A 65,069-nucleotide genomic window follows, 5' to 3' on the forward strand; every position below is an offset into this window, starting at 1 on the left:
GTGCGTGGGCTTCTCATTGCAGTGGCTTCTCTTGTTGTGGAGCACGGGCTCTAAGTGTGCGGGCTTCAGTAGTTGCGGCATGCGGGCTCAGTAGTTGCAGCTCACAGGCTGTAGAGCGCAGGCTCAGTAGTTGCGGCGCATGGGCTTAGTTGCTCTGTGGCATGTGGGATCTTCCCGGACTAGGGCTCAAACCTGCGTCCCCTGCATTGGCAAGCAGATTCTTAACCACTGTGCCCCCAGGGAAGCCCCCAAGATATATTTTTAAAGGAAATGTTATGTCACTATCATTAATTTATAGCCACTTCTACTTGTCTTAACTGGAAGTAAACACCATTAAAAGAAAACAATGTTATTAAAGTCTAGCTAGATACCATTGCCTTACCAAGACTTAGAGCCTGAGGACAGACCTGTCTCAGTTGAATGGGAAATTAATGAGGGTTTGAGGAGTTAAAGGCTTGTTAGCACCAAACTGCGACCCTCTGTATCACCTTATATGATTTTATATTTACACCAGGGATGCATCTACACTGTGGAAGATGGTGGCATAGCAATTGAGAGGGCAAACTTTGGAAGCAGATCCATTTGGGTCCCAGACTTAACTCTGTGATTCACTGGCTGTGGGATGTTGGGCCAGTGGCTTAACCTTGCCAAGCCCCAGTTCCTCACCGGGAGTTAATAATAGGACCTAGGGTATTATGGTAGGCAGCTTCTCAGGTGGCCCTCAAGGGTCTCCACCTTCAAGCATTTATGCTCTCGTTTATCCCCTCCCCTTGAGTGTGTGCTGGATCTAGTGACTACTTGTAACCAATAGCGTACAGCTATAATGATGATGGTGTGTCACTACTGAGATTAGGTTGCAAAAAGACTTTCTTTCTCCCTCTCTCTCTCTCCCTCTCTCTCTCTCTTCCCTCTTCCGTCTTATTCTGGAGAAACAAGCTGCCATATCAACAGCCAGCAAGGCCATAAGGCCAACCAACAACCATCTGAATGAGCTTGGAAGTGAATTGCCCCCCAGTCAAGCCTTGAGATGGCTAGAGTCCCAGCCTGTGAGACACTGACAGTTTATCTATCTAAGCTACACCCAGATTCTTGACCCATAGAAACTGTGACATAATACATATTTATGAGATAATATATATTTGTTGTTTTAAGATGCTAAATTTTTAAATAATTTGCTATGCAGTAATAGATAACAAATATGGTTATCATGAGGGTTATACAAGATAATGGCCTTCCATTCTGGGGAGAAGTCCTATTGGAAATATTGTGGAGGAAATCCACAGTAGCTGCTAGCATTGGCTAACCAATTTCATTATAAATATGAATGGACAACCAAAGCTCCCCAGGCATGAGAACTAAGATGAAAGTAGCACAACTGACCTACGATGAAAAGAAAGTATAAAAGAAAACGTCCTCAAAGTTATTAGTATCTTCAGAAAGATTCAAGAAGATATTCATTTTTAGATAATAATAATAATAAGTATAGGCTCCAATCATTCTGAAGATATCAGTAAATAAGAAGGAGCTCTTAGAAATTTAAAATGTTGCTACCTAAAAGTTTTTATGTAATGGACAGCCGGGAAAAATTTTGAGAAAGTCTTCTAGAACATAAGAAGAAAAAGAGATGCAAAGTAGGGTATTTTGCTAAGAGACATAAAGGTACAACCCAGGAGATTCAAAGTTCATCTAATAAAATATCCCAAAAATGAGAATGGAAAATGCAAATGAGGAAATAAGATATATAGAAACATCATCTTGATACATGCAGGAAAAGCATTCAATAAATCCAACACTTTTTAATGATTTTTAAAATACTATTGAAAACTTTTTTAACGCAATAAAGGATATCTATCCTCCCCCCAAAAAAATACATAAAGCTAGAGCAACTGATTGTAAGACATTACTCTGAATTACCTAGGTTTACTGAAGTCTATTTTGGTCAAACCTGAATGATACACATGTAAAGTTATACTTTAAATTTCTTGTAAAACGTAGCTTTCATAAAAAGAATTGATTAACATTGTCTTCAAAAATCTACCACAAACAGGTTTATTGATGAAACTCTAGGCACATCGCCATTAGCGTCAGGAACAATAACAGTAAAACTTGCTATTTATAATCAAAATTGTCACTGAGATCTTAACCACTCCAGTAAGACGAGAAGAATAAATGATGCTTAAGAAAAAGAGGAAAAAATCTACCACCAATATGATTAACTATAGAGAAAATACAAGAGGATCTATAGGTAAACTCTTAGAGCCAATAAGGAAGTTCAGCAAGGTTATTGTGTAAAATAAGTATCGGTAAAATTTCTATATCACAAGAACTACCAGTGAGAAAATGTAAAATATATATATATATCCCACTCAGATAGCAACAAAAAATGTAATGTACCTAGAAATAGAAGGCCTTTATGAAGAAAATTATAAAACATTATAAAAATACCTAAAAGAAGTCCTAAATAAGTATAAATTAGGGAAGACTTGGAAATTTTTTTGGTCCCTATCCATGTAATATATGTGCATTCTGGGTTTCAAGAGACTTATTTAAAAGTGAATATGAATTGTCTAAGCCAATTTTGCAAATAAAAATGATGATGAGGGTTCACCCTACCATATTTTACTGCATCATACAAACTCATAGCAATAAGGACCATGAAGTGCTGGTGTAGAAACTGGCTAGCAAACAAATCCATAATCATAAATGATTTGGGGAAACTAGCTCATTATTTGGACAAAAATGAAGGTGGATCCCTACCCACACCTTTACAAGGACCTCCAGATTCCTTGAGGACCTAAATGTCAAATGTAGAACCGGAAATCTAATATAAGAAATCGTCAGAGTACTTTTGTAGCCTCTAAATGAAGATGGACTTATTAAATGAAATCCAAAATATCATGCCGTAAGTGGAAAACTGGTAGGTCTGAGAACGTCAAAATTAAAGGTTCCTGTTTAAAAAAAAAATCACATAGGTAACGGGTAGATTGTAACCTGAGAGAAGGTGCTTGCAACATATAAAACCGACAAGGGATTAACATCTAGAATATAAAAGAAACAATTAAAATCAGTAAGAAAATATGTGAACTCCAAAAGAAAAATTCAGAAAAGGATACTGACAGGCAATTTGCAGATGGGGAAGCCTGAATGGCTGACAGTGAAAGGAAGAAAGGCCCAATCTCACTAGTAACCAAAGAAATGCACATTAAAACAATAAGGTACTGCTTTACTTCCATTGGACTGGCAAGTAAGGTAATAACAGGAATCTTAATCCATTGCTGTTGGGAATGGAAGTAGGTACAGTCATTCCAAACTGGCAGTATTTAGTGAGAGCAAATCTGTGTATGCCCCAGGACTTAGCAGCCCCTCCCCTGAACATATATACTCCATAGAAACTCACACACACAACCAGAAAGTGACGTATGTAAGGATGTGTATTGCAAGACTGTTTGTGTAGTAGGGAGCTCAAGACCACTAGATGTCCATCAATGCTGGAAGTGTAACAATAAAGTATACAGGTGTATGCTTTGGAATACTATGCAGCAGTTCAAAGGAGTTAGCTAGAAGTAGAAAGAGCAGCATAAATACATCTGAAAATCATGGCGTCACTTTTAAAAAGTAGGAAGTAACTCTTTCTCTTGTTTGTATCATTTAAACACATATTCACACAAAATAATATCCATTGTACAGTGATACACATGGATCCAGGCACATATATCAAACACATCTGAGTGTGCGTCTAAGGTGAGGGCAGGTGGGAAAGACGTGGAAGGGGAGTAAGAATATGAGAATGGAGGGGTCAACAAATAAAACAAGGGCAGCGCCTTGAATGGGCCAGTTATAATACGTTAAATGAACAGAAGTGTGTTATTAAGTCTACCCTCTGCACTTGAGATCAAAAAACACATTTCACAAGGAAGAACAAAGGGCCAAGAATACCCAAGAGAATTTTGGAGAAGGAAAGCAAGGTGGTTGGGTTTGTCTTGTCAAATATCAAGGTGTTTTATAAAGCTGTAGCAAGTAAGGCAGGTGCCGTAGAAACAAATCCCAGGATGACATCTGTACAGTGGACATGAAAACAGATGGCTCAAATTAGAACAGGAAGGGACTTCCCTGGTGGCGCAGTGGTTAAGAATGTGCCTGCCAATGCAGGGGACACGGGTTCGATCCCTGGTCTGGGAAGATCCCACGTGCCGCAGAGTAACTAAGCCCGTGTGCCACAACTACTGAGCCTGCATTCTAGAGCCCGTGAGCCACAACTACTGAGCCCATGCACCACAACTACTGAGCCTGCGCTCTAGAGCCCTCACGCCACAACTGCTGAGCCTGCAGACTCTAGGGCCCGTGTGCTGCAACTACTGAAGCCCCCACACCTAGAGCCCATGCCCTGCAATGAGAAGCCACCGCAATGAGAAGCCCGCGCACCGCAACAAAGAGTAGCCCCCGCCCCCCGAAACTAGAGAAAGCTCGCGTGCAGCAGCAAAGACCCAATGCAGCCAATAAATAAATAAATAAATGTGACAGGGAATCGAATGATGTGTGGCCTCATCTGCCAGCTTGCACATCAACGACAGATTCGTTTAAATTTCAATCTGCTAACAACCACCTACTGTATAGCACAGGGAACTATATTCAATATCTTCTAATAACCTATAATGAAAAATAATATATATATGTATATATGTCTAATTGAATCACTTTGCTGGACACCTGAAACTAACACAACATTGTAAATTAACTACTTCAATTAAAAAAAAATTAGAACAGGAAGTCGGGGCTCTTAAAAAAATAGGTAAATCATTTAATATATTGTCACAGAATCCAGATGAACTTGATGAAATGGGATGGCATATAGTAAAAGTAACAATAGTATATGGTTATGTTATATCCTCTCCCCTCCAAAGCCTCCCTCCACCCAGTTTTTATTGATTGTATCTTCTTTGATGAACACAACTGTAATAACACAGGATTAAGTCCTTCTCTGTAAGTCCAATCACGCAACTTGACTCTGCAGTAAATGATATTTATGTAACACTTTTGAAACTATCAGTTGATGATTTCAATTTAACTTGTAGAAAAGCCTCAAAGAATTAATTTCTCTTTATGATATAGAACAAAATGTAAATGTTGTCAGCACTGATGATGTACAGATAATGGCAGAGAGCAGTTAGGAGGTAAAATGATTTGGGCCTTGCTCTTTAGAAGAGGAGGACAGGTGTACAGCCTCTGAGTGGGAGATTGGTGCCTTAGGGAAAGTGTCTGTCATTATTTCAACCAGTGGAATATGGTACAGAAGCTCAGACGCAAAAAGACAAGAGGGCAGGGAAGAGGGGCTTCAGAGAACTGAAGAGCAAAAACATCCAGAGCTTCCCTGGTGGCGCAGTGGTTGAGAGTCCGCCTGCCGATGCAGGGGACACGGGTTCGTGCCCCGGTCCGGGAAGATCCCACGTGCCGCGGAGCGGCTGGGCCCGTGAGCCATGGCCGCTGAGCCTGCGCGTCCGGAGCCTGTGCTCCGCAACGGGAGAGGCCGCAACAGTGAGAGGCCCGTGTACCGCAAAAAAAAAAAAAATCCAGAAAAGATGAAAATGCATGCTCTCCACTGTGGCTGAAGGATAGCAAGGATCCAGTCCACAAGAGTTCCTGGAACTCATGTGACCCCCAAGTCCGGGTGCTTTTGCTTCAAAGTATTTAAGAAACCACAAGTAGGAGTGTGGAAAGGAAAAAAGTTCCATCTTCAAATTTGAAGCACTTAAAATCAGTTACGAATGACCCATTTTTAGGGTTACTGAGATTTGGTCATTCACAAGGCAGCTGAAGCACTTTACAGTCAGTCCACTAGAGGCCCTGAAGTAGAGATCATCACAGCCATTTCCCAAGATACTTGTTGAATTATGTCCCTTTGGAGAGAGTATGTCCAGTTCACCTCAATTCCTCCTTTCTCTAAGGGGTGTGTGTGTGTGTGTGTGTCCAAGCACTTTCTCATTTGGAGCCTCTGCTTGTGCTCTTCTTCTTGCCTGGTGGGATTATACCCTGCTCCTACTCCTAACGCTACAGATCTCAACTTAAATGTTAACTTCTTTTTTTTTTTTGTGGTACGTGGGCCTCTCACTGCTGTGGCCTCTCCCGTTGCGGAGCACAGGCTCCGGACGCGCAGGCTCAGCGGCCATGGCTCACGGGCCCAGCCGCTCTGCGGCATGTGGGATCTTCCCGGACCGGGGCACGAACCCGTGTCCCCTGCATCGGCAGGCGGACTCTCAAGCACTGCGCCACCAGGGAAGCCCTTAAATGTTAACTTATGAGTGAGGCCTTCCTTGACCATTCTTTTAAGTAAGTCCTTTGCTATTATCTGTCTGTCAGTCCACTCATATTCATTGAACACTTTGTGCCAGGCTGTTTATTCTCTAGGTATAAAACTGTGACCAAATAAAGGCCCTGACCTCAAAGAGCATTTTGAAATAACCTGTTCGCTTTTTTTCTAGTGGGAGGGGCTCTCTTCCCCTTAGAATAAAGGTTCTATGAGGGCATGGACAGGTCTGTTTAGCTCATCATTATATGTACTCCCAGCACACGTGACAGTACAAGGCGTCCATTTGTCACAGGGTTTGTGAATGAGTCAAAGAGTAGATGACTTCTTCACTGCATTGGCCACCAACTGACTGGAACCCTAGACCTGAGCTAAGCCAGATTCTCTCTCCCAAGAGTTTAGAATTTGATCCATAGACACAATCGAGAAGAAACTGACTCCAATGGTAAGATCCCCAGATCTGCCCTAGTTCCTGCCTGTCCCAAGGCCTGGTTGTCTAACTCTTTTTGGAGCTCATGAAACAAATCTTCCTTCCAATAAATTTCCCAAAGTCAATTTTAATCGTTCTCTGTATCTAGCAACTCATTAATGCAACTGATCAGCATAAAAAAGCATTAATCAGCTCACATCAAAATCTGGCTTCAGTGGCTTCCTGTTGTTTTAGAATGAAATCCAGACTCCTTACCAGTGCTGGAAAGGTCCTATGTGGTCTGGCCCTGCTTACCTCTCCTACCCTCAGTGGGCTTCTTTCTGTTTCTTAAGCAATCTGAGTTGTTTTCCACCTCAGGGCCTCTGCACGTGCTATTCCCATTACCTGGAATGTTCTTCCCTCAGCTCTTCAAATGTCTGGCTTCTCCTTAGCCATCAGCTCTCCATTCAAATGTCACCTCCCCAAAGAGATGTTCTAAGTCAGTCTTGGACCCAGCACTCCTCAACTGACACATTCACATTAGAACATCAGAGGAAGGACTATTTACAAAGGTGTGGGGAGCAATAGTGCAGTACCGCAGGAACAAAAGAGGGGGGTTGGTACCCCTCTTAAGTCTGAAGGGAAGAAAGCAGGGGCTGTCTGGAACCCAAAAGGAGAGTTCCATGGAGAGGGCTACCCCCAGAGGAGCTTTGACCTTCTGTCCAGTGAGTCACCAGCTCAAGGCAACCAAGCTCAAGCAAGGAGAGAGCCCTGGAGGAAAATACCCTGAAATTGTTCTCCTCTCTCCCTCTGCTCTCCTGCCAGGATTCCCTGTTGACCAAACCCATCTGAAACCAGAGGGCAAGGAAGCCTCTTGAAATGGAACAGGAGTTGGCAAACTTTTTCTGTAAAGGTCCAGATGGTAATATTTTCAGCTTTAGGGGCCATGCAGTCTCTGTCATAACTACTCAACTCTGATATGGTAGCATGAGAAAAGGCGAACAATACATAAGTGAATGGGTGTGGTTGTGTTTCAGTACAACTTTATTAACAAAAACAAGCAGTGAGCCATATTTGCTTGGGCTGGATGTAGAACATTCAAGATAATCTACGGGGTCAGAGGACAGGGTGGAAAAACGTGGGGAGTGGCTCTGGGGTTCAACAGAATGTATCTAGCATCCCTTCTCCGGCTACCCCATCTAAAATACTCCACTCCCCTCACAGATACAGAGAACAAACTAGTAGTTACCAATGGGGAGAGGGGAGGGGCAAGATAGGGGTAGGGAATGAAGAGGTTCAGACTACTACCTATAAAATAAATAAGCTACAAGGATATACTGTACCAAACAAGGAATATAGCCAATATTTTATAATAACTCTGAGTATAATCTGTAAATATTCTGAATCACTGTGTTTTACACCTGAAACTTATATAACATTGTAAATCAACTGTACCTCAATATAATAATAGTTTAAAATTTTAATTAAAAAAATACTCCACTCCCCCGACTCACTATCACATTATCCTGTTTTATTGCCTTCCTTACAGATTGTAAGTATCTCATTTGTTTGTCCATCAGAGTAGGGATCATGGCTCTCTTGTTTGCCACTATATCCCCAGCACCCGAAATAGAGCTTGACATGTGGTAGCTTCTCAAATAGATATTACTGAGTGAATAAGAAGACTTAACTGACGAAGTGTGATACAGGTTGACAAAACCAGAACATCTGGTCTCCTTAACTCAGGTGCACCAAATGATACACTCCAAACATAGAGGCTCAGCTCTCCCTCTCTAGCCCACATGTAGGTGCAATCCTTGTCTACTCTTCAGTCTTCCTAATACCCACCAGATCAAGCCTGCTCAGCTGTCACCCCTAGCACCTCCACCACCCATTACTCCAGGTTGCCATTCCACGGGTCAGTTTTCAGCCTTTCAGAACCTAATCTGGTTTGCAGTCCAGATTCTTTGGAAATGATTCTGCTTCAGGAGACCTCTCCTGCAAACATGACAAGCCACATGCAAGTCCCCACACGCAAGGGAAGGAGAACGCTTTTATAGAGGGGAAGAGGCAGTGGGAGGGCTCTAGGAAACAAAGAGTCCATGGCTTGTCATTGGCTGAGTCCTTGCCAGGAAAAAAGAGGAATCTTTCTTCTTCCTGTTGGGCACTGTTATCATCACAGGGCATGAGGGCTCCCCCTTCTGGTCTCCCAACTCTTTAGTTGAAGTTTCTGTTTATTAATTTTTTATAGTGGGTTCATCCATGAGTGCAGAGTATAGTCCCAAACACAGCATTTTCTCTCTCTGTATGTACACATATGTATGTATACATGTCATTATAATATATGTATATATATATATAAAATTATAGGCTGGATACAGTTCTTCTCTGGAACAATGGAGGATGAATGGGAAAAAGATTTTTAAGTCAGAGAGTTTGTGTTTTATGCCCCTCCATCTTCAAGAGGTTCCATTAAAAGGTGTTGTGGTTTAAAAAATTAACAGGACAGAATCTGTTTCACCCTCATACTCCCTCTCCCCTGTTTTGCTCATTTTTCCCCCTTGTGAGAGGATCAAAATTGTTGGAAATTGGAAACGTAAATGGTTTTCTAATAATATTAGCCAAAAAGGCACTGTTCTTTTGTAGCAAACCCCTGAGACCATAGCAGTTACTTTATGACTGCTAAAGCCAGGTAGTTGAGACTAATGCAGAATTTGGCAGCAAATGTACTCAACTTCTTACCATTCCTGAAGCTCTGGAACCTTTCTCTTGCACTTTCACAGATCAGCAGATTCTCAATCTCTCTCTCTCTCTCTTTTCCCCCGCTTCCTCCCTCCCTCCCTCTCTCTTTCCCGCCTTCCCTCTCCCTCCCTTCCTCTATTATGGAATCCTAGATACAACTAACATCAAAAAGCATACATTCAACATCACCCCATTGAATATTGTAGATCTAGGGATCCATTTGGCATTGAGAAGTTGTTCTTTTTTTTTGCGGTACTCACAGGCCCAGCCGCTCCACGGCACGTGGGATCTTCCCGGACCAGGGCAGAAGCCCATGTCCCCTGCCTCGGCAGGCGGACTCTCAACCACTGCACCACCAGGGAAGCCTGAGAAGTTGTTCTTTGAATCCATCTCATTTCATCTCATTTGAGTCATCTCATTTCTGTAGTCCATTGAATCTGTGATTGTTTCCTTGGCCTACATTTTAATTTTACCTTTGGTACATACCTTATAATATAATTTCTCAACCAGCAAGTCTGTTTTCTTTGCCTTTCAAAGACAGACGTCTACCCTGTAAAATCATGAGTCATAAAGAAACGATCACAAATGCTGATAACTGGGTACACAATATGTCCATCACAGCATTTTTCATGCTTTGTGTAACAACAGAAACCCACTAAAAATAACCTAAATAGCTAATTATCAGGGAATGGTTACATAAGTAATAATCCATCTAATTAACAGGAAATGATGCAGACTATGAAAATATCTGCAAAGAATGTTAATAGTGATATAACATGTAGAAAGAGGATTAGAAGGAAATATTCCCTTATTTTCACGGTGGTTAACACTGGATGGTAGGATATAGGTGATATCTCGTCTTATTTACGCTTTTATTCATTTTCCTACTTTTCTAGAATGAAGGTATATTAGTTTTACATTTGGAAGTAAAACTTTTTTCAAAGGTCAAAAAGGGTAAGTTGCTATATCAGGATCCAGAAAGCTAGAGTGAGTTTTTTTCCCTCTCCTACACAGGCTATTAGGAAGTCACTTTCTTCTCTCCTTTTAAAAGAGGGAAGGTATTTCCACATTATTAAGCAATCAGCCAGTAGGGTTCATTCAAGAGCAATAAATTGACCTCTCAAGAGAAAATTAGTGAAGCTCAGGAAATTAGAGCTAGAAACCCCTACTGAGTGGTCTAATGCATCCCTCAAGAATCAACGCCATATACATTGCACTTTCTGGTATGGGCACTTTCTTTTCAATGTAATTGTAAATGTTTCAAGTGATTGCAATTTCACTGCTGTATTTTAGACCAGTCAACAAACTATTAATCCATCTTCCCTGAGCAGAATATAATAACTCCAGCAAACTTCAGAGATGTCAAACTACCTCTCTTGCCTGGACCTGCTAGCTGAACAAGTATCTTAGACCTGGTTCAAATCCTGGCACCTCCACTCAGCTATAAGGCCTTACACAAGACAGTTTACTTATCTGATCCTAGGTTTCCTCAGCTGTAAAAAGAAACCTCTCGGGCTTCCCTGGTGGCGCAGTGGTTGAGAGTCCGCCTGCCGATGCAGGGGACACGGGTTCGTGCCCCGGTCCAGGAAGATCCCACATGCCACGGAGCGGCTGGGCCCGTGAGCCATGGCCGCTGAGCCTGCGCATCTGGAGCCCGTGCTCCGCAAGGGGAGAGGCCACAACAGTGAGAAGCCCGTGTACCGCAAAAAAAAAAAAAAAGAAACCTCTCCACATATCTTACAAATGGTGCTGTAGGAATTAAATGAGATGATGCATCTAGGGAATGCATTGAGTGCACACAGTAGGTACTCAGTAAATGTTTGGTGATTCCAGAGTGTTGGACCGGTGTTGAACAGTTGTTTTCCTGACAGAGGAGATGGGCTATGCTGAGTCAACAACCCCTTTTTTGTGTGTATTTCCCTGGATGACACAAGTGGGTTGGAGTGGATGGTGCAGTTCATGACCTTGAAACAGCAAAATTCCATTTGGTACCCAATCCTTGGGCTTAGTCACACCGACTAATATCACCAGGCTCACATCACAAATATGGCTCATACAGCCACCATTGGAGCCTTTTCATTGCTGATAAGAGCTGCAACTAGAACACTGGCCATGGGGATGGGAAAAAAAAGGATGGAGTGAAGAGTCATTTTGAGATGGAATCAGTACAGTGTGATGAATTGTTCATGTAGAAGCTGAAGGAAAGAGAGTAATAATGCCCTCCGAGTTCCTAACATGGATGACTACATGCACAGTTTATTGAGTCAACAACTACCTACTGAACACCTATTAAGAGCCAGGAACTGGGCACGAGGAACACCACAGTGAACAAAACAAACAAACAAAATCTCTGCTTTTGTGAGTTTACCTTCTAGTGGGAGAGACAGACAATAACTAGTAAACAAATAAATAGGGAACAGTTTCTGGTTGTGGTAATGTAGTGAAGGAGATAAATAGGATAAAAGGATGGAGAATAAGATTATGGAAGCCTGCTTTAGATATGATGGTCAGGGAAGGACTCTCTCAGGAGGTAAATACATGAGGTGATGGGCTCTGAAAGATGAGGAGACAACAGGTGAGGAGAGGGAGGGACACATTCTGGGAAGAAGGAATAGCAGGTCCAAGACCTTGGGATAGGAAGAGGCTAGGTGTACTCCTTGAGCAAAGAAAAGGAAAGAAAAAAAAAAGGCCTTGAAACTGGGCATAGTGAGGGGAGAGGATTGGCCGGAGAGGAGGTTAGAGAAGTGGGCTGGACCCATTAGCCAAGGACCAAGCCTTGAGAAGCAGGTTCTTGGGGAGGACACTTTCACATTTGACATGCTGAGTTTGAGGCACCAGAGGCAACCTAAAAAACTAAAGATCCAGACCTACATCCTGCGAACTAGAGACAGTATTGGGATTTGGGAAAATGTTCCGTTCCGTCAAAAATCACTGGGGAGTGTTCTAAAAATACGGACTTCTCAGGCATTCAAAATACAGATTTCTGGGGTGCCACCCTGGGAAGTTCTAATTCAAATAGATCTTGGTCAAGATCCGGAAATCATTTTTTCATTTCTTCCCAGGTAATTCTGATCCATTCATTCAAGAACTATGCTTGCATTCCTGGTATGTACCAGGACAATTCTAAGTGCTGGAGATACAGCCCTGAACAGGTTACAGAGCTTATAGTCCAAGAAAGAACAGACAGCAAACAAGTAAACAAAGTAAATTACCATAGTGATACATGTCACCCCCCCCCCAAAAAAAGCTGGTAAAACGTATAATAATTATGGGGACCTACACTAGATAAGTCTGAAGAGCTCCCTGTCTCTCTGAGGAAGTGACATTTCAGTTGACAGCTGAGGCAGAGAAGGAGCCGCCATGTGACAGTCTTGGGGAACACCATTCCAGGCAGAGGTAACAGCCAAGCAAAGGCTTACTTGAGAGCTCAGTAGATGAATCTAATTCTCTGGCTTATTCTCACTTGATTAACCAACCAGAATGGGAGAGAAGGCATGGTGGGAAAGGTACTGTTGTACTGTTTCATCATTTTTTAAATCATTTTAAAAAATTGAAGTACAGTTAATTTACCGTGTTTCAGGTTTACAGCAAAGTGATTCAGATAGATATGTAGATAGATAGATATCCCTTTCGGTATCCATTATAGGCTATTACATGATATCGAATATAGTTCCCTGTGCTGTACAGTAGGTCCTTGTTATTTATCTATTTATATATAGTAGTATGTATATGTTAATCCCAAACTCCTAATTTCTCTCTCTCTCTCCACCCCACCCCTGCTATCCCCTTTGGGAACCATAAGTTTGTTTTCTGTATCTGTGAGTCTATTTCTGTTTTGTAAATAAGTTCATTTGTATCTTTTTTTTAGATTCCACATATAAGTGATGTTTCATCTTTATATGTTCACCCAGCAAGCTATGCTAAGCACAATACCAGATACTGTACCAAGGGCTGACACAAAGATGAGCGAGACAGTTCCCTGTCTCAGGGAGTTTTCAGGTCCAGTGAGGGAGGGTAGATATTCAAATCACTATGGCCCATGAAATGAGTGAGAGCATCCCAGATAACCAAGTCATGTTCTGAGAAAGCCAAGCAGATGAGTAATACTTTCTCATCTCATTTCTCCGTATGATGGTGTGAGCAACTTTTTGTGAGGCTGTACACACTAAAATTATTTGCACTTCTTTGTGACCCCTGCCAGCTGAGACTATCTGGATTTTCATGAAGTATTTGCAACAATGGATATTGGGTTTGAGATACTGTATAATGACTATATTTGGGGGAAATATCATTCTAATAATAGCTAACATTTATTGAGCCCTTAGAATCACGTGGCTTGACATGCAGTCTCATAGTCTTTACAACATCCCTGTAAGGCAGGGTCTCATTATTCCACCTTTTTTGGATGAAAAACTCAGAGCTCAGGTGAGGGAATTTTCCTGAGGTCATTCAACTCAGATGTGATGACTTCCCAGCTCTATCTGGGTTCGGAGCCCCCGTTCTGGTCCGTACCATCTTTCATAAATTGCCCAGATACTGGTACGATTGCTATCCTCACCCCGGTTCCCAAAGTGGATCCCTCTCTCTCCTTTCCATCCCAGTAACCACCTGGGCTGTCTACACTAGTTAGATCTACCTGCTTCTCTCTTTCCTGTAGGTGGGAAAGTGGAGCGGAGAAGGACTCCTTGTTTCCACACTTGGGAGAAAGTGGAGGGCACCGGGGCAGGCCCTGACCGGGTGGTGCCCACTGCCTGTCTACACTCCACTCCAGTCTCCAGAGGCCCCCTGTGCAGTGTGTGAAGGGTTCGGCCCCAAACTGAGCACCCTGTTCCCTGCCCACCTGTTGAGGAAATCAGTGGGGCTCAATGTTCAAAGTCTTAGAAGAAGGAGGATGGGGCAGGGGAAGCTAATCCTTAAAGTCAAGAGGAAGTAATAAGTCTTTGGGCACCTCGGTAGGGTTGGATGGCCAACCGGATAGAGCTGTGTCGCCTGCTGTGACGCTGAATGTATTCAAATTCAGCTGCTTAAAAAGATGAGCTGGTCATCTTCAGCCTGTAGGTCAGCCAGTCTACAACGTAGAGTCTTTGCTTTCCCTTCCCTGAGCCTCCTTTTACTCCGGACTCTTAGGTGTGAGTCTGGGTGTCTGCCTGTTGGGCCCCGGGTGTGTCGTCAAGGAGTGCCTTCCCCCTGTTTCTCAGGCTGGCGGGCTCCCTGTCTCCTCCCCCACGCCCTCGCTCCCTCCCTCCCTCCCTCTCCTGCGGAGGCTCTTGGCCTGGGTCCCTGAGGCCAGGTGGGTGCAAGTGAAGGGCGCCGGAGGGGTGAGGTTACGTCTCCCTGGAGCCCCGCGCCGCTGGCTTTTCAGCGACTCGCCGGGAGCCCGCGGCCAGAGCCCCAGACCGCGCCGACCGCCTCCCTGCACCTTGCGCCTCGCCCATGTCTCAGTCCGCTCCCAGCTCGGACTTCAAGAGGGCTTTGGACAGCAGCCCCGAGGCCAACACTGAGAATGACAAGGCCGAGGAGGACGTGCCCATGCCCAAGAACTACCTGTGGCTCGCCATCGTCTCTTGTTTTTGCCCCGCATACCCCATCAACATCGTGGCTTTAGTCTTCTCCATCATGGTGAGTGAACGAGGGCCCGCAGCAGCCAGGGAGGAGAGACCTGGGCGTGTAGAGACCCTCCTGGGGGACCCTCCTGGGGACTCTTCGCACTCTCCGCCCTCGGCCGCTCCCTTCCTCACGGCCCCGCGTGCACCGGGGGTGTTCTGTCCTCCGCAGCCCCTGCTCACCTTTCTCGGGCTCTCCGCACTCTCCCCCCAGCCATCAGCGCCGCCACTGCGCTCCCTGTGGCTCTCAGAGCCCGGCCCAAGCCTCCCCCAGGCCCGCTTTCCACTTCTTCCAGCAGCGCCCATGGTGCATGTTCTTCCCCGGACATTCCCGCTTCTCTCCCGGCCTCCTCCGACATTCCTGGGCGCCCATCCGATTCTTCTCAACCCGTTTTCCTGGAGCCTCACAGCGCGCCACCCTCACAGGCAGCAGCACGCCCCGTCCCCTGAGCGCGCAGGCTCTGCGCTGCTCTTCGCCCCGCCGGGGCTCGGCCTCTCCAGGCGCGGCACTGTCTCTGTCTTTTAGCACGGAGTCCTTTCTTGGCCGCTCCCGGAGCGCCGCCTCCGCCACTCTCTGAGGGTCCCCAGGCGATCCCCGATGTCCTCTAGGCCCCTGGTCCCACACCTCAGCACGCCCTCTCTGCGGCTCCCGTCCCTTCGCACTTCTTCCTACGCCAGTTCCCTCTGCCTGGCTCTCTTCGGCACCCTTTGACCCCGCTTTCCAGTGAGCCCCGCTCTCCAGGCCTTTCTTGGGCTACCCCTGTGCCCCTCTCACCAGCAGTGTGCGAGCTCACCTTTTACTCTTTCTGCCCCAGCATGTCGTAGTCCCTCTCTCACTTCCTGCGTGGGGCCCTATGCCCGCCTCTCTTGGTGTCCCCCAGGGGCTCCCAGGCGCCCCTCCACCGCTGGGTCTTACGGCCTGGGAGCTCCCGGGAACCCACTGGGGACTCCCGCGCCCCGTGCAGCTCCGCGCGCCCTTTGCGCTGGCCTCCCGAGCTGCGTGCCTCTCTCTGAGCGTTCCAGTCCCCCCTTCCGAAGCTCGCCTCCACCGCCCTCTTCCGCCCAGGTAGGAGCTCCGTGCGAACCCCACCGGGAGGGCAAGGAGCGCCCGCGAGGTCCTAACCTTATTGACTGGAGCAGCTGGTCGGGCACTGTCCCGGGACAGCCCTTGCAGTGAGCTCCCTCCCCACCTCTCCTGACCGAACTCTCCAGCCACAGACCCGGGAGAGTCCGGATTCAGCTCAGTAAAGATCAAGAGCCGCCGCCCCCCTCCCCCCTTCAAGCCCGCCCTCGCTTGCCCGTGGGTGGTTCCGTATTCGCTTCGTGGGTACACGCGAAGACCTCATTTGCACGCGCAGCTTGCCCTTTCTCAGACCCCGTTTGTACGCTATCTGCACCAACATTCAAGCGTTCAGCCGCTGAAGTTCTGACTACCTGGGTTCAAATCCCAGTGCCACCATGTACTAGCTAGCTGTATGCATCTCTCTTAACGTCAGTCTCTTTGTCTGTAAAATGAGAATGATCAAAGCCATATGTCTTAGGGTTGTTGTATTAATGAGATGAAGTGTGACCCGCTTGGCACAGTGCCCAGCATGGTGGAGGTATCAGAGCTTTACTGACTTGTCGCTTGCTGAGGGCTTCTCTGATCGCTGTTTAAAATCAAACCCCCACAAGCTCTATTCTCCCTTCCCCGATAGCTTTTGCCCAAAGCACTCGTCTGCGTCTGATATATTATTTCACTTATTAACATGCTTACTGTGTGTGTCCCCTCGTTAGAATATAAGCTCTCTGAGGGCCGGGATATTTGCTTGTTGCTTGTTTTTTGTTGCTGTACCTTTACCTAGAAGAGAATCTGACAGGTGGTAGATGCCCAATAAATATTACAAAATGAATGCCTGAATGAATGCCTGAATGAATGAATGGTGTTAATGGGTCACAATGTCTGTTTTACTCCTGCTGCTGTATCCTGTACTGGAGCCCCGGAACCACCGTATCAGGTTCCTTTGGACCAACCAGCCAGTTTCCTCCTTTCCTCTCCCAGGATATCCGGTCTTGGGTTCTTTTTGTTTTTTGTGTTTTTTGGCAGCAAAGCAGGGGGAGGATGCAGCAGCCACGCTCTCCAGGCAGCAGCAGACTCTCTGGCTGGTATTGGTGTCCACACTGTGTCCTGGTTTATTAATGAATCGACAGCCGATTTACCCCTTTCCCAACTGCCTGCAAAGGCTCCCCGCACCCCACATTCATCTGAGATGAGCTAAAACTCCAGCGGGTGGTGACAGGTTGGACGCTAGCGATGCTACTTGGTGTGTCCTGGGGGATAAGACTTGTATGTGTTTCGAATAGAAAGCTTTTTCTGGTCCCCTCATCCCCATTCCCTCCACCAAGACTTTTTCACTAGATTTACAGCAAGAGTCCATTCTGTTGTCAGAAAGTAGACACTGGAGTCAGAAAGTTGACTATGGCCAAGTTCCATACCCTTTCAAAGCCTTGGTTTCTTCACCTAGAAAATGAGAATGTAAAAGGTGTTTTAAGTGGAGGCAAAACTGTTGTAAGGATAAAACAGAAGAAAAGCGTGTCAAGCCACCAGCTTTGTGCTAGGTACGGGCAATAATTGTCAGACAGATGGATAGATTTGGAACCTGGAAACATCGTATGCCATGTGTGAAAACAAACAGAACATCAAATTAATGAAATCCAAATTCTAAAAAGAGCTTCCTACACCCTCCTCATTGCACTCCCTCTAAGGTACTGGAAGCTTCTTCCCTTTGAAACAGTGCACATCCGGATTTGACAGGTTTCATAATAAAGACTCCAGAGGATGAAGAGGAAGTGGAAGGGTGTGTAAGAGGAAGGTGGCCCACCAAATGCCAGGTGTGTTCTTTCCCTAGGGAGTCTTGTGATGTTCAATGCTGGCTATTTTCAGATCTTACTCATCTGTAATTTGTGATAAATTGAGGCACTAAATAGTGGTGCTATTCCCCATGGAAGCACTTGGACATATTGGGGAGTATTTGTGTATCTCTCAGTGATTTGGGGCACTACTGGCATTTGGGGAGGGGCTAAGAGTATTAATATCCTACAGTGCTGGAGGCTGTCACCCGAATGAAGAACTGACCTACCCCAAACTCAATAGCACCCCAATCAGTAAACACTGGGAGATGATGCATATTGACAAGGCTCAATGTAACTAGTTCCCAGAACTGTAAAAAGAGCCAGCAGTCTCAAAACAATCAATATCTTTATTTATTAAACCAAGCCTGAGAAGTCTTCTGTAAAATCACAGAGCTGAAGTAGGTGCTAGGGGATAATAAGACTACTTTGAAAAACATACATTTGAGAAGAGTGTTCTTCAAGCTGTGGGCATCTGTGATCTTTTAACCATCCGTGCAGAGCTAATAGAGTCCTGGTTGTGAGGCAGTGCACCACCGATGAGAATCAGTACAATATGGTTTGTTGTATTGAAACACTGGTGGGTCAAGCATTGTCAGAGGCAGGGACACGAAAGTCTTTGCTTCCCCCAAGTACTGAAAGTCTATTTGTTGCAGTGCACTTAAGTGTACTCAATTTCAGGGACACATATCTCAAGAACCTCCCCCAGACTGGGCCATTGCTAGCCCATATTGCACATGTGAATTTGAAAATGGCACCCTTCCTCCATACAGATGCAGCACATGGCTTGGAAAGTAAAGCCCAGGGTGGTTTTCAGGCCTCATGCATTGTGGTCCCGCTCATCCCTGGCTATCTCTGTTTATTCCATCTGAAAGATAGAATGCTGGAGACTATCCACGTGGCTTTTACCCTGGAGAAAGAATGTTTGCTCATCCTACAAATATTTATTGAGCACCTATTATATGCCAGGCTCTATTCCAGGCATTGGTATACTCCTTTACCTCTGTCAAGTGGTAAATAAGATCAACAAGGTCTCTGCCCTCTGGAAGAAAAAAGGTTCCAGGCAAGTTGCAGGAGTGTTGGCAAATTTAGCCTGTTGGTTTTGTAGCTGGAATTTGCTGCCTGGCTCAAGAGACTGGAAGTGAGTCCATGCCGAGCCTCCATTTTTTATGATGTTATGATACAGTCTTTTGCATAGTTGAACCAATTCGGTCACTCTGAGTACAGATACAAAATAGCCAATGAGTTTTAATTAGGTGAATTATAAGCCTTCTTTCAACAGAACTTCTCCCTCACACCAACAGCATCTGTCTAGACACCAACCAGCGAGGTTCACATCTTTTGTGCTTTTTGCTACATTTGTGATTTCATGCAGCTGTCTCAATCTTTCTGAGGCTTGATTTTTCAACCCTGTAAACTAAGGGTTGTGACAGTACCAACTCAGGGGCTGTTGTGGAGATTAAACGATAAAAGTTAAATGGTTTCATGGCATTACCTAAAACACAGCTAGAACTCATAAGTATTGATGATGATGATGATGAACTCAATAAGGATGATGATGCATATATGTTAGGGATACAAGCCATTACCTTTTCCAGTAGCAGTTTTTCTGTTTTTATTGAGACTAGCAAAATTTGATAAAAAATAAAAACAGTGACCAGTAAATGTGTCACTGGAAGAAATAACTGCTGTGGTCTGAAGGTAAATATTAATTTCAGACATTCAAGATCTCAAAAAAAACATCTGACATATACCTTTTCTCAGAAAGCTATGGGAGGATGTGCTCCCTGAATACAAGGAAGTAAATCAGGAAAGAGAAAGACACAGGATCCAGAAAATGGCTCCAGCACAGAAAACAAAAGACAAAGAGAAATCTTCAAAACAAGGCAACAGGTCTCATAAACCAGCAGAAGGTGCAGTTGATAATGGATGATTGATCTGAAGCCATTGTCAAAATCCATTATCTGGACATGGGCTGGCACAGTAAGCCACAGTCCTGCCCAGAGCCTGACCACACCTGCTCTAGAAGACAAGGTCTGTGGTCAGAAAGAAAGTAAATGTCCACAGGATGAAAGACAAACCAAACTGGGCGTTCTTTCTGTCTGACCCAGGCTCTACCAGGGCTCTTCCATCAACGCTGTGTTCCAACTGGACTTCAGTGGGTTTAGAAGGGAGTTGTTTTTTGTGTACGTTTTTTGTGGGGTTTGATGGTTTTTTGTTTGTTTGTTTTGGGTTTTGTTGTTGTTTTCAGTGACCAAGGCAGAACTTGGAAATAACAGATCTTGGTCGAGGTAGCTGACCCAGGAGGCTTACATTGCTTACAAGTTGAAGCTCTAAATATTGTAGCTCGTTGGGTCTCTCAGTGTGATTTCTCTCTTCCTTCTGTGGCTCTTTCCACATCATTGTCATCTGAGAAATAGGTTATTAATATTATGGACACCTATGACTTATTTCTTATGAATTCCTGTGCTTGAAGCTCTGAAGAGTGTTAAGATCGTTTCAGATGACAGAGACCTTGCCTGAATTGTGTCAGCTTTGTTGGAAAGTGCTATTATAAATACCCATAGATTTTTATTTTTTAATAAATTATTTATTTTATTTATTTATTTTTGGCTGCGTTGGGTCTTCGTTGCTGTGTGCGGGCTTTCTCTAGTTGCAGCGAGCAGGGGCTACTCTTCACTGCAGTGTACAGGTTTCTCACTGCAGTGGCTTCTCTTGTTGCAGAGCACAGGCTGTAGGCGCGTAGGCTTCAGTAGTTGTGGTACACGGGCTTAGTTGCTCCGAGGCATGTGGGATCTTCCAGGACCAGAGCTCGAACCTGTGTCCCCTGCATTGGCAGGTGGATTCTTAGCCACTGCACCACCAGGGAAGCCCCAATACCCATAAATTTTAGATATGTGCCTCACCCAAGCAGCCCCTTGCCTGGATGGCTACTTTCATAAGTTTCCCCAATATGTGGCAGAGGGTGGCCACTGACACTTGGTATTTGGGAATATAGAGTTTAAACTGCTGTTAGGATCCTTTCAGTAGGTCCTTTCAATCTAATAAGTCCTAGATTATTAGAGGTACAACATGATAATCTGTGTGTTCCTGTAAAAGAAAACATTTTAGGGCTTCCCTGGTGGTACAGTGGTTGAGAGTCCGCCTGCTGATGCAGGGGACACGGGTTCATGCCCCGGTCCGGGAGGATTCCACATGCCACAGAGCGGCTGGGTCCATGAGCCGTGGCCGCTGAGCCTGCGCGTCCAGAGCCTGTGCTCCGCAACGGGAGAGGCCACAACAGTGAGAGGCCCGCGTACCGCAAAAAAAAAAAAGAAAAGGAAAGAAAACATTTTAATTTACTGATAAAATTTTATAATGGCTTTGTTATAATATGGGAGATATAGATAAAACAAGATTGGCCACTAATGGATAGTTGTTGAAGCTGGGTTATGGGAACATGGAGTTTTGTTACATTATTCTGTTAATTTTTTAATATGTTTGAAAGTTTACATAATAAAAGTTTTTTTGTTGCTGTTAAGGAAAAAAGAAAGTCCCTCCCAAAGTTGTTAAACATTGCCCAGATAACAAAACAGCAGCTATTAGATGAGTTGGCAAAACAGGCCATGGTTGAGGTGCAGTTTGTCATTCGTTAATAAGCAAACTATGTCTGACTTGTAATAAATTTTTTAAAGTTTTTATTTTATATTAGAGTATAGCCAATTAACAATGTTGTGATAGTTTCAGGTGCACAGCAAAGGGACTCAGCCATACGTATGCATGTATCCATTCTCCCCCAAACTCCCCTCCCGTCCAGGCTGCCACATAACATTGAGCAGAGCTCCCTGTGCTGTACAGTAGGTCCTTGTTGCTTATCCATTTTAAATACAGCAGTATGTACATGTCAATCCCAAACTCCCTGACTATCCCTTCCCCGCATCCTTCCCCTCTGGAAACCATAAGTCTGTTCTCATAAATCGTTCTCTAAGTCTGTGTGTCTGTTTCTGTTTTGTAAATAGGTTCATTTGTACTATTTCTTTTTAGATTCTGCATATAAGAGGCATCATACGATATTTCTCTTTCTCTGACTTGCTTCACTCAGTATGACAATCTCTCGGTCCACCCATGTTGCTGCAAATGGCATTATTTCATTCTTTTTAATGGCTGAGTAATATTCCATTGTATATATCTACCACACCTTCTTTATCCATGACTTGTAATGAATTTTAACACTGACTTTGAAGGACACCTTCAACTAGTCCTCAAGAGAAGGCCAGGTAGGAGGGCTCATTTCCTAGAACAGCGCTCCTCAAAATATAGCCACTTGAAGCTCTTGTTAAAATGCAGATTTCACTCCTCTTTCAAAGCTCAGCTGGAAAGTCACCTCCTTCGTGAAGCCCTTCTTGATTGCCCTGTTGCCCTCACCCTAGGTTGTACTCACTATACTCTGAACAGATTTCTCTCGGAGTACATTTCCTTCTCTGCACCCCTTGTGGCTGCACTGTTAGCCCCAGGAACTTAGCACAGTGTTGATAAGTAATGTATGCTTGATGAATGAACGGGTGGATGGATGAATGAATGGCTCCAGAGGCCGAAATTTGTTCCTACCTTTATCTCTGAGGATTACACTCCCTTCCCCTCTCTGTTCTGTGTTTCTGCCAAAACTTTTTTGGAAAATATCCAGGAGACCCAGGCTAATGGCAAGCATTGCTGAGAAGTTAGCCAAGGCTTGGTTCCCAAGGATAGCTTTCCTGGCTCATCTGGAGCTCACCAGCACCCCACACACTGCAGGCCAGTGGGTCCACCCTTTGGAAATTGATTTCTGTTCTCAACTAACACTCTTCAGTTCAAAGCTGCTCGTCCAGAAGTACGATGCCTTCAGAGCAGGAGCCTGAAGATATCTGAATCTCCAGTTCTGCAAGTTCAGGAATTAAACCATATTTTCCAAAACCATGCTTCTCAAACAACTGGTTCTGCCTGATATAAACAAGTTTTATCAATAAAAAAAGGGGTAGGGAATATGGGGGAAATTTGAGAAGTCAAATGCTAAGTTAAGCAAAAGTGAACTGTTTGCTTTCCTTGGAGGTCTTGTGAAGCTTTTGGCCGACCGCTGTTTCCTGTGGCTCTTGGATGGAACAGTATAGCATGGGACATTTACTAAGCATGTGGCCTAGCATCTTTTGATCCTCAGGCTAATACGCCACAGAACACACTTTGGGAAATACTGTTCTTAATGATACATTGGTTCTCACTTTTAATGAGTTGATCTGTTGTTGCTATTAGAGTAATAATGCAGGGGTGTTTCATCCCTAAACGTTCTTGCCTAAAGACCCACCTCTCTACCTCTCTTCCAACACAGTTTTTTATTTTCCTGCTCAGATGTTGTGCTTTTATTTTTTTATTGAAGTATAGTTGATTCACAGTGTTTCAGGTGTACAGCAAAGTGATTCAGCTTTATATGTATATTCTTTTTCAGATTCTTTTCCATTATAGTTTATTACAAGGCATTGAATGTTCCCTGTACTATACAATAGGTTCTTGTTTATGTATTTTATATATAGTAGTGTGTATCTGTTAAATCCAAATTCCCAATTTCTCCCTTCCCCCTCTTTTTCCCCTTTGTAACCGTAAGTTTTGTTTTCTATGTCTTGAGTCTATTTCCATTTTGTGAATGAGTTTCATTTGTATCATTTTTAAAAAATTCTACACATAAGTGATATATGATATTTGTCTTTCTCTGTCTGACTTCACTTAGTATGATAACCTCTAGGTCCATCCAAGTTGCTGCAAATGGCATTATTTCATTCTTTTCTATGGCTCAGTAATATTCTACTACAGACACACACACACACACACACACACACACACACACACAGACACCACATCTTCTTTATCCATTGATCTGTCGATGGACATTTAGGTTATTTCCATGTCTTGGCTATTGTAAATAGTGCTGCTATGAACATTGGGGTGCATAGGTCTTTTTGAATTAGAGTTTTCACCTTTTCTAGGTATATGCCCAGGAGTGGGATTGCTGGATCATATGGTAGCTCTATTTTTTGTTTCTTAAGGAACCTCCATACTGTTCTCCATGATGGCTGCACCCATCTACATTCCCCAGCAAGAGTGTAGGAGGGTTCCCTTTTCTCCACACCCTCTCCAGCATTTATTGTTTGTAGACTTTTTGATGATGGCCCTTCTAACTGGTGAGAGGTGATAACTCATTGTAGTTTTGAATTGCATTTCTCTAATAATTAGCAGCGTTGAGCATCTTTTCATGTGCCTGTTGGCCATCTGTATGTCTTCTTTGGAGAAATGTCTATTTAGGTCTTCTGCCCGTTTTTTGACTGGCTTGTTTGGTTTTTTTTGATACTGAGCCCAGCACAGATATATATATATATATATATATATATATATATATATATATATATATAGCCACACTACGTGGCATGTGGGATCTTAGTTCCCTGAGCAGGGATCGAACCTGCACCCTCTGCATTGGAAGTGCATTGTCTTAACCACTGGACCACCAGGGAAGTCCCAACGCAGATATTTGTAATGTGTCCCCCAGCCAGACTTCTGCTGATGTTCCTCCTCCCTCATTAGCTTCTTTTCTACAGGTGGAATTCAGAAATTTGTCTTTCTGTTTCCTTTACCCTTTACCTCCTGCTTTCTATTCCCCAAACTAAAGGACACCTCCTATATTTAACTGCCTCTTCTGATGACTTCATTTGTTCTTTGTTCTGGATAATTTTGATAGTGCGCTATTGCTGTTATTATTAGTAATTACATTTGTCCATATGTATTTACTTCTCAAAGCATTTTCACACGGACACAATTCCACTTGTTCGTCACAAAATTCCAGCGAGACACAGACGAAAGCGGTTCTCCCCGGTTATCCATGAGGAAGCAAAGCTCTGAAAGGCGACCCTAGTGGACAAAATCAAACATGACAGTCCTCACCCCCATGAAGTTTACAGTCTGGCCTCTTGAAGCATTATAATCAGATGACCATGCTTGCCCTTGGATAGGAACACAGCTTTGATGTTTGGAGAGCTTTTTCTTTTAATAGCCTTGCTCCATTGATATAAGAAACATTCATGTAATACTCTCCATCAAGCCTGGCAGAATTTCTCTCTAGTTTTTTTTTATTTTAGTGATAGACAGGCAAAAGGACAATTCTCACTTGTCCTTGAAGATATTTATAGAGAGAAACAGCCCAGAAGCCCAAGAAGGAGACAGATTAGCATGAATAGATGAATGGTGATGACAAGGAAATGTGCCTTATGATCTAAAAGCTTAGTCTCTGAATTCCCAGCACTACCTTTAGGCAAAGAAACTTAGGAGCAAGCAAAATCTAAACAAGAAACCCCAGAGTCCTCTGAAAACTCAGACATTATTACTAAAAATATTTACCGAGTACCCACATCCATCAGGCTATTTTGATGGAACCTGCTCTCTGGGAGTTTGGGATCTAAGACAATATTGATCTACATAAAGAGAGTTCTTACACCTGGACAGAAGTATCTCTGACTATGTTCAGACATGGATGTAAGTTTGCACAGGTGTGTGAGTGAGTGTGTGTGTGTGTGTGTGTGTGAGAGAGAGATAGAGAAACAGAGGCAGAGAGAGAGACACACACACAGAAAGAGAGAAAACCTTACTTACTTCCCATTAGGCAAATATCTACTAGAGATAAAGGGATGATAAAGATGAGCATGGTTTTGAAAGAGAGAATAGGTGTTTTGAAGCAAAGGGAACATGTTCTAAAATTAGGATTTCAGTATTGGCAACTCAATAGATCAAAATACTGGCAAAGTCACAATAGCAAATAAAAAATTTAAATACCAGAAATAAACCTAGGAAACAAGCAAGATCTATACAAAGAAAGCTTCACCAAGAGATTAAAAATTTTTTAAAAATTAACTAAGTGGAGAGGCATAACATTACATATTAGATGTTCATCCCAGCATTAGGTATGAAATGAATTATGAAGTGAGTTAATATACATGAATCATGGTGCCTGGCTCAGAGTAACTGCTTAATTGATGTTTGTCATTGTTGTGGTTTAAATGTGAAAGATTAAAGACGGAGATAAAGATTGATTCCAACAGAAGAGATTGACTAAATTATAATACATACATTTAGAACATAGAATATTTTATAACTGTTAGAATCATGCTTTTGAGGAATTTTTATGATGCAGGGGAATGTTTAAAGTAAAAGATCAAGTAGGGGAAAAAAGACAATATAAAGTTGTATATGCAGTAAGATCACACGATCTTACACATTCTGTCAATTAAAAGTATCCACACACCTATATGCACACACACACACATGAACATGCGTGGGGGGAAAAGTCTGGAAAGCATTCCAAAATGTCTACAATGATTCTAAGTGGCAGGAGTATGGACAGTGTTATAACTGTAAAGGTTAAGGGCACAAATGCTATTATCAGGTCCACCAGGGTTTGATTCCTGGCTCCCTGCTTGCTGTCATGTGACACTGATGAAGCTAATTAACCTCCGAGCCTCAGTTTCCTCATCTGTAAATTGGAAACAATATCACCTACCTCCAGACTTCCCTGGTGGTGCGGTGGTTAAGAATCCTCCTGCCAATGCAGGGGACATGGGTTCGAGCCCTGGTCCAGGAAGATTCCACATGCCGTGGAGCAACTAAGCCCGTGTGCCACAACTACTGAGCCCGCGTGCCACAACTACTGAAGCCTGCACGCCTAGAGCCTGTGCGCCACAACAAGGGAAGCCACCGCAACGAGAAGCCTGTGCACCGCAATGAAGAGTAGCCCCTGCTCGCTGCAACTAGAGAAAGCCCGCATGCAGCAGCGAAGACCCAATGCAGCCAAAAATAAATAAATTTATTTATTTAAAAAAATATATATCACCTACCTCCAAGGGGTTGCCCTGTGAATGCAATAGGATATTATATGCAAAGTACTTGGTAAACCTTGGCTATTATAACTTCAGATTTTACTATAATAAGTTTTTACTATTTTCCAATTTTTCTATAATAAATGTTTAGACTTCATTTCTAGTCAGAAATAAGGATTTTTCTAAAGACAGTAAAAATCTTCAGCAAGAAGGAAGAAGGGGTAGTGGTAGATAAGTGAATCCTTCTCCACCTTGAAGGGTGGTGCTACTTCTACTTCATACGTTCTTTTTTTTTAATGTCGGTTCATTGGTTTGTTAATTTATTTATTTTTGGCCGTGCTGGGTCTTCGTTCCTGTGCGAGGGCTTTCTCCAGTTGCGGCAAGCGGGGACCACTCTTCATCGCGGAGCGCGGGCCTCTCACTATTGCGGCCTCTCTTGTTGCAGAGCACAGGCTCTAGACGTGCAGGCTCAGTAGTTGTGGCTCACGGGCCTAGTTGCTCCGCGGCATGTGGGATCTTCCCAGACCAGGGCTCGAACCCGTGTCCCCTGCATCGGCAGGCAGATTCTCAACCACTGTGCCACCAGGGAAGCCCCATACGTTCTTATGAAGCTGAAATGGTCAGCTCTGTAGCTCAGTCAAGACAAATGCTATTTTATTCTGATGTTTTGTTCTAGTCTTGAAAATCTCTAAGGATAGAGAAAGCACAGCTTAGCACAGTTTCTGCCCAAAGGAAATGCTTAGAAAATAGCAGTTTTGTTGTTTTGGGTCTGATTTTACTGGGGTTTTACCTAAGCAGAAGCTCACCTCCACTAATATAAGCCCACTTTTTTTTTTTAATTGAGATATAATTGGCATGTAATTTTGTGTAAGTCTGACATGTATAACATTTTGGTATGATACATTTATGTATTGCAATACGATTGCCATCATAGCATTAGCTAACACCTATATTATGTCACATCATTACCTTTTCTTTTTTCATGGTGGGAATAATTAAGACCTAGTCTCTTTGATATTTAGAAGTTTGATGTTTATAATACAGTATTGTCTATAATCACAATACTGTGATTAGATCCCCAGGACTTATTTATCTACTAGTTGCAAATCTGTACACTTAACATCTCCCCAGGTCCCCAGCTTCCAGCCCCTAGTAACCACCGCTCTACTCTCTGTTTTTGTGACTTTGGCTTTTTTAGGTTCCACATGTAAGGGATATCATACAGTATTTGTCTTTCTCTGTCTGACTTATCTCACTTAGCCTAATGTCCTCCAGGTCCATCCATGTTGTTGCAAATGGCAGGATTTCCTTCTTTCTCGTGGCTGTATAGTATTCCATTGTATGTGTGTATATATACCACATCTTTATCCACTCACCAATTGATGGTCGCTTAGGTTGCTTCCATATCTTGGCTTTTGCAAATAATGCTGCAATAAACATGGGAGTGCAGATATCTCTTCAAGATCCTGTTTTCATTTCCTTTGAATATATACACACGGGTGGAATTGCTATATCATGTGGTAGTTCTATTTTTAATGTTTTTCAAGAACCTCCATACTGCTTTCCATAGTTAAGCCCATTTGTTCTGTCTCTCACCCGCTTAGAAGGCCCCTGATGCTCCTGAGATGAGTTCTTCGTGCTTTTGAAGGACACGTGGTTCATAATATTTTCCCTTGAGCCACACTATCTCCTCAGTAAGGACCTACCAACAGAAGGAAATGGCAGACACCAGAGAGGATGTCTCCATCACTTCAGACATCCCATGAACCCCCCCCAAAAATCTCTTCCACATCTGTGCTTGATAGTGGCAAAGTCCAAGACCCATTATCAATGAGAAGGAAAACAGAGGAGGCGGGATGTGGCAAACAGACATCTGCATTGCCAAAGACAGAGAAAGCCTGGGTCGCCAGGCTTCTCTTCCATTTATGGCCGTTCCTCGCCCCCGCCACCATGGTAGGAAGCCGATTGCGTGGCAGTCAGCTCTGAAGTTCAAAGAGAAAAGCTGGAAGGAGGAATTCAGACGAGGGAGGAGAGATTTAAGTCAACACAAAGAAGCATCACTTGAGTGTGCTCAGTTCCCTTAGAGAAGGTGGCACAGGACCTGGGAAATTTTCAGCTGACATTTCTCAAGGGTAGAAAGCAGGGAACAGGGATTCTCGCACATTCATTCATTCATTCAACAGTTTTTGTACACTTACTATGTGCCAGACACTGTGGCGACCAGGTAGATAAATACAGCTGACACTCTGGACATCTGTGAGCTAACAGGTTCTCGTGACTAAAAGCAGTCTACATATTAGGTCAGCAAATTAAACACTGCTCCCCCTCAAGAATTCTGAATCACTTAAGAAATAAAACACAGGAAATAAAACAGAGGAGGTGTTTGGAGCATATGGCTTCAGACTCACAACCAAAGGGATCTACTCTGCCCCCAAATTGGGCAGAATTACCCAATCCTCCATGGGCAGCACAGGACAACCACAGCCTTCCCCTGCTTGTCGAATGGGACAGTCAAAGTCTCAGCTCTTTGGCAACTTACATACGAGTCGGGGAAGACAGGCCATACACAAGTTAGCACATAAACGAGATCGTTTCAGAGTGATAAGCGCTGTGAAGAGAATAAACAGGGAAGTATGAGAGAAGGATTAGTGAGGGCAGGTGGTGAAGAAAACCTACTTTAGAAAGGGTAATGGGCAAAGACTAAAGGATAAGAACTAGCCAGCCATGGAAAGACCTGGACAGAGCCAGGAGGTGCAAAGGCCCTGGGGTGGAATAAGCTTTGCGTGTTCCAGGGACATATGCTGTGACATCTATGTCATCCACTTAAAATGGATTTAACTCCCCCAGGAAGGAATCCCAGAATAGGCCACAAAGTAGAAAGGTAGGGGGCTTCCCTGGTGGCGCAGTGGTTGAGAGTCCGCCTGCCGATGCAGGGGACACGGGTTCGTGCCCCGGTCCGGGAAGATCCCACATGCCGCGGAGCGGCTGGGCCCGTGAGCCATGGCCGCTGAGCCTGCCCGTCTGGAGCCTGTGCTCCGCAACGGCAGAGGCCACAACAGTGAGAGGCCTGCATACTGCAAAAAATAAATAAATAAATAAATAAATAAATAAATAGAAAGGTAGGGCTCTGTTATCCAGTGGGATGTCACACAAGAGCTCTTAACAGACCATTACTTTGCTTTGGTCTCAAGCCAGCCTGCTCCCAGATTTAGCATCAATTCTTGGTTTACTCTTACTTCGACCGTCGTTCCAAATCAGAACAATTACTGAAAGTTAATTTGGTCCCTGAAGCAGGATCTGTTTTTGTCTGGATCCCAGTTTCCTTGGGCATTAATGACCTGTGCATTTAAATGGGGCTTACATTTATACACAATAGCCCAGGATTCACTGGTTTTTATCCCTCCCTGCTAAATCAACTCCCCACAGAATTTCTTTCCATATCTCTGGGAGATGTTTCTCACATGCTCACACAAAGCCATTAACACGTGCAGGCCTGGCTGCTGCTTCCGGTGGGCTCTGGGGTAACTGCCAGGCCCCCCATGCTGATTCTAAGCCCTGCCACCATCTCTTGCCAGATCCTGCCAGTTTCTTTGGGCTCCATCATTGACCCACTGGAGCCCTCAATGTGCAAAAGCTCTGTCACTTGGTCTTGTTTCTTTAAAAACAAAGCAGTGTGTACAACGTAGTGGGTTTTGGTATCAGTATATTCACGAGGTTGTGCAATCATCACCACTATTTAATTCCAATAAATTTTTACCACCCCTAAAAGAAATCCCATTCCCATTAGCAGTCACTCCCCATCCCCTTGTCCTCCCAGATCCTGGCAGGCACTAATCTATTTTCTGTCTCTGTGAATTTAGTTTTTGTGGATATTTCATATAAATAGAATCATACATTATGTGATCTTTCATGTTTGGCTTTGTCAGGGAGGGGAAATTTCCCCCCTCTACCCCTCTTGAGTTCTTGTGGCTGGACTAATAATAAAATTGACACAAGACAGATTAACAGGAGAAAAAGAAACAAATTTTAATTTGTGCACACAGAGTTCTCTAGAAATGGGACCAAAGAAGTGGCCAAGGTAGGCAGCTTTTATACCTTTCAGACAAAGAAACAATAAATTTGTGAAGAAGCGACAGGACAAACTTAGGTTTTGGGTATTCAGTTAGTAAAGAATCTGAACAGGGTTTGGGCTTGGGCTAGTAAATTTTAAAAGAAACAAGGACATTTGAGTATTCCATTTGGGGGGCTGTTATAAATAATGCTGCTATGAATATTCGTGTACAACTTTTGTGTGAACATAGGCTTTCCATTTTCTTGGGTATATACCTAGGAGTGGAATTGTCAGGTCATAGAGTAACTCTGTGTTTAACTTTTTGAGGAACTGTCAGTTGCTTTTTTTTTTCGAAAGCAGCTGCACCATTTTACGTTGCCACCAGCAATGTGTGAAGCTTCCAGTTTCTCCACATCCTCAGTAATACTTGTCATCGCCTGTCTTCGTTATTCTAGCCAACCTAGTAGGTATCTTGTTGTGGTTTAGATTTGCATTTCCCTGATGATTGATGAGATTGAGCATCTTTTCATGTGCTTATTGGCTGTTTGTATATCTTATTTGGAGAAATGTTTATTCAGATTCTTTGCCCATCTTTAATTGTCTTTTTATTGTTAAGTTGTAAGAGTTCTTTCTATATTCTGGATACAAGTCCCTTATCAGATATCTAACTTGCAAATATTTTCTCCTCTTTTAGTGGGTGGTCTGGGCCTTGTTTCTTTCACTTGCTTTGTGACCCTTGTTGGAGGGAACTGTCTGCGTGTTGCAAAGTTTTTAGCGAAACCCTTCCTTTTTTGCCTGTAGCCTTTCTCTCCTTTGCCTTGCGATGTGAACACTAGTCTGGCAGTAGATTCAAAGGCAGACACTGTGAGGGTTCAGGCTCTGTACTCAACTCCTGGGTTCAGGTCCCAGCTCTACCCCTTCACCTAATTTCTCTGGGTCTAGGTTTTCCCACCTCTACGACGGGAATGTTAACGCAGACCTCTTTGCATTGTTTTCAGAATTACGTGAGATAATGCCGGGCCCTTTTATACTCATCTCAGTTAAGTCTCACCACCAACCTGTGTTGTAGGTACTATTATCCCCATTTTGCAAGTGAGGAAAACTGAGGTTCAGATCCATCCTTCCAAGGCTTTATTCTGCTTTGGGTTCAGCTGCTACCATATTAAAGATCCATATATCTGTTGTATAACGTCTGTAATAAAATTGGGCAAAGCACAGTTCACATACACACATACAAATGTTGGGAGGGTAGGTTCCGTTTAAGTGAAAAATCGCCAGAGACTCTGTCCTATAAAGTGAAGGCTAAAGAACTAAAATTCCTTTATGAGTGCTTGACCTCGAGCCAAAAATTCTTTCTTCTGGTCATTCAGACAGCAAACCCGTGTCTGCCATTCTAAGGCAGAAGCCCACCCTTCGGAACTCTGACACAGAAGGTTAGGTGACTCAGTTTACCCTTTGTTCTGCCAGTACCAAAATAACAGGTCGTCTTGGTTGGTCAGAAAGTTATGCTGGTCGATTGTTTTGTTTTGGTGTCTGTCTGCTTTGCTTGTGGATTTGTTTGGTTTTCTGACCTCATATAAGGGAATTAAAGGAACCCTAAGTGCCCTCCATTAGGGACTAGAAATGGAGTGGTGAGTAAAGAGAGACGTGGTGTCCGCCCTCATGGAGCTCACAGTAACACACACTCAGGTCAATAAGCAACAGAGTCAATAACCGTGAGTCACACCGAGAGCTGTTGACCAAGAAAACGCAGAAGCCTGCAAATAAGAAAAGAGTTCGTTGGGATGTTAGGAATTGCAATTCAGGAGACATAGATTCAGATGAAACTGAAAGAATGTTCCAGGGAAGAGGAAGAGTCAGAGGCTTATAAAGGCAAAAGCCACAAGGCTGTTAAAGCTGTCTGGCAGGAATTATGATTGATTCTGACTCAAGAAAGGAAATAGCTTGTCCTGAAGGGATGCACTGACATGAGTTATTTTAGGGTAAGTGTCTGATAAGTATCTGGAGTTTCTGGAACAGCAGGCAGATGTTCTGGACGCTACATTAAGACGTAAGTGGTTGAATCTAAAGAAGAGTGGATATATGTATATGTATAACTGATTCACTGTGCTGTACACCTGAAACTAACACGATATTGTAAATCAACTATACTCCAATAAAATTAAAAAAAATTTTTTTTTTAAAAATCACCTTCTTTGAAACCATAATTCAAAAGGAGTCATGTACCACAATGTTCATTGCAGCTCTGTTTACAATAGCCAGGACATGGAAGCAACCTAAGTGTCCATCAACAGATGAATGGATAAAGAAGATGTGGCACATATAGACAATGGAATATTACTCAGCCATAAAAAGAAATGAAATTGAGTTATTTGTAGTGAGGTGGATGGACCTAGAGTCTGTCATACAGAGTGAAGTAAGTTAGAAAGAGAAAAACAAATACCGTATGCTAACACATATATATGGAATCTAAAAAAAAAAAAAAGGTCATGAAGAACCTAGGGGCAAGATGAGAATAAAGACGCAGACCTACTAGAGAATGGACTTGAGGATACGGGGAGGGGGAAGGGCAAGCTGGGACAGAGTGAGAGAGTAGCATGGACATATATACACGACCAAATGTAAAGAAACTGATAGCTAGTGAGAAGCAGCCGCAGAGCACAGGGAGATCAGCTGGGTGCTTTGTGACCACCTAGAGGGGTGGGTTAGGGAGGGTGGGAGGGAGGGAGACGCAAGAGGGAAGAGATATGGGAACATATGTATATGTATAACTGATTCACTTTGTTGTAAAGCAGAAACTAACACACCATTGTAAAGCAATTATACTCCAATAAAGATGTTAAAAAAATATCACCTTCTTTGAGAAAAGGTATTATATTAGCAAACAACATTAAGAATAGGGAATTATGCGTTGTTTATGTTGATTATGTCTTTGTTCTCAGAAGAATGATAATTGACCTGGATATGGTTAAACAAGTAATATTATGAAATAATTCAAATGCAAAGGAGGTAGAAAGATTAAATAAAATGCATGACTGTTAAAAAAAAAAGACATAAGTGGTCAAAGTTCAGATTCCATCCAGGCTGAGATGTGCATAAGTCACACTTGCTTAGTGGCCTTGAGAGCTCTCTTAGCAATACCAACTCCATTTTGATTGTCCTTTTCCAGAAGGAAACAGACCAGGGCTGAGTCAGAGTCTAGATCAAGGGACCTACTTAGGATGGGGTGACCTGAGAAGGCTGCCCTGAGGAAGTTGACCTGTAAGCTGAGACAGGAAGAATGAGCCGACGTTGGCCACATGGGACGGACAGGGAAGAGAGCTCCAAGCAGAGGAAATAACCTAGACGAGGACCAGGGCCAGGAAGGAGGTAGGGGGTGAGCAGGGAGGAGGGCTCCAGAAGAGGCTGGAGAAGCATGCCACGGGCCAGGCCTTGGAGGGCTTGGAAGGCCACAATTGAGAATGAGAATATGAGTCTCTTCCCAAGGGCAAGGGGAGCCAACGATGGGAGGCGGCTCAGAGCTTCCAGTCCCATCCCCTCACATGCTATCAGATATCAGGAGCTTTCCAGAAAAGCCACTTTCCACTAAGATGTCACTGACTGCTAAGGCGTCACTCTGCTACCTGTCCCAAGTGACAGAAATGCACCTTCTGTGCCTTACCAAGGAGGAAGGGGACTTAATGGTGGAACTCTTGATTTTTATTGAGGTCTTTTTTTCTTAACACTGGGAAAAATCATGAAGGAGAGCAATCGGGCAAGGGGATGTGGACTCTACCAAAGTATATTTAATAGCTCATTTGTTTTCATCTTCCTCAGTTGGCATATGACATAATAATATCAATATAATAGCTCATACTTATTGGTATTATTTCCCAACCACTGGTCTAAGTGCCTACGTGCATTAATTTACTGAATCCATAATGACCAGGAAGCCAAAATAACTGACAATGTCTTCCATTGTTATTATTTGGTGTTTGGGGGCTAGTTTTATTTGAGGGTGAACGTGGAAATTCTGAGCACGTTTGGTGTTAGAAAAAAACAAAGAAAATGAATGAGTTTTTGTCAGAGAGATCAGTAGCTCAGATGACAGATATATTTGCCCCAGTATTTTAATCAGTGGCCAAATTTTTATTAGAATCAAGTCAGCTATCTGGTGCTGGGTTATCAATAATGCATTAAATCTAGCTCTTGGGTTTTGGGGGACATAATGAAGTAATTATCGTAAGGGCTTTGTCAGTGAATTTACTGTCTGTTGCTTAAGTTTGTAGCCCCTTAGCAAGTTGCCTTTGACAACAGAAACATTATTTGCTTCCCTCTCTCTGAGTCTCAGTGTTCTCACCTATAAAATGGAGGATAAAACGTTTTGCTCCCACGAGGTTACTGTGAGGGTGCAATTATATGATGCACATAAAGTGATCAGGTCAGGACCTGGCCTGTACTAATCTATGGTTACTTAAAATATTATCATTGGGGACTTCCCCAGTGGCACAATGGTTAAGAATCCACCTGCCGATGCAGGGGACACGGGTTCAACCCCTGGTCTGGGAAGATCCCACATGCCGTGTTGCAGCTAAGCCCGTGTGCCACAACTACTGAGCCTGCACTCTAGAGGATAAGCACTCCATAAATATTATCTATTATTTTAGCATGATAATTCATTATTGTAACTATCATAGCCCCTGGCTTCACCTCCAGCCTCATCTCATCTTCCTTCCTCTCTCTCTCTCTCTCTCCCTCCCTTCCTCCCACCACCCCATTTTTCTTACCTTAGTAATATTCTGTAATCTTGTTTATTTGCATGTTTGAGTATTTATTTTCAGTCTTTACCAGAATGTAAGCTCCATGAGGGCAGGGAACAGTGCCTGGCACATAGTTGGTGCTTAATAAGTAGCTTTTCAGTGAATGAATGGCTGTCCATCAGGATAGTGGTTCTCAACTCTTCTCACAATGACCCGAGAAGCTTTCCAAAAAATACTGATTCTGGAGTCTTATCCCCAGCGATCCTAATTCAGTTGATCTGGGATGGAGCTTGGGCATAGGAATTTTTATGGGCATTTTTGGGACCATAGGCAATTCTAAGGTACAGCCACCAATATAGGGAATATAAAAAGTATAACTTGAGAGAGTTACAATTCAGATCTTCACCTGACAGCCACCCCACAGGTGATGCTGTCTCAGCTGGTATCACCATGTGGAATGCAGCAAGAGTTCTGCTGCAAAGACCAGAGGGAATAGACAAAGTACTTTCTGTATTTTCCTGGCTCAGGACAAGAGAGCAGCTGTATGATTGATGTAAAGTGCCACAAATTCCCAGAACACTGGACCCATTGGTGTTCAACTCCAGTTACCACAATTTACGGGGTTATTCTGGGTGTCTCCTTGGAAGTGTGGATGCCGGAAATTACCTGTACATTCTGACAGGTAGCCAGGAGGCTTGGCTGCATGGCCTCACAACACAGTCTTGCTGGTCCCTGCTGCAGTCTTCCTGAGATTGGGCATAGAGACAGTCTCCCTCATTTCTGGCTCCTGAACAACTTTTCTGCCAGGCTATTTGCGTATCGTGTGTCCATCCAGGGAAGGGACGTATAAATAAGCTTGAAATTACTAGACGCAGTGAGCATGACGTCACTAGTATTTACTACAGGAGGAAGGAACTTGCCCACTTTTCTGTCCAAGTGTGACCTTTGCTGGCTCGAGGCAGCTGACCAAGACCTGGAAGCTCTTTTTAGGTGTTGTAATGACTTATATTTTGCCAGCACAAGCCCAGGCTCACAGAAAAGGGAAAAGGCACCACTGGGGACTGAGCACCTTATAAAATGTGTGAGGACAGCCCATTTGTTCTACATGCTGAGAAACGTTCATTTGACTCGCAGTGGAAGATGAAAACTGGAAAGAATCTAAAGGTCCTTCATTTTTAAAAAATTAGTTATTTATTTATTTATTTATTTATTTTTTGGCTGTGTTGGGTCTTCGTTGCTGTGCACGGGCTTTCTCTAGTTGTGGCGAGCGGGGGCCACTCTTCCTTGTGGTACACGGGCTTCTTACTGCGGTGGCTTCTCATTGCAGTGGCTTCTCCTGTTGCGGAGCACAGGCCCCAGGCCCGTAGTTGTGGTTCCGGGCTCTAGAGTGCAGGCTCAGTAGTTGTGGCGCATGGGCCTAGCTGCTCCGCGGCATGTGGGATCTTCCCCGACCAGGGCTCAAACCCTTGTCCCCTGCATTGGCAGGTGGATTCTTAACCACTGCACCACCAGGGAAGTCCCTCTAAAGGTTCTTTCTAACATACTTTGCAGGGTGAACAGAGACAGCGAATTGCTGTCTAGCACCTTAAAATAAGGGTCATCGGTTTATGAAATTATGAGGAAGTCTCACAGCTTGGAAAGGAACTCTGGGCAATATCCAAATGCCACAAATCTAAGTTAAAAGACAATGAACATGGACATGGAGAGAGGGTGTGACTTACAAAGGGTAACATGAGAGAATTTCTTTTTTTTTAGTTGAAGTATAGTTGATTTAGAATGTTGTGTTAATTTCTGCTGTACAGCAAAGTGATTCAGTTATAGATATATATACATACACACATACATATATATACATTCTTTTTTTATATTCTTTTCCATTATGGTTTGGTCCCTTCATGGGATATTGAATATAGTTCCCTGTTCTATACAGTAGGACCCTGTTGTTTATCCATTCTGTGTATAATAGCTCACATCTGCTAACCCCAACCTCTCACTCCATCCCTCTCCAAACCCCTTCCCCCTTTGCAACCAGTCTGTTCTCTATGTCTGTGAGTCTGTTTCTACTTCATAGATAGGTTCATTTGTGTCATATTTTAGATTTCACATATAAGTGATATCATATAGTATCTGTCTTTCTCTTTCTGACTTACTTCGCTTAGTATGATAATCTCTAGGTCCATCCATGTTGCTGCAAATGGCATTATTTTGTTCTTTCTTATGGCTGAGTAATATTCCATTGTGTGTGTGTGTGTGTGTGTGTGTGTGTGTGTGCGCGCGCGCGCGCACCACATCTTCTTTGTCCATTCATCTGTCGATGGACATTTAGGTTGTTTCTATGTCTTGGCTGTTGTGAATAGTGCTGCTGCTATGAATATAGGGGTGGTGCATGTATCTTTTTGGAATTATAGTTTTGTCTGGATATATGCCCAGGAGTGGGATTGCTAGACCATATGGTAATTCCATTTTTAGTTTTCTGAGGAACCTCCATACTGTTTTCCATAGTGGCTATACCAACTTACATTTCTACCAATAGTGCAGGAGGATTCCCTTTTCTCCACACCTTCCATGAGAGAATTCCTTTGTGGTGATGGTCGCTCCAATCCACATGGGACAAAATTTCGTAGAACAATACACACACCAAAAAAAAAAAAAAAAAAAAAAAAGGAGTACACGTCAAAACTGGTGAAATCTGAATAAGGTCTATAACTGAGTTAATAATATCATACCAATGTCAATTTCCTGGTTTTGACCAAGTACTATGGTTACTTAAAATATTATCATTGGGGACTTCCCCAGTGGCACAATGGTTAAGAACCCACCTGCCAATGCAGGGGACATGGGTTCGAACCCTTGTCTGGGAAGATCCCACATGCTGAGGAGCAACTAAGCCCGTGCACCACAACTACTGACCCTGCTCTCTAGAGCCCTCGAGCCACAACTACTGAGTCCATGTGCCATAACTACTGAAGCCTGCACGCCTAGAGCCTGTGCTCCACAAGAGAAGCCGCCGCAATGAGAAACCCGCGCACCACAACAAAGAGTAGCCCCTGCTCGCTGCAACTAGAGAAAGCCCGCATGCAGCAAAGAAGACCCAATGCAGCCAAAAATAAATAACTAAATTTTTTTTTTTTTTAAATATATATCATCATTAGGGGAAGCTTGGTGGAAGGTACATGGGAACTCTTGGTATTATCTTTGTAACTTTTTGTGAAACTTAAACTACATCAAAATAAAAGTTATGAGACTTCCCTGGTGGCTCAGTGGTTAAGAATCCACCTGCCGATGCAGGGGACACGGGTTCAAGCCCTGGTCTGGGAAGATCCCACATGTCACGGTGCAGCTAAGCCCGTGCACCACAACTACTGAGCCTGCACTCTAGAACCCATGTGCCACAACTACTGAGCCGGTGTGCCACAACTACAGAAGCCCTCATGACTAGAGCCCATGCTCCACAACAAGAGAGGCCCTTGCAATGAGACGGCCGCCCACTGCAGCAAAGAGTGGCCCCTGCTCGCTGCAACTAGAGGAAGCCCGCGCGCAGCAACGAAGACCCACGCAGCCAAAAATAAACAAAAAAAAAATAAATAAATAATTAAAAATATATGTTTAAAAAAATAAAAGTTATAATTTAGGGAAAAAGACAATAGTACAGGAGAAACTGGGAGAAAATTTTGCAGCACACCTAACAGATTAATGTATATTATCTTCTGTGCTATTCATAGAGTTGCCACTAGCCATGTGACTATTGAGTATTTGAAATAGTGCCGTAGTTTTTAATGATAATAGTTTGGACGTGTTGGGTTAAATAAAATATTTACTATTAAAGTTAAGTTTGTCTTTTTTTTTTTTTTGCGGTACGCGGGCCTCTCGCTGTTGTGGCCTCTCCCATTGCAGAGCACAGGCTCTGAACGCTCAGGCTCAGCAGCCATGGCTCACGGACCCAGCCGCTCCACAGCATGTGGGATCTTCCTGGACCGGGGCAAAAACCTGTGTCCCCTGCATTGGCAGGCGGACTCTCAACCACTGCGCCACCAGGGAAGCCCAAGTTTGCCTTTTTAATGTGGTTACCAGCAAATTTTAAATTACATATGTGGCCCCCATTATATTTCTTCTGTACACTGCTGACCTATAATATATAAAAAGTTCCTGCAAATCAATAAGAAGAAGACAAACCAATAGAAAACTAGACAAAAGATACAAGTATAAAATTCATCAAGAAGAAATACATTTGACAAATAAACATCCATACATATATTTGTTAATTCAACAAGTATTTACTGATCTCCAGGCACTGTATTAGTCACCGGGGAGAGTTTTAAATAAACTCATCTGAGAAGGCCTCTCTCAGGAGGTGACATTTGAGTGGAAGTGTGAATTTGACTTAGTTTCATTATTAATCAAGAAATGTTATTTAGAGATTCTTTTTCACCTGTTAAAATGGCAAAAATAGATTGATAATATACGGTGTTAGCAAGGTTGTGGAGGAAAGGACACTTAAATACTGTTAGTGGGAATATAAATTTATATAGCTTTTTTGCAATGCGATTTGACTATGTCTCCAAATGTAAATATATCTACCCTTTGACTCTGTAATCCCGTTCCTAGGAATCCATCCAAAGAGGCTCAAATGTGTACAAAAAATATGAATGAGGGTGTCCACTGCAGCATATTATGTAACTGCCACAAACTTTAAAGAACTGAAATGTCTTTTGGTGAGGTGTGACCATTTAAGTGACTACTACAAACCCATTAAAAAGAATGAGACAACTATACTTGCAACTTTTCTGAAAGTTTGAAGTTGTTTGAAAACAAAAAGTTACCCACCAAAAATGCATCATGACAAATTAAGATTTTCCCCAAGAATCAATGATAATGCAACATTAGGGAGTTTATCAATATACTTTAAATCATGACTGGAGAAAGAAAACAGGAATGAGATAGACCCAGAAGCACTAGCTTGGAAAGCCGCCCACCCTATAACAAGGGGAAAAAAGCAACTTTCAGAACAAGTATAGTATAATACTATTCACATTTTTAACTAAGAGGAAAAGGAAAAAATGAAAAACTCTGAGTGAGAGAGAGAACCAAACTAGCTACGTGACTTTGGGCAAATCATTTTAACTTCTCTGTGCCTCAATTTTCCCATCAGTAAAATGAAAACAAAGCATCTGCCTCACTGGGTTGTTATGAGGACTAATGAGATAACCCTTGAAAAGTATTTAACACAGTGTCTGGTACATAATAAATGCTCAATAAATGTTATCTGTTACTATCATTTTGTCAAAGAAAAACTCAGAGGCCAAAGCAACTAGAAAAGAAAAAAATTTTATTTGAAAAGAAATATAAGGAAGTCCAGCCTCAAAATGACCAGCCAGCCAAATAAAAAGCACAGCACAAGTATGTAAAGGAAACAAATGCAAAATTGCCAAGGTTACCAAGTTTTACATTAATCTGTTCATGATTAAAAAGTAAAGCAGAACAGTATCTTTCTCAAAAGGTTACATATCCACAAAAGAAATGACCTGTGTTTAGGCATCCACATAGCAAAAGGCAAGGATGAAATTCTTTGCCAAGACTTAGGGGAAATACTCAAGGTTTCAATATCAGAGGGATGCGGGCTAGATAGACTAACCTGTTGTTCTTGGTTTAATCTCAGGATACAAATTGCTATTTCTTTCTCATGACTGTGATACATGATGTGCTTAGCGATAATGAAAACAGGAGAAAGTGTCAGTTGTTTTCCTTTCATATTATTCATGGGAAAAAAATCTAGAAGCAAACATACCACACGGTTATCTTTGGGAAATAGAATTGGGAGAAGAGCTTACTATTTACTGCATACGTTTCTGTAGCATTTGAATGCTTTACATGTTCACAAATTTCATTCATAATTTGTGAAAGAACTAAGAAGATCATATAAATTTTAAATATTGAAGCCATCCCTTGTTTCTTTCTAGTTCTTCCACAGCAGATGGGATAGTTTGCTTTTTAAGCTCTTCAGAAAAAGATTTATAAACCATGCATTTTCTCTAAAAGCCATTTCTACCACTTCAGTCTGTAGCATCTGCCACGAGACAGTTAATATGCAATTCCAGTTGGGAGAGAAAAGAATTACAGCCAATGAATTGGGGAGGGGAGGTAATTAATCCTTTCCTGGTTCATTGTTAGATGATGACCCTGAAGCCCAAGCCCCACACCAGTGAAGTCCTTTAGAGTAGAAATCTGGGAGTTCTAAAATATCCCACCCTCATCCCTCCTCCCATATCCTTACATCTACCCAGCAGATTTACCCATGGGCAGCCCCTTCTTCAAGAATCAGAGGAAGAAATGGATTCATTAGAGGACTCCTGGGGAGGAAAGAGTCCACAGTTAACACTGAAAGAGGCTTTTCATCTGTTTTTCAAGCTAACCATGGACCCATTCCTGGAATGACTCAACATCTCCCTTATGAGCCCCAGAGGGATGGTGAATTGCAGGGAGGAGGGTCACATACAGGATGCCAGACTGGCAACAGGTGACGAAGGTTGGGCAGGATTTGCTCATGTCTTGCACTCAAATCCCCCTTAACCAGGCACCAGCATGACTCTTCTGACCTGCAGCAGACAAGTCAAGTGGCCTGGGTAGCCCCCATCTCACCTGTGCTCATGGGCAACGCACAGATGTAGACGTACCCTTCAACATTGGCTGTTCTTCCCACTTCCGTTGTCACTGCTGTTGAGAACGTGAAACTGGTTTTTCATCCAAACAGCCAAGAGTTGACAATGTTTGTGGGGAGATTGGCGGGGGGTGTCTCATTATTTTTTCTCTGGTTACAGCAAAACAGAAACATCACCAGAACTAATCTGAAAACTGGGTTTTCCAAGGTAGCATGATAGAATATGATCATTTTGGGAGGGTCTGAATCTACATAATTTTAAACTGATCATGAACTCACAATTTGGGGTTCTAGGATTCTATGCACTGACTTTGATTGTGAAGCCTCTAAAACAAAGTTTCCCAAACTTGGGTCCCCAGATTCTGTTCTGTCAAGGAGTAGAGATTGATCACCTGTAATTCTGATAAGTAGCCCAGATGATTCTATCGCACACCAAGGATCTCAGCTTTAGAAGAAGAATAAAACAGGCAGTGGCAATTCACAATAAAAGGTAACACATATTGAGCATATATTATGTCCTGGACCGATGCTAACCACTTTGCCTGCATTAAATCGTTAGCACCTCTCATACGAAGGAGGTGTTATTACTGTTGCTCCCAACTTACAGATGAGGACACCAAGGCTTAGAAAGCTTGATAATTTGCTCTAATTCTCACAGCTGATAAGACATGGAATTTGAACTCAGATCTCTCTGCGTTTAGAGCCCATACTCTGTGACACACTTCCTTGGGTTAAATCTTAAGGTGGTAAGCATCTTGACCTTGCAGGATGTCAAGGACAGCTCTCTAGACCAAAGCTTTTCAACCCTGAGACTGCCAAATACTGTGGCAGCAACCCAAGTATCCATCAATGAATAAGTAGATAAACAAAATGTGCTCTATCCATAAAACGGAATGTTAGCCTTAAAAAGGAAGGAAATTCTGACACATGCTACCACATGGATGAACCTTGAGGACATTATGCTAATTGAAATAAGCATAAAAAGACAAATATTCTATGACTCCACTCGTATAATGTCCCTGGCATAGTCAGATCTATAGAGACAACATAAAATGCCGGTTGCCAGGGGCTGGAGGGTGGGAAGAATGAGGAGTAGGTGTTGAATTGAGTGCAGAGTTTTCGTTTGAGACGATTGATTATGGTGATGTTTGCACAACACCGTGAGTGTGCTTAGTGCCACCGAACTGTACACCAAAAATGGTAAATTTTATGTTAGGTACATTTCACCACAATTTTTAAAAAACTGGTGTCTGGTTCCTGCACCAGTTAAATCAGAGTCTCTGCAGAATAGGGCCCAGCTATCTGGATTTGTTTAAAATATACTATCCAAGTGTTTCTAATGGGCACCCACAGTTAAGAACTCCAAGAATTCAGCGTACAGAATTCTGGAGCTCACCCTGCTGGCAGTCCCTGGCATCGTTGCAAGTTCTTTCCCATTCACACAAGAGGCCTAAAAGCAAGACTCGCTGGGAAAGGCGAGTCTCCCAGCCTGTTGCTGACTAAGGTGGCCGGGTCCGAGAATTAATGGAAGGTCCTGGAAGCAGAAAGCTCTGTGGTATACTGGGTGCTTCTCTGGCTTGTAATTGTCTGTATGTGCCTCATTCCCCTTAAGGGTCGACGAAGAAGGGTGATTATTACTGAAGTGCTGAGCTTTCAGGATCAAGAATAGAGTTCCCACGGAAACCTACAGTTCACGGCATGGATCAGGTCACTCTGTCCCTAACTTATAAATGCATATTTCCAGTCTTATTTGGGCTGCAGCATGACTTTTGGGGAATTCTCAGCAATGGGAGTTACGATAAAGAGAGCTTATTACGAGAGAGAAGAATGGCATCTGGCCTCCAGCTCAGCAGCAAGGATTCTCTGAGCACCTCTACTTTGCCTGGGACTCCAAGATGCCCTCAATGAACTCATATTCTTTAGGGAAATGAATGTATTCATTCAGCCAATACATATTTCTTGAGTCCCTGCAATGGCCCAGACATTGCTCAAAGGGGCACAGCATCTGACTCTGGGCCTTTGCACAAGGGTAATCTGCGGAACCCAGTGATACCCTGCAGTTGCTGGATCATGGGGAAGCCTGGGGTAACTCAGAGGAGAGGCCAGGATGGCTGGGACACTGGGGAAGCCTGGGGTAACTCAGAGGAGAGGCCGGGATGGCTGGGACACTGGGGACGGGTAGCTGCTATTTACCAACCAGTACGAAAGTATTCCAATATTTTAACAGCTGGGAAAGCTGTATGAGTAGGTGCCAGATGAATGGCAGCTTGGCTTGGACAAAGAGGTGAACAGTTCAGCCAATGTCCCTGACCTTCTTGTGTAGGAACGGGCAATCTTTTTCTGTCGTAGGCCGACTAGTAAATATTTTAGGATTTGGTAGACAGTATGCTCTCTGTCCCAGCTACTCAACTCCATTGTTGTAACATAAAAGCAGCTACAGACAATAGTAAACAAGTGGTTGTGACTGCATTCCATACAGACTTTGTTTATAAAAACAGCAGGCTGGATTTGGCCTATGGGCCATAGTTTGCAAACCTCTCTTCTAGTGGATGAGACAGATATACCCATTCATCCTTTCATCATACAAATATTTATCGCGCATCTTCTACGTGACAAATATTGCACTGGGCACTGGTATACTGTGCTGAACAAGATGGAATGGTCCCTGCCCACAAAGCACTTAATGGGAGAGGCCTAATCAGTCTGTTCAATATGCTACGGTAAATATTAAGATGAAAGTAATCAGGAAATACAGAAGAGGAAGTTAACTCAGACTGGGAGTTCAAGGAAGACTTCCTGGAGGAAGTGGTAACTGTGCCACCTGCTCAGATCAGCCTGGGAAGCCATATCTTTCCCTGTGGGTTGTCATCACCAGCTCTTCCCTTGTGTCCTCCAGTCTCTGAACAGCTACAATGATGGAGACATCGAAGGATCCAAGCGGCTTGGGAGGAATGCCAAGTGGGTGGCCTTCGCCTCCATCATTATTGGCCTTCTCATCATTGCTATTTCTTGTGCAGTTCACTTCGCACGAAAGTAAGTAGGCTTTTTTAATCCCTCCCAATGTAAAATGTCTTTTCTTTTTTGTTTTATTTTTTTTAATTTATATATTTGGCTGCACCAGGTCTTAGTTGCGGCATGTGGGATCTTTAGCTGCGGCATGCGGGATCTTTTAGTTGCAGCATGCAGGATCTTTAGTTATGGCATGTGAGCTCTTAGTTGCAGCATGTGGGATCTTTTAGTTGCAGCATGTGGGATCTTTAGCTGTGGCATGCGGGATCTTTTAATTGCAGCATGCAGGATCTTTAGTTATGGCATGTGAACTCTTAGTTGTGGCATGTGGGATCTTTTAGTTGCGGCATGCGGGATCTTTAGTTGTGGCATGTGATCTCTTAGATGCAGGATGTGTGATCTAGTTCCCTGACCAGGGATGGAACCCAGGCCCCCTGCATTGGGAACATGGAGTCTTAGCCACTGGACCACCAGGGAAGTCCCCTAAAATGCCTTTTCTTGAATGTCCACTGGAATCAACTAGGATAGGTTAGATTGTGCTTAGTAACAAACAATCCCAAACAAAAGGGTTTTGATTTTTCCTCACTGCTGTTCCATGGGCCTTGTAGGTTTGCGGAATGTCTCTCTTCCACACAGTCACTCAGGGTCCAGGCTATCTGAAACTCCACCATCTTATAGCTGCTCTATCTGAAACAGGAGTCAACAAACTTTTCCTTTAAAGGGCTAGATAGTAAATATTTTAGGCCACTGTCAGCATCTCAGTTGCAACTACTTAGCTCTGCCATTTTAGCACAGAAGCAGCCATATCCAATCTGTAAATGGATGGGTGTGGCTGTGTTCAATAAAACTTTATTTATAAAAACAGGGAGCTGGCCCATGGGCCATAGTTCTCCAACCTCTGATCTAGAGCATGAGGGCTTCTCAAGTTAAGACAGGGGACGGAAAAACCAGAGAATCCCACGTGAGTTTTCACTGCCTCAGCCCTGGAGTGACACATGTCACTTAGGCTCATAATTGATTGGCTAACACCAGTCACATAGTTCGACCAAACTGTAAGAGAATGAGAACTGTAGGGCAGTAAGTGGAATATTTAGGTTATTACTTGCTCTGCCTTAGCATCTAATCTGCTAAATGATTTGCTACATGACATTGCATCCAACTAGCCTAACTGTTCTTAGTTTAAGAGCAGAAGGGTCTCCACAGATGTTTGGTATTTTCAGTGAGCTCTCGTCTCATAAAGAGATGGGTGCTGTTGATGTTTCTCTCTGGATTTGGACAAATTTATTCTGATTTCTCCAACCAGCTGAGATGGCTCGCTCTGCTAGAATCAATGATACTTTCCATCAGAGGTTTGCCAGAGGGCAAGGTAGTGTGATGGACAACCAAGACCTGGAAATGGCAAGTACAGATTCATCTCTGTCTCACCGCGTAACTCCTAGCAAAACAGATAAGAACTCAGAAATCCTTTCACTCTTCTGTCAGAGCAGCACTGTTCCTCCTACACCATTTCCCTCAAGCTGAGAAGATCAGTCTTTCTGACTTGGTTTCAGGAAGGGCCCACTGGGTGGATAAGAGAGGAGCGGCACACCCTTTAGCCCGCCAGGTCAGCCAACCCCACCTTGGCAACCAAGAGTGTAGTGGATGTCACAGTAGGCCAGCTTCCTAACAGGCAAGCCAAATCCATGAGCAGTCGGGCAGTTGGATGGAGGGGGGAGATGTCAAAATACAAAGAGTCATAAAGGAAAAAAATAGATGGCTTTGGCCAAAGAGAGGAGAAAAGGACACTAAAATATCAAAGGAACCTCAAACTTTCTTGCCTGCAAGATGGCAAATTGATGATGTTGGCTTATGAAGGAAAAGACAGTTGAAAGATAGATGTGAACACACCAACTTTCCTCTTAAGGAAAGCGTAATGTGCTTGTACACGTGTGTGAGCACAGGGCTGTGAGCTGTGGAGTTAATGGTGCGGGTTTGGGACCAGACTTCCTGGACACAAGTACCCCCTTTACCACTTACTTACGGTGAGACCATCAGCCAACTGCTTACCTTTCTCAGCTTCAGTTTCTTCCTCTGTCAACTGGGATTATAGTAGTACCCATTTAATAAAGCTGTTGTGAGGGCTAATGAGAATGTGTATAGGTTGGCATCTGTTCCTTAGTAGTACAGACAAAATACAAACCATTTATTCTATTATTACTACGGTTATCAACATGACTGGGGGAGGACGTCAGAGTTTAAAATGCTACTAAATAGGGTTCAAGGCTTTGTACATATGAGCCGAGCTCAAAGGACGGTGTTCCAGGGGAACGAGGCCAAGTGCTGGCCTGACTCCTGGGGACTTGTGAAAATACATACTGCCCAGATCGGTGTTTGAGCTAAGTGGTTATAATAATAGCAGCTGACACTGACATAGAACTTACCATATGCCAGATACTGTTCTAAGCTCTTATATGAATTAACCCTCACCGAGTCCTCACAGCAACCCCATGAAGTAGGTAGTATTATCCCCATTTTTGCAGATGAAGAAACTGAGGCTCAGAGAAGTGAAGTGACTTGCCTGCTGTCTCACAGCTAATAAGTTGTAAAGGCGGGTGTTAAGCCCGGCATAATCTGGCTCTGGAAACTGCCCTCAGCCAAACACCACACAGCCTCTAAGCTAGCACGTCCTTTCTAGTACATCCGATAACAAAGGCCAGTGGACGGCGCTCACCTTGTGGCTAACTCTAGAATTATTTATATGGTGCTGGTGTGGTGAGGTTCCAACCTACCACAAGAATGTGATGAGTTAGGGCCCAGGGTAGCAAAATCAAAGGGCTGCAGGGGTTAGGCAGGGAATGTCCACGCATGAAGCAGCTTGGTCGCAGGACAGTAGGTAGCAGTGGGGGCGGTGGCGCGAGGAGAGAGCACAGTTTATAGGGAGCAGCCACCACTCTGCTCCGGCTACTTGTCACCGCTTGGAATGCAGATCTCATGGGCCCATTTTCCAGAAGACATTGAAAAGCTCGGTCTTCATTTAAAATCTCCTGATTTTTAGATTTTTTTTTTTTCTTGCGGTACGCGGGCCTCTCACTGTTGTGGCCTCTCCCGTTGCGGAGCACAGGCTCCGGACGCGCAGGCTCACCGGCCATGGCTCACGGGCCCAGCCGCTCCGCGACATGTGGGGTCTTCCCGGACCGGGGCACGAACCCGTGTCCCCTGCATCGGCAGGCGGACTCTCAACCACTGCGCCACCAGGGAAGCCGGATTTTTAGATTTTGACAACCAGTTCACATCGTTTAAACACGTGGTGAGGGCCCAAAACAAAAATCGCACCTGCAGCCTGGACATTAGCTACTTTGCAGTCTCCGGGGGACAGTTTGGCTTTCAGAGTTCAGTTTGCCTATTAGACACCATGCAAGAAGTTTTACTAGGGACGCAGAAGTCTTCATGTATGGGGACTTTCTCCATTCTTAATATAAATGTTTCTATCTGGAGATAAAGCATTGATGTTTGTATGCTTGTGATTGAGGTTTTGTTAGTAGTAGTAAAGGACAGGAGAGGAAGTCCCCTCTCCACCCCTTCTCCCTGAGGGGAAGTGTTTCACAGCTTTTAGAGCCTGGCCCGCCACAGGATTCAAATCCTAGTTCTACCACCCAGACCGCCCAGACATGTCATGAAACTCTCTGTGCCTCAATTCCCCTCTCTATAAAGTGAGGATAGAATTTTCCCCGCATCTGTATGCTCAGCTTCCTCTTAGATACTTTTTCTTCCGTGTTATCAAAGAAAGCAAAAATGTCTTCCAGAGTTAGAATCCCATGGAGACACTCAAATTTAAAGGCTTTGGGGTGTGTGTGTGTGTGTGTGTGTGTGTGTGTGTGTGTGTGTGTGTAAGAGACAGCAAGAAACTAGGCCTCAGTGAATGAAATCAATTCTATCTTCCGTTAAGACCAGTAACAAGGCCGATTTCTCAGTAATCCTTTGAAATAAAATTTCCCAGCCTGGCTTAATTCAGGAACTGAATGGCAATGTGGAATTGCTAAGGCAGAGGTTCCCAAGCTTTGGGCTGCAGAAGAGTTACCTGGGGAGTTTTAAAAGAGGTGGACATCGTCGGAGCCCTACCTCAAAGGATTCCAACTCACAAAGCCAGAAGCGAGGACCAAGAATCTGCATTTCCAAGCTCCCCTCTCCTGCCCTAGGGCTCTGGTGCAGGTGATCAGAACGCACTGAACTTTCTCCCTCCCAAATCTAAAAGGCAGAGGCACTAACAGTAGCCAGCCGTTAACAGAGTGGTCAGTTTTCATTTACCTCAGCAAACTTGTCATCCTAACATGTTATATCTAACTCAAGGCCAAGGATGGGAGTCATTTTACAGCCTAGGAGGCGGACCCGCAGAGAGAGGCTCTTTCGTAGCAATCTAAAAGGCAGCAAGGACTTCCTTGGAGGGGCTGGGAAAATCTGACTTTAGAGAAGAACTACCCTAGAGATAAGCCCGAAAGGTTTGAATATGTCAGTTTTCTGCGTTTCATTAAAAAAAACTGTCTGAAGTCACCTATTGCCTTTTAAAAATGGTGAAGTTCTGCCTTTCAAAAAAGTATTCCTTATCCTTATTAAGAAAACTGTAACCAGTCTCTTGTCCCTCAAGTGACTGGAATCTCGGGTAGTTTGTTTTCTCGGAATAGACTCAGGTCGTGATAGTCTCTTCACCCAAACTCATAAAAAAGTCTCATTCATCCTAATTTTTTTCCTCCCAGTCTTATCAAGATATCATTGACATACAGCGCTGTGTAAGTTTAAGGTGTCCAGCGTAATGACTTAACTTACATACACCATGAAATGGTGACCACAGTAAGTTTAGTGAACATCTATCAGTTCATGTAACTACAAAATTAAAGAAATAGAAAAAAATATTTTTCCTTGTGATGAGAACTCGGGATTTGCTGTCTTAACCACTCTTATATGTAACGTACGGCAGCACTCATATTTATCACATCGTACATCACATCCCTAGCACTCATTTATCTTATAACTAGAAGTTTGTACCTTTTGACCACCTTCATCCAACTCTCCCTCCCCCTAACCCCTGCCTCTGGTAACCCCAAATCTGGTCTCTTTTTCCATCATTCGTCCTAATTTTACAGGTTGTCTGTGTGAGCCACATGGTACTTAGAGCAAAGAAAGAGTTGCATGACATGCGGTCCTTTAGAACTGGGAATCATTGAACTAAAATAGTCAACAGTTTGGGGTAGAATGCTGAGCCGTCAGAAGAGAAGTGGTCTGGTCCAAATGGAATCAGAAACTTGCAGTCTCTTGCAGTTATAAAGTCCGCTGCCCGCAGGTTACTAGGGAAAGTGGAGGAATGGATCACGGAGGTGAGACGTTTAAATACTGCAGCCGTCTAGTTCTTGATCCCGCTTCTTCACATGCCCAGCCTACGTCAGCAAGTCTACAGAGTTTTACTTTCTGCTGGTGTCTGAGGATTCAGGCAAGTGAGGTTGTTGTAGTCATGTTTCACAAAGCACAGGCCTCACCTGTGACAGATTGAGCAGAGATGTTTGTGTTGTATGTTTGAACACTGGAACCACGCTCCAAGCTCAGTGGGAGCCCTGTAGCCATTCATACTCATAAGTGTCGAGCGACCTGGTGGCCAGAAGCTCCATTTAAACGGTTGCTTTTTTCTCTTTGAGGAACCTGCATAGTTGATTTCTGTAAATGCACATACATTGCAATTCCACTGACCTTACATCTCTGGGTGTTCTTGTAGGTACATAAACAGCTAGGCACACTCCCACCACGTATTAAAAATGTTTGTTTGTCGTTCTTAGCGATAAGAGACTTTATGTTCCAGAGTTCCATTAAGGAAGAACTTGACTTCTAAATTTAAGGATCCCACGACTATCTCCCATTAGCAGGTGCAGAGTTAGTAGATGTTAACGCATTCTGTACGGCAAAGCTTCCGTCTCACAAACAGACTGGAAAGGTCCTTTCCTGACCTCAAAATATCCTCCCTTTGCATTAGAAGGGAAGTAGGCATATACTTACTGACATATATACTTAAGCCTATATCTCAAGGGGGATAAGAAGCAAGGACTTGGTCTTGCAAAAACATAAAAGCAAATCTCTCTTATTCCCTGTATTATTGGCTGGTGTAAGGCTTCTTGGTGATTGTTTCGTGCAGGATGTGTCTTCAGAGAATTTTTATGATTCCATGATGAAAAATGGGGAACATTCTAGAAGATCAGAAGGGCTTTCTTTGTTGGTTCAGATGAGTTGCAGTAAAGACAAGTAAGACCTAAGTCATCAACAATGGACAGATTTTTGCTTTGAAAAGTTTGTAAGCTGGTGGGACATTGATGAAAAAATGAGAATAAACACGTTCAAAAAAATAAAGAAATGTTTTTAAGAGAAAGACATTTTTATAAAGGAAAGAAAAAGATGTTCAACCTCTTCAGTAACCAGGGCAACACAAATTAAAGCAACAACAAAATACTCATATATATATATATATATATATATATATATATATGTAATTTTTTTTTCTGTCTGCCAGATTGAAACAATTTAAAAGTTGGATAATGTCAAGGTGGGTGAGAGTGTGAAGAATTGGATACCACACTGTCGGTGGAACAGTAAATTGGGACAGTCTTTTGGGAGATCAATTTGGTTGTATCTATTAAACTTTAAAATTTATGTGCCCGCCCACCCAGCAACTCTGCTTTTCAGCGTCACAAAAAGGCATGTAAAGCAGTAGTTCTCCTCCCTACACATTAAAATCACCAACGCCCAGGGCGCACCCTGGACCAGTTAAGTTAGAATCTCCAGTGAAAGGGCAGGGCATTGGTAGGTTTTAGGGCCCTACAGATGATTCTGACCTTCAGCCTAGGGATGAGAATCAAGGATGGGCAATGATGTTCATTGAAGCTCCGTTCGAAATAGGGGAAAGCTTGAAACAACCTGAATGTCCATCAGCAGGAAAATGGTTAAATACACAGTGGCTCATTCATAGGATGGAATAATACACTGCAGTTTAAACATGGAAGTATCTTCCTTACTGTGGCTTTATAAGGCCCCAGAGGATCTGGTGGCTGCTTCTCCATCCTCATCTCCCAGGACTCTTCCCCTCACTCCTCCACTTCAGCTACATTGAATTCCTCTCTCTTCTTTGAGCAACAGAAGTATGCCACAGGGCCTTTGCACTTGCTGGCCCCTCTACCTAGAATTGTCTTCCTCCCAATATTCACATGGCTTGTTCCCATCTCTCCTTGAGATGCTTGCTCATATGTTACTTAGCAGAGAGGCTACCCCTGACCAGCTTCTCTAAAATAGCACCCACAGCCCCACGTCTCTTCCCTGTGTCCCCTTAACCAACTTTACTTTTCTTCCTAGTATTTATTTCTCCCTGACAAGTGTTATATATGCATATAATTTTTATATAAATATATAAAATATATATTTTATATATATATAAAATGGTCTGTTTCCTCCTATTGGAATGAAAACTACAGGAACATTTTCATTTCATTTCTGTCATTGCCCATAACAATGGAGCATAACACTTAAGGGTGCTTCCCGTGAAGCTAGACCATTAGGGTTTAAGTCTAAGTAGTAGTGTGCCTTTGGGCACGTCTTTTAACCAATCTGTGCCTCAGTTGTCTCATCTATAAAATGAAGATAAAACAGTACCTACCTCATAGGGCTGTGAAGACTAAACTGTATAAAGCACAGTGCCGGGCGCATGGTAGTAACTGCTGGGTACTGTTATTAACACCAGCACCCAGAGCAGTGCCTGGCATATAAATATTCATTGAATAAATAAATGAATGAATGAGTTTAAATAAATAAATGCACACGCACATGCACACACACAACGAATTTCTAAGTGAATATTTATGGATTTAAATGTAGAGGGAAATGCCTGGAGGATGCATCCCAAGCGCTAACAGTGCTACTAACCCTTGAGGAGGAGAATAAGATTCAGAAAGACTCACGAACCATGAGTATGCCTACATCTGTTCTGTTTGGGTTTTTCTGCATGTGCCACACCTAAAACATAACATGTGTCCAAATAAAATGTTTCTCAAAAAGAAGCCAGTGCTTAGAGTCAACAGCGTGCAGACCTGCTCGTCCACACCAGCACTGGTTGAATTAGAGTACTTCTTAAAGACGGAAGCCCTCGGTGACCAGGCTCTGCTCCCTCCCTCCCTCCCTCCCTCCCTCCCTCCCTCCCTCCCTCTCTCCCTCCCTCCCCTCCCTCCCTCTCTCCCTCTCTCCCTCTCTCCCTCCCTCCCTCCTTCCCTCTCTCCCTCCCTCCCTCCCTCCCTCCCTCTCTCCCTCTCTCCCTCTCTCCCTCTCTCCCTCTCTCCCTCTCTCCCTCTCTCCCTCTCCCTCTCTCCCTCTCTCCCTCCCTCCCTCCCTCCCTCTCTCCCTCTCTCCCTCTCTCCCTCTCTCCCTCCCTCCCTCCCTCCCTCCCTCCCTCTCTCCCTCCCTCCCTCCCTCCCTCCCTCCCTCCCTCCCTCTCTCCCTCTCTCCCTCCCTCCCTCCCTCCCTCCCTCCCTCCCTCTCTCCCTCCCTCCCTCCCTCCCTCTCTCCCTCCCTCCCTCCCTCTCTCCCTCCCTCCCTCTCTCCCTCCCTCCCTCCCTCTCTCCCTTTCTCCCTCCCTCCCTTTCTCCCTCCCTCCCTCTCTCACCCCCTTCTTCCCTCCCTCCCCTTCTTACCTCCCTCTCTCCCTCTCTCCCTCCCTCCCCCTCCCTCCCTCTCTCCCTCTCTCCCTCTCTCCCTCTCTCCCTCTCTCCCTCTCTCCCTCCCTCCATCCCTCCCTCTCTCCCTCTCTCCCTCTCTCCCTCTCTCCCTCTCTCCCTCCCTCCCTCTCTCCCTCTCTCCCTCTCTCCCTCTCTCCCTCTCTCCCTCTCTCCCTCTCTCCCTCTCCCTCTCTCCCTCTCTCCCTCCCTCCCTCTCTCCCTCCCTCCCTCCCTCCCTCTCTCCCTCCCTCCCTCCCTCTCTCCCTCCCTCCCTCCCTCCCTCTCTCCCTTTCTCCCTCCCTCCCTTTCTCCCTCCCTCCCTCTCTCCCTTTCTCCCTCTCTCCCTCCCTCCCTCTCTCACCCCCTTCTTCCCTCCCTCCCCTTCTTCCCTCCCTCTCTCCCTCCCTCCCTCTCTCTCCCTCCCTCCCTCCCCCTCCCTCCCTCCCTCCTCCCTCTCTCCCTCCCTCCCTCCCTCTCCCCCATTTTCCCTTCCCCCCTCTCTCCCTCCCTCCATCCCTCACTCTCTCCCCTTCTTCCCTCCTCCCTCCTCCCTCCCTCCTCCCTCCCCCCTCCCCCCTACGCCCCTCACTTTATCTCTTGTACACACAGTGCCTGAGCAGCCAGCAGCCAGCATGGAGGACGGACCTCATCCACACACACCCCAAAGGAGTTTCTGAGGAATGGATCCTTGACTTCAGACTGTGAGATCTTTTCCTCCAGGACTCTCCCTGGCAAATGAACTAAAAACGAAAAGAAAAAAAAAAATGTCCACAATTTAGGAAAACCAGGCAGCAAAGCCAGGCCAGCCAGGGTCATTGTTTTGTTGTTTTTTTTTTTAAGAAAGAAAATCAAGTCTCACTGTTTCAGTTTATCAAAAGCCATTGTGTCCATGTGTCCTTTCCTCTTCTCCAGAGATAAGCCTCAGAAAATCTTATTACTTTTAACGGGGGAGAGGGGTCCAGATCGGGAAGGAGAGGGAGGTTCTGGGAAGAGCAATGGATGCTGGTGTTTGCGATGTTGAACACATTTGTAGCATGTTTAAAGGCATCAAATAGAGCTGAATTTGTGGATTGTTTCCTTTTATTTTTACATGTTGTAGCTTCGCTTCAATCTTCAGTAGCTCCTCCCTCAGTTCCCCAGAGTTCACCATCCCGTCTTTGAAGACTCCGATGAAGGAGCTTTCTGGTCTTCTGTCTTGATCTCACTTTTCGTAACTCCCTCCCACCCACCCCTTCCTTGCATCCACCCTGGGTGAACTTGACCACAGCCACAGTTTTCACTCAGACTCTGAGAAGGTACTTAGTGGTCAATTCTAGGTACACGGCCACCTTTCCCATCCCGGTTTTGGGAATATACTGGCTGTGTTTATGGGATGTGCTTTTATTCAAGCTCTCTCTCCCCTCCTTCTCTCTTTAGCAAGTCTCAGGCAAGACCTCTGATTTTCCTCGATGCCACCTGGAAATGCCACCCACTGTACTTATTTTCTGTCAAATGTAAACCCTTTATGTGTGACTATACTGGTTTAACAAGGCCACCATTATTCTGCCTTCCAGAAGACGCTAACCCCGCGTGCAAGACATACCGCTGGTGGTACACAAAGATAATTTTCAAGTCATTTAAAGCCACGACATTAAGTGACACTGAATCATAAAGAACATTTGCCCTTTTCTCTTCTTTTTCAGTCCGATTACAGCTCAGAGAAAGTCTCTGTGTAGTGCTCACGGGTCCTTAGCAGCTTTCTGATCCTTTGGTTCTTTTTCCTTCTTAATAAAGAAAGAGCAGGCCTCAGGTTCAAAGTCTTTTGTTTAGATAGAATTTAATAACTTACTGGGTTTTGTTTTCATTCTATGTATTTTATTAATTACCTTCCATTTATAGCTGTCTCCTTAGGGACATTGTTTTCTGTTCAAATACATTTACTTAAGAAAAGGAAGTGGACTCAAGGAAAATATTAAGTGGTTAACACAACAGGTGATAGGTATATATGTCAAAAATAACTTCAAACACTAATATTAGAAATAGTGAAAATAACTTTCCTAAGCAAGAGGAAAGGCAGCGTATTCTAAGTGAATGAACAAGAGGCTGAGTCAAAACACCTGAGTTCCAAAGCCTTTTCTGCCACTAACTAGCTATGCAAGCTGATTTCAGGCAAGTTTCTTAGCCTCTGTGCCTCAAATTTCTTCATCTGGAAAATGGAGAGAAGAACGCCTGCCTCCTTACCTCAGAGTGTTACTATGAGAATTCACCGCCCTGATAGATATGATTGCCCCTGGAGGGAAATTCTAAGTGCTCTGCAAAGCATTGTTCTTAGATATTGTGAATCTCAGGCGTTTGTTCAATATCCTGGACCCTCGCAAAAAATAAACACTGAGGGACACCAGATTCCACCTGTCATTTTTCCCAGATGTCCATCACGAGCCAGCACTTGTCCCAGGAGGACATGAATCAGGGACACCAGTTCTCAGCACACGGAGATCCTGGCATCATTCCAGTATATGGGATCCTGATTTCTGTTTCTCACACCTTGTTTTTTGTTTGTTTGTATTTGAGTCCCTGATCTTTTACCCAAATCAAATGAAGTGTTGCTGAGAGGCAGAATAAAAATGGTTTTAAGAAAGCCTGTTTACCACGGTGTATACCTTGTATTTTCTTGGGGTTCCCAACCTTCTAGAGACTCCCATAATCGAAACGGGCTCATTCATCCCAGCCTCAGCCTATAGAGAGGCCCAGGGTGGGGCTAGAGAGGTGTCAACTCAGATCTGACTCATGGCCTGAAATGCCCTTCTGGGAGGCATTAAAAGTGTTGGTCCCACTAAAGCCACTGAGATCTCTGGGATCAAGATGAGGGTCTGATTTTTTTTCTGGGCCCTTGGGGCCTGGCAGTGAGCTTTAATACTGACAAAGTGAGATGACCGTCTTCTCTGGGACCTCCTGCAAGGCTGAGATCGCCCCTGCTCCACTCCAAAAAGCACAGTTAGGAAACAGATTGGCCAAGACCAGGGGACTCTTTCAGCAGCCAATGACCCAAAAAAAAAAAAAAAAAAGAAGAGTGTACTTGATCATATAATTGAAAATTCCAGGGATAGCTTCAGGTATGGCTGGATCTTGGTGTTCAGCATTATTAAGAACGTCTCCCTTATCTATTTCTCAGCTTCAACTTCCTGAGTACATTTTGGTTTCACAGTGGCACGGTGGCTGCCGGCATCTTCAGATTTCTTCCTACCAGCTAAGCAATGCCTGTGGAAATAAAGTAACTCTTCCCTAATAGCTACAAGGGGGAAAAAAAAAAGTTTCAATTTGAAATAATGCACAGTTGATTAGGAGCAGGAACCAAGCCATCAGAATGGATACCAGCCATTAACAAACAGTTGTGGCCACCCTTTCCAACACAAAGTGAAGCTGTGTCCAGGGATGTGTGGTGCCCTCTTTGGGCAGAACGGGGTCACGATTCAGCCAGTAAAACTGAGGGTGAAGTCAGCTCCACCCAAACTTTATGGGTTGAGAGTGTGGGAAGGGTGGTTTCCCAAAGGAAAACTAAAATGCTTTTACCAGAAGGAGAGACAGATGCTGAGCAGGGGAGAACAAAACAAAACAAAACACAACCAGTCTGCATTAAGCGGGCTACCTCTTACAGTGCCTGTCACAAGCAGGGTAAAAGTCATCTACTAGCTTTTCAAACAATTGACCCACTCTGCTGTTCCTCTCCTCCATTTCTTCATCCGACCAGTATTGACAGAGCACCTGTTCAGCCATAGAAACTGGGCTAAGCTTTGGAGGTTCCGATAGGATGACAAGAGACCCTTGGGAAGAGTTATCAGGCTAGTGGGGAACAAGCACATATAGAAACAATTAGAAGGAAATGTGAGAGTGCTAAGACAGGCAAGGAACAGTGTCATGCAGTCCCTTTGCAGGAGGGGGCACTGGCTGTATCCAAGGAGCAAAGCTTCAGGGAGGGAATGTCCCTGTCCCACTGCTCTCTGCATTGCTAAGGCTGATAGGGCTACAGCCTTTGAAGTGGCTCTGTCTTTGCCCACAAGTTACGGGCAGAAGCAGATGCAGACATAAAATCGCTGGTCTCAGCTCCTGGATCAGCAAATTATCTTTGGCCCATACGAGACAGCTGCATTCAGCAGAACAGCATTATGCGTGTATCTTGATACGTAACCCTAGATCCAGGCTTCTAAATATAAGAAACTGTCTTGGACTGCTGATTAAAAAAAAAAAAAAAGGAAAAGTATTCTAAGTGTCCACATTCATTGGTTACTACCAATCCTTAAAAAAATACTCATGGATGTTGAATATTTGAGCCTGGGGAATTACCCTATAAAAATAGGCTCCTGGGGGCTTCCCTGGTGGCGCAGTGGTTGAGAGTCTGCCTGCTAGTGCAGGGGACACGGGTTCGAGTCCTGGTCTGGGAGGATCCCACATGCCGCGGAGCAGCTGGGCCTGTGAGCCACAACTACTGAGCCTGCGCGCCTGGAGCCTGTGCTCCACGACGAGAGGCTGCGACAGTGAGAGGCCCACACACCGCGATGAAGAGTGGCCCCCGCTCGCCGCAACTGGAGAAAGCCCTTGCACAGAAGTGAAGACCCAACACAGCCAAAAATACATAAATGAATAAATTTATATAAAAAAAAATAGGCCCCTGGACCAAGATACTTTGAATTCCGATTTGACAAATACAAAGATGCCTGATACCCAGGCATCACCCATCATCCCTAGAGAAGCCACAGAAAGAACGAATCCCCTTTCCAATAGATTGATTGATTATTTGTTCCAACAGAGATTTATTTATCAGGGGTCAGGAGAGGGAAGCACAAAGTTGCCTTTGTGTGTTTTACTGTGTCAGGCATCCGAGTTTCATCTTGTGTACCTGTCTGTTCCAAACCTCAGATGAGCGGCCAGGTCAAATCTGCGATAGTCCAGTCAAAACTTTTGTCCCTCTTCCAGTTCAAGTGCGCGTTTGCCCAGTTCACAGTCATAGACTGGTTCACCGAGGTGCCCTGCCATTTAGTTTTCCCAAGCTGTCTGCTCCTGGCACTGCCACCAAGCATTGATTCCACTGGGTGACATGGAATCCCATGTATGGGGACTGCTTGTGCTTTGGAGTGAGTACATTGACAGGAATTCGTGAAAGGCCAAGTCCTGCCTCTGTAAAGGTGACAAATGGCCTGACGGCCAGGGTGAAAGAGGACCTAATACAGATCCCAACATTTAGTAGGTAAGGTAAATATTTCTTGAGCCATCTCAAGAAATCTAAACAATTACAATAGTTTTCTTGTAGGTCTCCCTGTGTATTTGTTTCTGATCGATGCTGTGACAAAGACTACAGACATGGTGACTTGAAAACAGTCCACATTTATTATCTTCCTGTTTTGGAGGCCAAAAATCTGAAACAGGTCTCACTGGGCCAAAATCAACATGCCGGCAAGGTTGCATTCCTTTCTGCAGGCTCTCAGGGAGAATCCCTTCGATTGATTTTTCTATCCTCTGGAGGCCGCCCACACAAGCCGGGCTTCACTTGGGTCCATAGCTTCGTGAAATAACTTTTGGGCGTACGTGGATTTTCATAACTTCTGTTTTCTAAACCATCATGTTGAGTGATCAAGGAATAATTGAGAATGTTTGGGGACAGGAATTTGAACCAACTCCTTGTATGGGTGGCTTGTGAGGCCTCCGAGGCTGGGCTGCCCCCTCGTGGAAGAAGTGGAGAAAGGCAAGTCAGGGTGTTGCCCTTTAATGAATGGCATGTTTCTGTTGCCAAGTCAGGGTGTTGCCCTTTGATGAATGGCATGTTTCTGTTGCCTTTTATAACCCTCTGTGTCTGTGTAATGGGCTCCAGAAACAAGCTGGAGGGAAATTGCACAGCTTTGACAGAGAAAAGAAGCAACAGAAGAACCAGCTTTCAACAAAATGGAAATGGAGCTGATGCTTTTTAAGGGCTTACATTATGTCAGACGCTACTCTAAGCGCTTTGTACCGTGTAATTGTCACAAGAACCAACTGAGGAAGCTACTGTTTTTTTAAAAATTATTTATTTATATTTTTGGCTGCGTCGGGTCTTCGTTGCTGCATGCAGGCTTTCTCTAGTTGAGGCGAGCCGGGGCTACTCTTCGTTGCGGTGCGCAGGCTTCTCATTGCGGTGACTTCTCTTGTTGCGGAGCACGGGCTCTAGGCACGCGGGCTTCAGTAGTTATGGCTCGCAGGCTCTAGAGTACAGGCTCAGTAGTTGTGGCACACGGGCTTAGCTGCTCTGCAGCATGTGGGATCTTCCCGGACCAGGGCTCGAACCTGTATCCCCTGCATTGGCAGGCGGATTCTTAACCACTGCTCCACCAGGGAAGTCCAGAAGCTGCTATTTATTTTCCACTTTTGACCAACAGGGAAACCGAGGCATGGGAAGGTTAAGTAACTTGCCCAAGGACCCATAAGTAGAAGTAGGATTTGAACCTGTGTAGTCTAGCTCCAGAGTCTTAGGTTCCAACATGACCATACTTGCCACTAGTCACTAGTTCAAAGCACAAAAGTACAGTCTGCTGCTTTTGAAACAGATTTATTGTCTGATTTCCATGGTGATTTTCAGGATAACTCACTCTAGGACTTAGTTCTGGCCTCAAAGTTCTCAAAAGCAGTGTAACATCTCTGTTCCTTGGAAACACAAAAAGCAGAGAAGGTAGTAAAACCTCCGTGACGGAGGAAGACAGAGTCTGGCTAAATCAGGTTTGTTCTTCAGTCTCTGTTCTGCAATTCTAAAAATAGCTCTTTTGCCCCCAAAGAAGTTGTTTAACCATTAAAAGAAAAAAGTGGGTAACTATAATAATATTATGGCTCGCTATCTGTCAAGTATTGTGCTAAGCCCTTAAAGTGTACTTTCACTCAATTGCCATTAACAACCCTAAACATAAGTACTACTATTCATCTTTGTCTTTGAGGAAACTGAGGCACAGAGAAGTTAAGTAACTTGTTCAAGGTCACACAACTGCAAAGTGTTAGGATTTGAGCCCAGGCAGTTTGATTCTAATATCCATGTTCTTAATCACTATATTAACTCCCATAAATCATAAAATGACTCTAATCTTTTAATTCATAACTAAGAAAAAATAACAGAACTACTTTTTACACATAACAGAATGAAATGACTTAATTGCCTGTTGCCCATTTTCCCTAATTAGTTGCAAGCTTGACATAAATTTGTGCGGGCTGAACTTTGGGGACAGATTTGCGGTAACTACAACATATTTTCTTTCTGGGATCTTATCAGATATTTAAGAAGCTCTGAGGTCTCACCTTTATGTCTAAAATTTATTTTCTATGTACAATAATTGATATGCACAGAAGAAAAAACTACTACATTCCTATTGTTATATTCTTTTTTTTTTTTTGCCATCTTTTTTTTTTTTTCCTTTTCAGCATCTTAGTTCCCCAGCCAGGGATTGAACCCAGACCCTCAGTAGTGAAAGCGAGGAGTCCTAACCACTGGACCGCCAGGGAATTCCCCATTCCTATTGTTTAACAATAGGAGCTACTCTGAGTGTATGATTTAGAATGCTTTTGGTTGTAAGCAACAGAAAATCCAATCAGACAGAGGACAAACTTCAAGGTTGATTTGATCCAGCAGATCATAAAGTCAGCACTATGGCTCTGATTCTCTTTGATTCTCTCAGGTCTGTTCTCTTTTGTGTATAATTCATTGTTCTCATCTGGCATCCCTCATGAGAGGAGCATCTCAAGCTAAAAAATTCCTCATCAATGTCCTGAGAGAAGGAAGGCCTCTCTACCCCAAACCATCAGACAAAAGCCCCGCTATTCCTTCTCACTGTAACATGTCATTGGACCATGTCTGAATCCAGGTTCATAGGTCTGGCTTACAAGCCCATCTCTGAAATAAATACTTTAGCAAGAGGGGTGAGATAATCCACAGGACCTGCCTCTGGAGTTGTTCAGTAAATATTAGCTCTTATATTTTATTATTTTAAAAAATGAGATGCTTTTCTACCTAGGTGAAGTATAAGTAGAATGACCAATAATGAAAAGTTGGTCCACCTAACTCATGAATCAACAAATATGTAGCAAAACAATAAAATACTGCTTTTACTAAGGCTGCCAAAAAATTTAATGTGATAATGTTAAGTTTTGAAAAGAGTGTGATAAACAGTCATCCCAAACATAATTCCTAGAACATTTTTAGAGGTAAATTTGACAAATTCTAGCAAAATTTTAAAGGTATGTACTCTTAGGTTCAGTGATCCTATTGTTAGGAATTATTCCCACCATTTTGCTCACAAAACTACACTAGATATGTGAATTGGTTGAGTTGTATGGGTATACAACAGCAGTGTTATTTGTGAAAGTCCAAGATGAAGAACAAAAATGTTAGAACAATTAGGCACCCATGTGCCAAAAAATGAACCTCAACCCATACCCCGTACCACACATATAAATTGACTGAAAATGGATTAGATCTAGATGTAAAACCTAAAATGATAAAACTTCTGAAGAATATATATGAGGATGTGGAGAAATTAGAGCCATTGTGCACTGTGGTAGGAGCATAAACTGGTGCAGCCGTTATGAAAACAGTATGGCAGTTCCTCAAAAAGTTAAAAGTGGAATTACCACATGATCCAGCAATTCCACTTCTGGGTATATACCGAAAAGAATTGAAATCAGCATCCCAAAGAGATGTTTGTACACCGATGTTCACAGTAGCATTATTTACAATAGCCAGAAGGTGGAAGCAACCCAAGTGTCCATCAACAGATAAATGGCTAATCAAAACAGAGTATACACCTAATGGAATATTATTCAGCCTTAAAAAGGAAGCAAATTCTGGCACGTGCTGCAACATGGATGAACCTTGAAGACATTATGTTTAAGTGAAATAAGCCAGTCACAAAAGGACAAATACTGTGATTCCACTCATATGAGGACCCTAGAGTAGTCAGATTCATAGAGACAGACAGTAGAATAGTAGTTGCCAGGGTCTTCAGGGAAGAGGGAACAGGGAGTTATCACTTAATAGGCATAGAGTTTCAGTTTTGCCAGATGAAGAGTTTTGGAGATGGATGGTTGTGATGGTCGTAAAACAGTGCGAATGTATTTAATGCCACTTATAAATTGTAAATTTTATGTTCTGTATATGTGTTAATCATGTTTTTTATTTTCTATATTATATGATGCTTTGATGTCTTGGGGCCAGTGACCGGGGAGAGACTTCCCCTCCCAAGGTTAACTAATACCTAGGGATAGTAGATGACTTGCCTAGAATATGCGAACCAACAGCTCCAAAGCCCATACTCTGAACTACCCCCTTTCTCTGGCTTTTCCACTCCAGGAGGCAAAATTCCTCGGCCCTGACCATCCCAGGGCCAGGTAACAGACAACTGGGGACCAGCCCTATAGCCCAGAGCCCACCGAAACTATTCAAACTATCCAATCTTAGACCTGCTCAGCTGCTTACCCTGCCTCCCCCGTTCCTTCTCTCAGAAATCCCAGGGCCAGGTAACAGACAACTGGGGACCAGCCCTATAGCCCAGAGCCCACCGAAACTATTCAAACTATCCAATCTTAGACCTGCTCAGCTGCTTACCCTGCCTCCCCCGTTCCTTCTCTCAGAAATCACAGTAAGGACTCTACACATGCTTTGCCCTCACTCTCTCTGCTTGTGACCAACCTCAGGGTTCCCTCTTGAGGCCATGTGTGGCATGGCGACCTCCCAGCCCCTCCTCTTGGGAACTGAGAGTAACAAACTCTCTTTCTTTTTTTTTTTTTGGTTGTACCGGGTCCTAGCTGCGGCAGGCGGGCTCCCTAGTTAAGGCTCCAGGGCTCCTTAGTTGTGGCATGCAGCTTCTTAGTTGTGGCATACAAACTCTTAGTTGCAGCATGCATGTGGGATCTAGTTCCCTGACCAGGGATTGAACCCAGGCCCCCTGCATTGGGAGCGTGGAGTCCCATCCACTGTGACACCAGGGAAGTTCCCAAACTATCTTTTTTTTTTTTGCGGTACGCGGGCCTCTCACTGCTGTGGCCTCTCCCGTTGCGGAGCACAGGCTCTGGACGCGCAGGCCCAGCGGCCTTGGCTCACGGGCCCAGCCACTCCGCGGCATGTGGGATCTTCCCGGACTGGGGCACGAACCCACGTCCTCTGCATCGGCAGGCAGACTCTCAACCACTGCGCCACCAGGGAAGCCCCCCAAACTATCTTTTTGATGGCAATCATATCCTGATCTGTTGGCCTCACCATACACGAATAAAACGAAAATCCCAGGTACATTTTACAACGATATATTTTAGCACAGTTTTCAAAAAATAGATAATTTTTTAAGAGTCTTGAGAAAACGATTAAGTCAATTATGGTACGTTTATGCTGTAGTAGTTTAGCATGGTCATTAAGAGTGTAGACTTGGGAGTCGAATTTCTTGCATCTAAATCCTGGCTCTCCTGCTTACTAGCTTTGTGATGTTGGGAAGTGACTTATTCACTTGTGTCTTAGTTTTCTCATAATTAAAGTGGGGGTAATAGGGGCTTCCCTGGTGGCCCAGTGGTTGAGAATCTGCCTGCTAATGCGGGGGACACGGGTTCGAGCCCTGGTCTGGGAGGATCCCAGATGCCGCGGAGCAACTGGGCCCGTGAGCCACAACCACTGAGCCTGCACGTCTGGAGCCTGTGCTCCGCAACAAGAGAAGCCGTGATAGTGAGAGGCCCGCACACCACAATGAAGAGTGGCCCCCGCTTGCCACAACTGGAGAAAGCCCTCGCACAGAAACGAAGACCCAACACAGCCAAAAATAAATAAATAAACAAATGTGGGGTTTAAAAAAAAAAAGTATAAACCGGGGATAATAATAGAATGTACCTCCGAGGGCTTTGTGAGGATTAAATGGGTTAAAGCAAGGACAGTGCCAGCTATACAGTAAGCACTCTGCAATTGTTAACTATTATTGTTATGGAATCTGCAGCCCTTTAAAAAAGGAGGGAGCTCTGTATGTGCTGACATGGAAAGATACACTAAGGGGGGAAAAGTTCCAATTGTGTCAATATTTTAAAGGAGAGAGATATAAGCAAATACATTTTCTGCAAAAAAATATTAT

The 65,069-nt window shown here is 43.9% G+C and overlaps 1 protein-coding gene and 1 non-coding gene across 2 annotated transcripts; one reads left to right on the forward strand and one right to left on the reverse strand.

Moving 5' to 3' along the window:
• The first annotated feature begins 14,866 nt into the window (after positions 1 to 14,866).
• On the forward strand, positions 14,867 to 54,724 carry TMEM233 (transmembrane protein 233). Its single transcript, XM_032654006.1, has 3 exons — positions 14,867 to 15,071; positions 45,153 to 45,289; positions 54,589 to 54,724. The coding sequence occupies exons 1-3, from the start codon at positions 14,886 to 14,888 to the stop codon at positions 54,593 to 54,595; spliced, it is 330 nt and encodes a 109-aa protein (XP_032509897.1). The 5' UTR covers positions 14,867 to 14,885; the 3' UTR covers positions 54,596 to 54,724.
• Positions 24,387 to 24,459, reverse strand: TRNAG-UCC. Its single transcript has one exon. It is a non-coding gene; the product is annotated as a tRNA-Gly (tRNA).
• Positions 54,725 to 65,069: the final 10,345 nt, after the last annotated feature.

This window comes from Phocoena sinus, chromosome 14 (assembly GCF_008692025.1).
Source record: "Phocoena sinus isolate mPhoSin1 chromosome 14, mPhoSin1.pri, whole genome shotgun sequence".
NCBI lineage: Eukaryota > Metazoa > Chordata > Mammalia > Artiodactyla > Phocoenidae > Phocoena > Phocoena sinus.

What these genes read in the sequence shown, in the direction of transcription:
- TMEM233 (XM_032654006.1), top strand. Translation starts at nt 14,886, where the DNA reads ATGTCTCAGTCCGCTCCCAGCTCGGACTTCAAGAGGGCTTTGGACAGC. An exon ending in CTTTAGTCTTCTCCATCATG is followed by an intron (nt 15,072 to 45,152) that starts GTGAGTGAACGA and finishes TGTGTCCTCCAG; the next exon opens with TCTCTGAACAGCTACAATGA.